Here is a 62,099-nt window from a genome sequence, read left to right on the forward strand (position 1 = left end):
TTGATTTCTGGTTGGAAGGAAACAAACCAGACAAGGGGTGTTCATTCGAGGAATCATGGCCTAGTGCTTCGGGGCACTAGCCGAGGCTGTGAAAGACCTGGGTCCAAGCCCCTGCCTTGCCACAGGTTCCCTGTGTGACCTGGGCCCAGATCCTCAGGTATTTGGGTGCCTAACTCCCACTGATTTCAAGAACCTCCAGAGAAGCTGGGCCTCGCCTCAGTTCTGCACCTGCCCTCAGTTCTGCACCAGCCTCACAAGTTGGCTGTGAGGGTGACTTCATTGAATATGAATGCTACAGGAGCGGGAGCCAGGTGGGTCCCTTAGATGTGCAGTTAACAAGGCCGGATCCTGATCACCCATGCGGCGTGAGCCCGCTTTCCATCCAAGCCTGCTGACAAAGGGCAGGTAACCGTCAGTGATTCTGCCCGGGGCCAGAGCTGTAGATTTGCATGAAGAGGATGGAGGGTTTTATTTTGTTGACAACTAAGCACAGTGCATGCAAAGAACGAGGCTTCATATTCCTGGCCCGCTCGGGCCATTCAAATCCTCATTGCGATCAGTATCTACACACACGCGCGCGCGCGCTTTCCTTGACCTGCTGATCTGGAGCGTAAGTGGTGGCTTTGCAAGAGGAGATTGATCTGGGAGGGTGTTGCTATCCATATATATTTGCTTGACAGGCAGTGTAGGCTAGTCCACTGAGCATAGTTCTGGGAACTTGGACTTCTAATCCTACTGTGATGTGACCTGAGACTAGCCGCACTGACTGGGTGTGCCTCAGTTTCCCCATGTGTCAAAGGAGGGTAAGAAGTAGTGACTCACCTCACAGCGGGGAAGCAGCATGTCTGGATGTTAGAGCAATGGCTTAGAAGCTCAGACTGCTCTAGTGGCTAGAGTGGGGGGTTGGGAGCCAGGACGTCTGGGTTCTATTGCCAGCTCTGGGAGGGGAGTGGGGTCTAGTGGTTACCGGGTGACTGGGAGCCTGGACTCTTGGGTCCTGTGAGCTCAACTGAGTCAGTTCCCCTCTCCGTGCCTCACTTTTTCTATCTGTAAAATGGAGACAGGCCCTCCTTGGGGGGAGCATGAAGCATCCGGGGTTGTTTGAAGATGCTTGGTGCTCTTTGGGATCGGCTGCTTCTTGATCACAAGACCCCGTGTTGCCGCCTGCCAGTACCAAAGGCATTCCCATTTCTACTTGCTCCCCGGTGTCCCTATTACTCCTGGCAACGGGGTGTCGAACAAGGAACGTTGAGGTGGGGAAGCACTGGAACGGTCCACCGGGACTTCTGAGACCTTTCCTGGCTGAGCCTGGAATTGCATCTGCCATGCCGAAGGCTTTCCTGGTGAAAAGGCACCGGGCAACCACGCTGGGGTCCCAGGACTGGGGAGAGCTCTCGGACCAGCTGCGGGGCGACGCCTACGTCCCAGGTAGGTGCCTAGTTCATTACCCTTGATGGGGGATTCCACTTACTTTAGGGCATAGGCCACTCTTAATGCTGGTGAAAGCGACCAGATTCACCGCCCTGATGTTCTCTGCTTACCCACTGAGTGCCCAGCCCAGGGAGCTGCACCCGCTCTGGGGCAGAAGGGCGCTCCGTCTCCATGGCCTGGTAGATCCGCAGCCTCTGTGATCAGGCTGTGAATGAGGCAGGGACAACGATGGTGGGTTTTGTGACCTGGCCATGCCTCCCATAAGGCCCCCCACCCAGCCCACACAGGGAATAGAGAGCCCTGAGTGGGACTGGAACCAGTGGCCAAGAGGGAAGATGCGTTCTAGCCTGGGCTGTTCAACTCCCTCCCACGTAATGGCCATGGTGTCCCGACTGTGGTACCGCGGTGGCCTGACTGGCTGGCTGGCTTGATGTATGGGCGCAGGGCAGTCTAACCTGCCCCTTTTGCCGGGTGCTTTTCATGGGGCTGCTGAGGGCTGTGAACCAAGGATGGTACCCAGCAGGAAGCGATTCCTGCTGGATGATTTCCCCACACGCACACTGCCTCCCTCTCTGTGAGGCTGTGCCTGATTTCCACTCGGCGCTCATGGCAGGAAGCAAGGGCAAGTCTAAGGTCATGTGTGTTTTGACCTTCCAGGGAGCAGCATGAGCATCTGCCCCGCAGCCTCAGGGGCGTTCCCAGAGGACAGGAAGAGCAGCGGGGACGGACCAAGTCAGAGAAGCTCCCCTAGGCCCCATCCAAACCTGCTGCCCCCTGATACTGCAGTGAAATACCCTAGAGCAAAGGTAAAGTGTGTGTCTATTTGATAAGAGCAGGGAGGGGGACTGGAAGCCAGGACTCCTGGGTTCAATTCCTGGCTGGGTGTGAAGTGTGCCATCCAGTGACTAGAGTGGGTGTGGGGGACAAAGAGTCTGGATTCCTGGGGCCCATGCTTAGTTCTGGGGAATGGGTTTAGCAGTTTGAGCAGATGAATAGCAATCTGGACTCCTGGACTCTATTCCTGGCTCTCGTGGGTGGGTGGGTCTAGTGGGTTAGAGTGGGGCGGGCTGGGAGTCAGGACTCCTGGGTTCTGTCTCCAGCTGTGGGGTGTAAGGGATTGGGGGAGGGCAGGGAGCGAGGATCCTGGGTTCTATTCCTAGCTCTGAGAGGGGAGGGGAGACTAGTGGTTAGGGTTGGGGCAGGGCTGGGAATCAGGATGCCTGGGTTCTGTTCTCAGCTCTGGGGAGTGGTTTAGCAGTTTGGGCAGGTGACTGAGAATCAGGCTCCTGGGCTGTATGGTCATGGCTGAGGACCAAGCTCCAGAGTGAGGCAGTGGAGGAGCCAGCAATAGATTCCCCCCACCCCCCAATTCCCTGTTGCTTGTTCTAACCGCAGCACCTTGCCCAGAGGGGAAACCTAGTGAGTACCCAGGACAGAAAATCTTTCTCCCGTGCCGGAGGGAGGAGGTTTTGCTCCAGCCCGTACAGCTCCTTTGGAGCCCCTGGGGCTGTCTGGGAGTAGAACAGGACCCAGCATGGCTATGTGCCTGCATAGGGTAGGTAACACCCCTCACCCCTTCCTGTAGGGTTGTGATCACACTCCCCCTTGGGAGTGACCAGGGCTAGATCGTGATCAGCCGTGAGGGGAAGATCCCAACGGCTGCCATGACCCTGGTTGTGGAAACATGGGGTATTTTCTTCCCCCTGAGACCAGGTGGAAAAAAGGGATTGGGCACACCGAGCCCCAGGCATGGGAGGAGGAATGTGGGGGCACCCGGAGCCCCTGCTTTCCCTTCCCCACCCTGCCGAGGGCTCTAAGATTTTTCAAGCCAGCAAGCGACACCGCTCAGCCCTGCTGTCAGGGGCAGTGCCCCCCACCTGCTCCATTTCCCACCTCCCTCCCGCACTCCCTTTTGCAGGGGAAAGGGCCCCAGGGGCCGGGCGACTTCCCCTGCCCTGGGTGCAGCAAGGCCTTCCCCCTGCAGCGCATGCTGACCCGCCACCTGAAGTGCCACAGCGCGGTCAAGAAGCACGTCTGCCGATACTGCGGCAAGGGCTTCAACGACATTTTCGATCTGAAGAGACACATGCGGACCCACACCGGTGAGGCTGGGGCTGCACGTGGGAAGCAGGTTGTTTAAGTGGGAGGCTCTTCTGCTCAGTCCCTCCCTTCTGCCCTGAGGCCTCCCCCCACAGGGGCCAGGTCCCTTATAATTAGGCTCCTTCTCCCTCTCCCTTGTGGACTCTCCGGGGCAGGAGAGGGGAGCTAGGTGGAATGGCAGGCAAAGGCAGCCCCAGGGCAATTGTGGGAAAGCATTGGAGGACCATCAGCACCCCAGGTAAGCAGCCTGCATCCACACTGCACAAAGTGGCCAGGTTCGAGCAGAGCCTGGGCCCCAATCCAACCCCCCAGCTAGCCTGGGTTTAAAGTACCGGCAAAGCCAGATCTGAGAGTTCTTTGTGTGTGGATGGGATTTGGCCACGGTCCCACAGGCAAATCAGAGACTCGAACCCAGGTCTCCCAAGTGCTCGGTTGGTGCCTTACCCCGGGTCATCCTGCCTCTCTGCCCGCTAACCTGCGTGGACTCCCCTCCCCCACGCGATTTGGGGGAGAAGAGGTTAGGTCTTGGGTTCTCTCTGTCCCCTAACCCTGCCCCCGCTCGCTGCAGGCATCCGCCCGTACCGCTGCCACGTCTGTGCCAAGGCCTTCACCCAGCGCTGCTCCCTGGAGTCCCACCTCTGCAAGATCCACGGGGTGCAGCAGAACTACGCCTACCGTGAGCGGCGTGCCAAGCTCTTCGTCTGCGAGGAGTGCGGCTTCACCTCCGCTGCGGGCGATGAGTACTGCGGCCACGTGCGGCGGCTCCACCCCGGCAACTCCCTGCTGCGCAAGCAGGCCGCCGCCTCCCTCCGCTTCCTCCTCTACCCCAGCGGCCATTACGCCTGAGGCTGGGCCCAGAGCCTCTCGTGCAGCGGGCCCTCCAGCCCCAGGGCACGCGGGGATCCCACAGCAATCCGGTCAAGGGGATAGCTAGCCACCCGACAGGGCTAGTAAGCGTTGTTCCCTGCCAGCCAAGCCCTTCCTCAGGGACAAGAGTCCACTGGGCTGACGGGATCCCTGTAATCATTGAGTCAGGCCTCTGTGTAACACAGGCACTAAGGCTGCCTGGAATTGGTTCCTGCTTGACGGAGAGCAGACCTCTTAGAAAAACAGCCCGTGGGGGGGGCTGTCACAGCCCTCCATCACATACAGTGGCTGATTCGCCTCCCTGTAGATAATACAGTAATGAAGAGACACTTCCCAGAGCACTTAAGTGCTACTGTTTTATACCATTTAATCAGCTGAGTCTTCAGCTTCTGTCCCTGGTTGTGCCCTTAGAGGGTCAGCCTCAAATTTAAGGTCAGAAGGGACTGCCCCGATCAGCTCAGCCGACCTCTGCATATCACAGCCCCCCCCCGGGACCCGGATGAGGCTAACAGGAGCCCGCCCTGTTGTGTGCCACAGGCAGAGTACAGGAGGGAGGGAGGTCTGTAGCTTTGCGATGCGGAGTGCCACTACCAAAATGCCAACCCAACTTGTCTTGTGCCCTGTATCTGCCTCCTCTGCCCAGCCTGAATTGCATCAGTGCCCATGGTTGGTATCAGTCACAGGTCCAAGTTGGAGCCAGGCCTTGCCCCAGCTTGGAATAAATGCCACAGGCACAAATCTGGAGCAGGCCACCCCCAGAACTGGTTTCCTTTAATTGCTGGATTCATCCCACTTCCAGCCTGGCTGCCCTTGAGCAGCTCCCTGCAGTTCTACCTACCCCAGGATGTGCTGGTAGGGGGCAGGACCTCTGGGTGGAGCTGGGCTTGGACATTCCCACATGCAACAGGAAATGCAGAGAATTCAGAGGTGGAATGTAATTATCCTGATTTGGATCAAGCCAGGACAAACTTACCACACTAATTCCATGGAAGCTCTAATGATAATGTAGAGCACGGTGACTGATCCTGCCCAAGGGGTTGTGCCCTCTCTCCTGAGAGGCAGGTCCCTCTAGATAATACAGTAGTGAAGACACCCTCTTAGGCTACAACAGACCCGATTTCACAGAAGTACGTGCTTGTGTGACTTGAAAAATAAAACCTTTTTATTAACAAAAATACAGCGGTTAGATGACCCCAGGGCAGAACCAGGAGCAGAGGCTATTCCAAGAAGGGAACTGAGCCCAAATGTTTCTGACAACCGGGGGCCCAAGGTGATGTCAGGTCTCAAACAGCTGCCCCTTTATTCAGTCCAGCGGTGGCCGCAGTGCGGAGCGGTGCACACGTAATACAGCCTCATGGCATCCTAGACAACAGGAGAATGCAACAACTGCGTGTGACCCAGGGACATCTTGATGCCAACTAGTGAAGGGTGCAGGGACTCAGATTCCAAGGCTAGGACAGCCAGTTGTGACCACCTAGTCTGACCTCTATCCTAGCCCGAGCAAGAGAACAGCCCCAGGTCTCTTAGAAACACATCCCCATCTTGATTTAAACATTGTCCGTGATGGAGAATCCACCAGGACCCGTGTTCCAACGATTAATTATTCGTGCTATTCAATGTACACCTTATTCCCGGTCTGAATTTCTCTAGCTTCAACCTCCAGCCCTCGGAGCATGTTAGCCCAGGGGTAGTCAGACCTCAGTGGCTCAGGAGCCAAATTATCAAGCAACATTACGCAAAAGAGCCACAGTCATGGGAATTCATTGTTTCATTTACTATAGTACTATAGATTCATATTGAAACAGGATGGGAAATATTTAGTTCTATATAATTCTCACAGCAAAATGACACCAAATATTATTATTTTATCAACTACAATTGACTAATAACATAGTAAAAGCATCCTGCTTGGTTGTTAATTAAATCAGTGTTTTAATATCACATGCTGCAAAGAGCCACATTAAAGAGCCACTTACGGCTCTCCAGCGTCTGTCTGAGTATGACTCTGTTAGACCTTTCTCTACTAGACTGAAGAGCCCGTTATTAAATATTTGTTCACCATGTCGGTACTGAGAGACCCCTCGAGTCACTTCTTCACCTTCTCTTTGTTATGCTAAATAGATTGAGCTCCTTCAGTCTATCACTATAAGCCAGGTTTTCTAAGCCTTTGATCATTCTTGTGGCTTTTCTCTCACCCCTCTCCAATTTATCATCAACATCCTTCTTGAATGGTGGATGCCAGAACTGGACCCAGGATCCCAGCAGCGGTCGCACCAGTGCCAAACACAGAGGGAAAATAACCTCAGCATCTACTTGAGATTCCTGTTTATGCATCCCAGGATCACATAGATCCCAACATCACTCTGGGAGTTAATGTTCAGCTGATTATCCACCCCCCACTCCCAAAATTTATTTCAGCATCACTGCTTCCCAGGCTAGAGTCCCCCATCCTCTAAGGATGACCTGCTTTCTTTGTTCCCAGATGGATACATTTAGTTGTATTAAAAGGCACGAGGTTTACAGGGATCCCCTGGGTTTGGTATCTTAGTAGTTCACCAAAGAGTGTCACGTGTCACAAAGTCTCTCCTAAAAGCCTGTGTCTCACTGGTGTCCATAATCATTGCAAAATGTTCATACCAACAACATGCAAGGAGCTGGGTATCTATACTGAACATTCTGTTCTTAGGGGCTGTGGCTTGTCACCAGCAAAGGTGAGAAATGGGTTTCTTTCAGGCAAGAGATGTTTATCTAGCTGTCTGTCTACATGTAAAGTGAGTACTGTATGGGTCACAACGGCATCCATTTACAGTCTGAGCAAAATGCTAATCAAGTGATCGCAGAGTCTCCAGGGGAGACCCTGGGCAGGAAAACCCATGCAACAGGGTTGTCCTGTTTGCAAGTGCGGACAATGGAGTTTTGGACTATAACTGTAAAGACAAACTCCACCGAGGAGGAAAGCGTGCTTGTTTCATGAACAGAAGATCCCAGCAAAGCCTGGCTGTAGTACGCTGGAAGGATTTTGAGGGAGCTTTTGCTTTCATGGCATGCCGTCGTTGTCTTAGTTAAGTTGAGGCTCTAGGATGCGTGTTATGGTTTTATTTTCTATGTAACCCCTTATTTCCAGTAATTCTGATTTCTATCCTTTGATGCTGTTCTTTGTTAAATAAACTTATTCTTGCTTTCTCTACAAACAAATTAAACGCTGTGGGTTGAACGAAGCTGTTTTCGGTGGTGTAACTGATATGCTGTGATATACTGGAAGGAGGAGCTGGGAGTTCTTTGAGTGTCCAGTGGATCAGGGATTGGACACCACAGCAGGATGCTTGAGGATTGCAGTGTCTGATTGTTAACCTGCAAAGAGACAGTGGGGCCTGCGTAGGCCTAGAGGGGAAGCCGGTATTGCCTGAGGCTGGTGGTGGTGGACAGATAAGCCCCGGCAGGCACAGACCTAGCTGCCTAATGTTAAGGGCAGCTTGTGGTGAGGTGCATCACACTGGGACTAATCCATTCCTTGAAGCTAGATGGACTAAGCTGCATCCCATCAACTTCCAGCCAGTGGATCCTGTTACAACACTGAAACCGCTCCACATGGGCCCAAGACAGGCAGGAACATGAAAATAAGACCCTAACTACTAACTCTACGTTATTCCAAACCTAGGAGCAGATCCCCTCACCTCAGCCCTTGCGCTGTGAGACTGGAAGAATACTGCTTCTTTGTGCCCGCACCTGGAATGAAGGGACAGGTCAGCATGGAATCAGAGTAGGGATGTAAGCTCAGAGAGAACGGATTTGGGTTGGCATGTGCTTTGCTGGGAAGGAACCAGCAGGATCACTGGGAGTCTTTTGGTTAAACACATGATGTTATTGTTAGCCACGTTTATTACAGTTGTGCTGAAAGCCCAGTCAAGATCAGGCCCCTTTGTGCTAGGTGCAATTCTTGTCCCAGGGTATGTCAACACTGCAGTAAAAGACCCAAGAGGGCTCAGGCTGCAGGGCAATGAATTGCAATGCAGAAGTGCAGGGGCGGGCAGGGGTTTTAGGGAAACTGGAGGGGGCAGGAGCCAGAGGAGAATGGGTGGAGGGGGAGTCCAGGAAATGGACACAATCCCCCTGCTATTAAAACGGTGCAGGGAATTTAAGCAGGCAGAATGCAAATACCCAAGCCTGGACACACACAACTGCCTAATTCCTTGGGATCTTTAATGATCACAGGTAGGGAGGCTCTCTGTTTAACATTTCATCTGAGAAACAGCACCTCTAGATATATGGAGCTGCCTTGGAAGGGCCAGCCCTCCATACTGAACACTAGAGCCTGCTGCCACCAGGGTTTTCCTTGAAGGTCTCCCCACCAGGAATTCCTGCTTAGCTTGTGAGAACCGGCAGGACCGTAGCTAGAGCTTTCCAGATAAGTGACTCTGTTGGTTTATCTTCCAACTCTTGGAAATCTTACATGTCAGAGCTAACCAGTTAACGTAACCCTCAAGCCACTGCAATTTCCAGACCTAAAAGAATGGCTGGCAGCAGGCTCGAAAGGGTTAACACTCACTTCTGACATGGGTGATCCTCTGTCCGGGGCAAAGTTGGGTCCTGGGAAACGTCCGCAATGATTTGTGTCAATTCACTGCAATGAAAACAGACCTGTGAGGAGCTAAGAATCTATAAGTAATGAGCTGCCTTCAGGGCAGACAGGGACCGTGATAATCATACGACTCCACCCAACAGTTCCTGTGTTAAGACTGACAGATGTGTGGGAAAGACATCCAGTCTTGACTTAAATATTTCAAGTGATGGAAAATCCACCCTGTCCTTAGGCCAGTTGTTCCAATGGTTAATTACCCTCCCTTAAAAATATGCATCTTATTTCTAGTCTGAATTTGTCTAGCTTAAGCTTCCAGACACTGGGTTCTAGTATGACTTTTTCTACTAGGTGAAAGAGCTGCCCGTTCCCTTCAAGGCAACTGGACCCGTATTCCCCCTCTACAGTCCAGCACCAGTTCCAAATGCTTCATGATGACCCCTCCGATCGATGGGGCTGCCCCATTCAACAGGGGGAGAAAACCAGGCATTAAGAGGTGAAGTGACTAGCCTAACATCACACAGCGTGGCAGAGCTAGAGACAGAATCCAGGAGTCTTGACGCACCTCCCCCTGCACTAACCACTAGAGCACACTCATACCCAGAGCCACAAAGAGAATCCAGGAGTCCCGGCTCCCAGTCCCCTGTTTCTGACAACTAGACCACGCTCTCTCCCAAAGCCAAGCCTAAAGCTGGGAATTCCTGACTCCCAACCCAACACCAATTTTAGTCCATTAATTTTCACTCCTATGCTTCTTTTCTTTACCAGGCATAACCATAACACAGTTCTTACACTGTATTAATAAGGTGTTTAAACCAATTCAGTCTGTCTTCCTTTTACATCTTTTCTCATTAACATTTGTTATAAACTATTATAACATTTGATAAACTTTTATTCATGGTGCCACAGTTACGCTTACAACTGGGATAGGCCTCCATGAGAGGTGTGTTTAATCAACAGCTCGGTAAATGGGGGGAGGGGATAATCAACAGCTCGGAATCGCCACAGACTTTGTTCAGCACCAGGTCTGAGCCCTCTCATACTCACTCCACTTCATGGGTGATCTTATTGACATAGATGCAGCTGTTGTCGGCTTCCTGTTGGTAATCGCAGTTTCGACACTTGGGAAGGAAACGGAGAGAGACATAAAATGTACCCTAGAATGGGGATATCCAATCAGAAGTTGCTAGCTTAGTAAGCTCTGTTCAGTCTTGTTAATATAACCAATCAGATGCATTTTGCATGACAAATCTAGGGGTAGGTCTTCACAGCACAGTTAGCCTAGGTGATTGGTTCCCAGATCTGAGCACCAAACTTGACCTAGACCAGGTGCAAGCAACCCTACGCCCTACCCACATTACTGTTTCCTTGCTGTTTCTGCACTCGCCTGTGTGTGTCTGGGGTAGGTCCCATGGGTCTTCATGCTGAGACGCTCTCTGATTCTTTCCCAGTCATTTATGTTAATTGCAGGAGAACCAGTCTGTCCTTCGCAGGTGAATTGTGGGAAGGGCATTGGAGGGCTATCAGCAGGACAGTAATTTTGCAAAGTAGACAGGTTCCAACCCAAGTGAAGAGCCCGGCTCTAACATCCCCTCTCCAGCCATTCCAGCTACCCCGGACTTAACGCATTTCCAGACCTGGGTCAGAGGTTTTTCTGTGTAGATGGTAAGGGCAGGTTGGGGCTAAAACCTGGGGAAGAGCCCAGGGTAACAGTAAAGATATATCCTTGGTGACTTTATTTCTCACTGCTTTTCCTGGCAGGAAATCTCTACTTAAACCGTTTTGAATATAACCCTGAAATTGTGGCAAAACAGGAAGCACAGAGGTATAGCACACGTGTGTGTGGAGAAGGGAATATTAGAGCTTGACTCTGTATTCCTGCACAGACAGAAACGGGGAGCGACAAAGAAAGAGTGCAACACCTCAACCTAGCGATTCATTGTTGACAGCATGAGGTTCACCACCTATCTAGCTATTCCTAACACATCCATTGCTATGGGATCTGAATACCCATATCAGAGGGGGAAGCGATCCTCAGTCCTCCATAGCCAGGAGGAAAAAGGTTGGAGGGAGGGATGTAAAATGAAGAGGAAAAGCCAGTAGGAATCAGAAAAAACATCTCCCCAAATACATACCATTTCCTAACACACAGCAGAGACTAGTCGTTTAATGAGCCCCAGTTAACCCTTATAAAAATCAATGCAACAGGCACGCCAAGTACAAGAATCACCTCTTCCCTCTGTTGGGGTTGGAGGGAGTGTCAAAAGAGCTTAAGTGATTTAGGAGCATACATCCTACTGAAATTCAATGGGATTTGCACTCCTAAATCACTTCAAGCTCAGACCTCAAAGGTACGTAAGCACTTAATCAATGGGAGTTACTGATGGGCTTTGGCCCATGAAAGTTTATGCCCAAATAAATTTGTTAGTCTCTAAGGTGCCACAAGGATGCCTCATTGTTTTTGCTGATACAGACTAACACGGCTACCGCTCTGAAATACCTTGGAGGATCATTGCTTTAGGCACGTTAGGAAATCCCACCCTGTTTTCTCAGAAGGAAAGGACTGGGACGGTGATCTCAGTCCTGGAAGGGGCGGGGGCAGGATAAGGACAAGCATACCCATAGCAAGCTCCAGCTGACAACAAAATCCTCAACAGGCTATTGCAGAAAGCAGCCCAAGTGCATATGAGGTTAAACACTAGAATCTTTTAAAGCGGTTTCTTCCCCTCGGGAAGCCAAGATCAGCCCTCGCCTCAGTTTACTGTGAGGGAGAGGTAGCTAAAAGCTGAGTCAGTATGAAATTGGACCAACTCTGCTACAGTCACTGGGCTCAGAGCAGGGCTGAATTTGGCCTTGGCCGTTTGAAACTCACCGCATAGAGCAGGATTCTGTTTTCCTTGTCTTCCTTGGGGTACAGCATGTTGTTGCTATCACAGACACAAAGGACAACAATGAGGAGCAAGGTCCCTGGCACGTGTCAGCGGGGGGCAGGGGACACCCTTCCCTAGCTTTTTAATATGAGATTCCGGGGGTGGGGGGGGGCAAAACTTCCCTCCCCCTCTTCGCGGCGGCTACAGGGCGGGTTTGTTACTGTCGGGTCCGCGGGCAGCAAAGCCTGGCTTGTTGCGGCTGGAGTCTCTCCTCGGGCGGCGGACACACCGGATCCGCACTGTCGGGGCCCGTGGTGCCATGCCAGGGGCTCCCGTTCCAAGCCACGCGCCTGGCCGGATCGCAAGGCAAAGAGCCCCCTGCAGCTCCCCAGCCTCCGGGGAGAGGGGTGGGGCGAGATCAGGAGAAGGGGGGGGGCAGGAGCCTGCAGGGGGGCTGGGGCCTGAGGGAGGGGCTCATGCGGTGGGGTGTCCCGGGGAGGGGACCCACAGGGCAAAGGGGGACCCGAGCAGCGGAGGGGGGGGGCTGGGGGACGCAGGGGTTCAAAGGAGACCGGAGGGAGCAAGACCCAGGGGAAGGTTGGGGGAGGGGGGCTGGGCCCCAGAGGAGCCCGAAGGGGGGGGCCCGCTGGGGGAGGGGGGCGGTGGGAGGAATCGGGGGACGGGACCGGAGGGGGGGGGGAGAGGTGCAGACCCCCCCCCGCCGCCGCCGCCGCCAGCGCTCACCACTCCTGGCAGAAGCGGATCCCCACGAAGCCCGGCTCGTACGTCCCGTCCGCCTCCATAGCAACCGCGCCACCTGCGCAGGCCCAGAATCCTTTTCCGCCGCGGCCGGGCCGCCTTTGCGCGCGCGCGCGCTACGGGCCGCCAGCGGGGGCAAAAGAGGCTCGAAGGCGGCGGCGCGCGCCCAGGGCTTCTCCCTCCACGTGCCCCGCGCGGGAGCGGAAGCGGGACGTGTGACTTTCCTCCGGCCACCTTGGCGTCACGCCGTGCGCGTGCCGGGCCGTGACGTCACAGCAGGCCGGGCCGGGGCCCTGCAGGAAGGGGGCGCGCGCGCGCGCGCGCTGCCGGGGGAGTCGGGGGTGCACGACTGGTGCCAAGCGAGGGGGCCGCCATTTTGGGCCGTAGCCGCAGGAAAGCCACCGCGACGCGAGGCCTTCCCCTCCGCTCCCCGCGGACGGGGCCTCGGCCCGGTCTGGGCGCCGGGGCTCGGGAAGGATGGGGGCCCACCGGCGAAAGTCCAGAGAAGAGCACGGAGAACGGTCTGGGCGGCCATGAGCTGGGAGGGACGAGCGAAACCACCGGGTTCGTGTAGGCTGGGGAGGAGAGGCCTGAGCGGGGACACGATCGCGGAAGGCCGGTCTCGGTCGGGCGGCTCCCGTCTCTTCACGTGCGGTGTGCTTATACCCCCCGACTCCATTTTCCGCGCCATGCATCTGATGAAGTGGGTTTTAGCCCACGACGGCTTATGCCCAGATAAATTTGTTCGTCTCCAAGGGCATGTCTGCGCTTACCTCCGGCGCGATCGATCCAGCTGACAACTCGACCGCCAAGCGCTCTTCCCATCAAGCGAGAAGCGCAGGCAGAGGCGAAAGGGGAGCGTCAGCAGTTGACCTACTGCAGTGAAGACGCCGCGGTAAGTAGATCTAAGTACATCCACTTCGTAGCTGAAGTTGCGTAACTTGGATCGATCCCTCCCCCCCCCGCAGCGTAGACCAGGCCTCGCGTGCCACAAGGAGTCCTCGTTGTTTTTGCAAGTACATAAAAGGTTGTTACAAGGAGGAGGGAGAAAAATTGTTCTTCTTAACCTCTGAGGATCGGACAAGAAGCAGTGGGCTTAAATTGCAGCCAGGGAGGTTTAGGTTGGACATTAGGAAAAACTTACGAACTATCAGGGTGGTTAAGCTCTGGAATAAATTGCCTAGGGAGGTTGTGGAATCTCTGTCATTGGGGATTTTTAAGAGCAGGTTGGACAAACACCTGACAGGGATGGTCTAGATCAGTGGTTCTCAAACTTTTTTGTTTGCGGACCACTTGAAAAGTGCTGAGGGACTCGGCGGACCACTTAATGATCTTTCCCAATGTTGTTTGTACCATTAGCTAACTATTGTAAAGCGCTTTGGATAAAAGTGCTGTATAAAAATTCTCTTCATTCTCTTGTGTGTGGCCACCCAGGTGCACACCTTAGAGCAGAGGTGGGCAAACTACGGCCCGCAGGCCACATCCGGCCCGCTGGACCGTCCTCCCAGCCCTGGAGCTCCTGGCCAGAGAGGCTTGCCCCTGGCCCCTTCCCTGCTGTCCCCACTTCCCTGCAGCCATGCTGCCGCGTGAGGAGCGCGGCTGGCTCTGTCTGGGCGGCAGGGCTGCAAGCTCCTGCTGCTCTGAGCAGTATGGGTGTGGATAGGGGGTGGGGAGGCAGTCAGGGGATAGGGAGCAAGGGGGGTTGGATAGGGGCTGGGGTCCCGGGTGGAGGGTCCTGGGCGGGGGCGGTCAGGGGACAAGGAGCAGGGGGGGTTGGATAGGTTGGAAGTTCTGAGGGGGGCAGTCAGGGGGCAGGAAGTGGGAGAGGGCGGATAGGGGACAGGGGACAGGCTGTTTGGGGAGGCACAACCTTCTCTACCCGGCTCCATACAGTTTTGCACCCCAATGTGGCCCTGGGGCCAAAAAGTTGGCCCACCCCTGCCTTAGAGGGAACTATCCACGGACCACCTGAATAGGGTTCGTGGACTGCAGGTGGTCCACGGATCACAGTTTGAGAACCTCTGGTCTAGATAATACTTAGTCCTGCCTTGAGTGAAGGGGACTGGACTAGATGACCTCTCGAGGTCCCTTCCAGTTCTATGATTGATTCTATGATCATCCCCTGGTCAGGCTGCCTTGTGATGTCATCGCCTGGGCAATGATGCAACGATGTCTGTGTTGCCATGATGTCTCCTTGTGGAGGCGGGATGAGACACCACTATGATGTCATCGCCCAGTGACACAACACCGCCACATTGCGATGTCATCACTTGGTGATGCGATACCAAACTACATTGTGACATCAGCGGTGCCACGTTTTCCTCCGCAGTGGTGGGATTTGGGGCTGGGGCTGGAGCCACCAGCCTCTAGCACATCTGAGCCCTCTGATTGGCTACCCACCGCCCTGGCCCGTTTCCTGGCGCAGGAGAACCCATAGCGCTGTGCCTGGCTGAGCTCTCTCCCCTTCCCTTCAGCCACCTACCCAAACCCATTCTCACCAGGATGGAGGAGGGAGCTAAAGAACCTAGCAGCTCAGGGTGGCTCTGCCCCCTTCTCCTCCCTTCTGTCCTGTGAGCAATAGGGATAACATGGTGATTCTGCCCTTATCACCCGCCTCCATGGAGCACCTGCCTGGGAAGAGGCATATAGAGGTGAGAAGCTGGGCATTTTTATTGCTATTCGGTGCATTACAGTAGTAGCTAGCATCGAGGACTCGAACCCCAGATGGCGCGGTTTGTTGTCTGACTGGAGAGAGACAGGCAACACCAGCAAGGTCCGAACACAAAGCTCTTTATTGAAGAGTGCACACAACAATAAAGAGCAACCCGTCTCCAAAGAGAACCAGCAGCCTCTAAGTAAAACTAATAGGTTTTTATAGACAGTCCCGTCGTGTCACAGATTTATTAATAAAGCAGCCCACCCACCCCCCATGTTACTTTAAATCCTCTTTCTCTATTATGCATGCACTCTACCCCCTTATTGTAGCTAACTTTTAGCAAATCATAATGCTTCACTAACTTTCTTATCGGTATGGGTGTCAACCAGGAGACAAGGAGTTAAAAACAGACATAACACAAGAGCAGGGGGTGGAAAACAGTGCCTCCATAGCTCAACAAACTGTTCCCAGAACATTTGGTACAAAAAATGCAGGAATGCAGGCCTCCCCTTTTTTCTTACTCCCTGCAACTTAAACAAGTATTCTTTCATTCTACTTATCTCGTTCAGGGACTTTCCCAGCAACCTTTATTGGCCTGACTTTGGTTTGGTTGGCATAACTGCTTCATATTTAATTTTTCTCACCTAACAGTAGACACCCCAGTCATGGATTAGGCCCTCCTTGTTGGAATTCCCTCCGAGACCCCTTTCCATTTGGCTCCCCAAGAACTCAGTTCGATTCCAGCCTCCGTCCCTCTGGTGTCTTTGTTTGGCATACCCCAGCGCTACGCTGAGTTGATCAGATTCAAACGCAGTGGGGGGATGGCCGCAGAAACCTTCTCGCTTTGTATACATCACACATCTCATTGTATTTACTGTACGTTGCATAACACATTTTTGGACAGGCTGAGTTACTTTGCAGGAACAAATCCCTGTGCAGCATGTGCTAACTGCGCACTGACCAGGCTTTGACTTCCTCTTTACCTCATCTCTACATTCCTAACGTCCCTGGCTATCTAGTTTATCGGAAATAGTTCCCTGCGTGTTCTCTTTTCTTAGTTGGCTCAGTTATTCTGTCTTAGCTTACTGATCTAGTTACTTACCTTATTTAGCACAGATAGTCTGTTTTCAACTGGATGATTCATTTATATCCCTAATTCTATCTTCCAAAAACTGAAGCCTCCCGCCATGTGTTAATTACTCACCTCAGGCCAGGCCTCAGCTGCAATTGTTCCCAGTGTGATGTTGCACTCCGTATGTTTTATGGAAATATGCTTATGAGTGTGAATATGATGTAACTGGAATATGCTTTATGCAAAGGTCTCTTGTAAGGTATCATAACAAAGGTTATAACCTATTGAATATATTCCTCCTATTTGTATGCATGTATCATTCTTGTTATCTGAAGCTAGAAATACGAAGTATAACTCTGAGGTCCTATTGTTATTATGCAAAGTATGGGCCATTAATGGTGGTTTAGAATCTTGATGGCTCCCATTGACTAGGACAATTGGTTGTAAATGATTTATTTACCTGCACGCCTTCCTGTGTAGGTGGGGGCCAACCCAGGAAGAAGGGAGACTAGGGGGTCTTACAGTAGTGACATGTGACCATGTCACATGATAGTGGAATCCATCTTAATTCTTGTACTTTTCCATTGATGAGGTGGGGGGTGGGGACCGGGACAAGCACAGGCAAAAGAGTCCCGCCTTGTGCCAAAGCTATAAAAGCAGGTGGAGTAGGACAAAGGGGTGGCCAGTCATGAGAAAAGAACAGGAGGACTTGTGGCACCTTAGAGACTAACCAATTTATTTGAGCATGAGCTTTCGTGAGCTACAGCTCACTTCATCGGATGCATATTGTGGAAAGTGTAGAAGATCTTTTATACACACCTGGATTTACACACCTGGATTATATAAACCTGGATTTGTGCTGGAAATGGCCCACCTGATGATCACTTTAGATAAGCTATTACCAGCAGGACAGTGGGGTGGGAGGAGGTATTTTTTCATATTCTCTGTGTATAAATAAAGTCTGCTGCAGTTTCCACGGTATGCATCCGATGAAGTGAGCTGTAGCTCACGAAAGCTCATGCTCAAATAAATTGGTTAGTCTCTAAGGTGCCACAAGTACTCCTTTTCTTTTATGCACACAAAGCATGAAAAAATACCTCCTCCCACCCCACTCTCCTGCTGGTAATAGCTTATCTAAAGTGACCACTCTCCTTACAATGTGTATGATAATCAAGGTGGGCCATTTCCAGCACAAATCCAGGGTTTAACAAGAACGTCTGGGGTGGGGGGAGTAGGAAAAAACAAGGGGAAATAGGTTACCTTGCATAATGACTTAGCCACTCCCAGTCTCTATTCAAGCCTAAGATAATTGTATCCAATTTGCAAATGAATTCCAATTCAACAGTCTCTCCCTGGAGTCTGGTTTTGAAGTTTTTTTGTTGTAATATCGCAACTTTCATGTCTGTAATTGTGTGACCAGAGAGATTGAAGTGTTCTCCGACTGGTTTATGAATGTTATCATTCTTGACATCTGATTTGTGTCCATTTATTCTTTTACGTAGAGACTGTCCAGTTTGACCAATGTACATGGCAGAGGGGCATTGCTGGCACATGATGGCATATATCACATTGGTGGATGTGCAGGTGAACGAGCCTCTGATAGTGTGGCTGATGTTATTAGGCCCTGTGATGGTGTCCCCTGAATAGATATGTGGGCACAGTTGGCAACGGGCTTTGTTGCAAGGATAGGTTCCTGGATTAGTGGTTCTGTTGTGTGGTATGTGGTTGTTGGTGAGTATTTGCTTCAGGCTGGGGGGCTGTCTGAAGGCAAAGACTGGCCTGTCTCCCAAGATTTGTGAGAGTGTTGGGTCATCCTTCAGGATAGGTTGTAGATCCTTAATAATGCGTTGGAGGGGTTTTAGTTGGGGGCTGAAGGTGACGGCTAGTGGCGTTCTGTTATTTTCTTTGTTAGGCCTGTCCTGTAGTAGGAGACTTCTGGGAACTCTTCTGGCTCTATCAATCTGTTTCTTCACTTCCGCAGGTGGGTATTGTAGTTGTAAGAATGCTTGATAGAGCTCTTGTAGGTGTTTGTCTCTGTCTGAGGGGTTGGAGCAAATGCGGTTGTATCGCAGAGCTTGGCTGTAGACGATGGATCGTGTGGTGTGGTCAGGGTGAAAGCTAGAGGCATGTAGGTAGGAATAGCGGTCAGTAGGTTTCTGGTATAGGGTGGTGTTTATGTGACCATTGTTTATTAGCACTGTAGTGTCCAGGAAGTGGATGTCTTGTGTGGACTGGACCAGGCTGAGGTTGATGGTGGGATGGAAATTGTTGAAATCATGGTGGAATTCCTCAAGGGCTTCTTTTCCATGGGTCCAGATGATGAAGATGTCATCAATATAGCGCAAGTAGAGTAGGGGCGTTAGGGGACGAGAGCTGAGGAAGTGTTGTTCTAAATCAACTGTAAAAATGTTGGCATACTGTGGGGCCATGCAGGTACCCGTAGCAGTGCCGCTGATCTGTAGGTATACATTGTCCCCAAATGTAAAATAGTTATGGGTAAGGACAAAATCACAAAGTTCAGCCACCAGGTTAGCTGTGACATTATCGGGGATACTGTTCTTGACGGCTTATAGTCCATCTTTGTGTGCAATGTTGATGTAGAGGGCTTCTACATCCATAGTGGCCAGGATGGTGTTATCAGGAAGATCACCGATGGATTGTAGTTTCCTCAGGAAGTCAGTGGTGTCTCGAAGGTAGCTGGGAGTGCTGGTAGCGTAGGGCCTGAGGAGGGAGTCCACATAGCCAGACAATCCTGCTGTCAGGGTGCCAATGCCTGAGATGATGGGGCGCCCAGGATTTCCAGGTTTATGGATCTTGGGTAGTAGATAGAATATCCCAGGTCGGGGTTCCAGGGCTGTGTCTGTGCGGATTTGATCTTGTGCTTTTTCAGGGAGTTTCTTGAGCAATTCCACCATGAGTGATCACTTTAGATAAGCTATTACCAGCAGGAGAGTGGGGTGGGGGGAGAGAAAACCTTTTGTAGTGGTAAACACCCATTTTTTCATGCTTTGTGTGTATAAAAAGATCTTCTATACTTTCCACAGTATGCATCCGATGAAGTGAGCTCTAGCTCACGAAAGCTTATGCTCAAATAAATTGGTTGGTCTCTAAGGTGCCACAAGTACTCCTTTTCTTTTTGCGAATACAGACTAACACGGCTGTTACTCTGAAACCAGTCATGAGAAGACCCTGGCTTACCACCTGAGATGTCTGCTGGATCCAACAAAGACTGTACCAGGGGAGAAGATTGGGCCCAGACTAGGAAGGAATCTAGTCTGTGAAAGAAGCTTATTGGAAGATCTTTGAGGGTCAGATATTACCTGTAATCAGTTTCTTAATGTATGAGGCTTAGACTTATGTGTTTTTTGCTTGGTGACTTACTTTGTTCGGTCTGTTATTATTTGAAACCACTTAAATCCTACTTTTTATACTTAATAAAATCACTTTAGTTTATTAATAAATCCAGAGTAAGTGATTAATATTTGGGGGAGCAAACAGTCATGCATCTTTCTCTATCAGTGATATAGAGGGCGAACAATTTACGAATTTACTCTGTATAAGCTTTATGTAGAGTAAAAGGGATTTATTTAGAGTTTGGATCTTATTGGGAGCTGGGTCCTGGAGATAAGTAACTTGCTGAGCTGTTTTCAGTTAAATCTGCAGCTTTGGGGGCGTGGACCAGACCCTGGGTCTGTGTTGCAGCAGGCTAGCGTGTCTGGCTCAACAAGGCAGGGTTCTGGAGTCCCAAGCTGGCAGGAATAACGAGCTCAGAGGTAATTTCAGCACATCAGGTGACAGTCCCAAGGGGATCTCTGTCATCAGTTCTGTTCGGCCTTCCTCCAGTAGCTTAAAGAGCCTTTAGTACAGGGGTGGCCAACCTGAGAGTGAGAAGGAGCCAGAATTTACCAGTGTATGTTGCCAAAGAGCCACAGTAATACGTCAGCAGCTCCCCCGCCCCGACTCCCAGCGCCTCCCGCCCACCGGCAGCTCCGTCAATCAGCGCCTCCCTGCATCTCCCGATCAGCTGTTTTGTGGTGGGCAGGAGGCTTGGAGGGGCGGGGGGGAGCGAGGGCATAACAGGAAGGGGTGGAGTGGGGGCAGAGCCAGGGGTGGAGCAGTGAGCACCCCCTGGCACCTTGGAAAGTCGGTGCCGGTAGCTCCAGCCCCCAGAGTCGGTGTCTGTACAAGGAGCCACATACTAACTTACGAAGAGCTGCATGTGACTTCGGAGCCACAGGTTGGCCACACCTGGGTTAGTACCTGGTATTTTCTCCCGTGAAGGTACTGATACATTGTAATCAACTCTCTGTATCCTTTTAGATATGTGAACCAGATGGAGTGCTGGGTGTAAGAGATGAGAGGTAATTGTCCTGCTCCAGTCAGCATTGGTGAGGCTTCGGGTGGAGTGCTGTGTCTGCCTGCGGGGGGTGGGGGGGGGCGCAGTCTAGGAAGGATGTGGACAAACTGGAGAGAGTCTGGAGCAGAGCAAAAAAATGACAAAAGGTTTAGCAAACCTGACCTGTGAGGAGGAAAGGATAAAAAATATAGGCCTGTTCACTCTTGTGAGAAGGAGACTGCCGGGGGGGGCAGACCTGAGAGCAGTCGTCATAGATGTTAAGGACTGTTACAAAGAGGATGGTGATCAATTGTTCTCCATGCCCTCTGTAGGTAGGATAAGAAGCAATGGGTTAATCTGCAGCAAGGGAGATTTCGGTGAGATATCAGGACAAACTTTCTAACTCTCAGGGGAGTGAAGCTCTGGAACAGGCGTCCAAGGGAGGTCGTGGGATCCCCATCACTGGAGATTTTAAAGAACAAGTTGGACAAATGCCTGTCAGGGCTGGGCTGGTTTATTTCGTCCTATCTCAGTGCAGGAGGCTTGACTGGATGACCTCTTGTGGTCCCTTCCAACCTGACATTTCTGTGATGGTGCTCATTAAGTCTCTCTCTGTAAGGCACTTTCAAATCTTTTTGGTGCCTCTTTCCTGTCTCCTGACTGATCACTTGTTATGACTGTTGTATCACCCGTCGGTCAGCGGCAGGGACTGAGCCTGTCATCTTTAGCTCCAGAGCCCAGATCTCAACTGTGTGAGCTAATGGACTCATTCCAGCAGCTGGAAGCAATAGAAGGCAGTTATCCCTTTCAGATCAGCCGTAGCAGGCGTGCTTGGTCAGTGTATTCCATTACTGCTATTTATGATTTTTATTACAGTAGAAGCTAGAACCCCCAGTAAGTTCTGATGCCCTATTGTGTTAGGGGCTGGGCCTTTGGATTCCCCCTGAGAGCAGTGTAAAGCGGAGGAGTATGGTCCAGCGGGGAGACATGCATGATATTCCAGCCATTAACCTGCTGTCTGGCCTTAAGCAAATCTCTTTGCTTTTGTTTCCTACCCTCTTTTATAGGGTAGGAGTAACCGTCCTTAGCCCTGGTCTACACTAGGACTTTAGGTCAAATTTAGCAGCGTTAAATCGATGTAAACCTGCACCCGTCCACACAATGAAGCCCTTTATTTCGACTTAAAGGGCTCTTAAAATCGATATCCTTACTCCACCCCTGACAAGTGGATTAGCGCTTAAATCGACCTTGCCGGCTCGAATTTGGGGTACTGTGGACACAATTCGATGGTATTGGCCTCCGGGAGTTATCCCAGAGTGCTCCATTGTGACCGCTCTGGACAGCACTCTCAACTCAGATGCACTGGCCAGGTAGACAGGAAAAGAACCGCGAACTTTTAAATCTCATTTCCTGTTTGGCCAGCGTGGCAAGCTGCAGGTGACCATGCAGAGCTCATCAGCACAGGTGACCATGATGGAGTCCCAGAATCGCAAAAGAGCTCCAGCATGGACCGAACGGGAGGTACGGGATCTGATCGCTGTTTGGGGAGAGGAATCCGTGCTATCAGAACTCCGTTCCAGTTTTCAAAATGCCAAAACCGTTGTCAAAATCTCCCAGGGCATGAAGGACAGAGGCCATAACAGGGACCCGAAGCAGTGCCACGTGAAACTGAAGGAGCTGAGGCAAGCCTACCAGAAAACCAGAGAGGCGAATGGCCGCTCCGGGTCAGAGCCCCAAACATGCCGCTTCTATGATGAGCTGCATGCCATTTTAGGGGGTTCAGCCACCACTACCCCAGCTGTGTTGTTTGACTCCTTCAATGGAGATGGAGGCAATACGGAAGCAGGTTTTGGGGATGAAGAAGATGATGATGAGGTTGTAGATAGCTCACAGCAAGCAAGCGGAGAAACCGGTTTTCCCGACAGCCAGGAACTGTTTCTCACCCTGGACCTGGAGCCAGTACCCCCCGAACCCACCCAAGGCTGCCTCCTGGACCCAGCAGGCAGAGAAGGGACCTCTGGTGAGTGTACCTTTTAAAATACTATACATGGTTTAAAAGCAAGCATGTGAAAGGATTACTTTGCCCTGGCATTCACGGTTCTCCTAGATGTACTCCTAAAGCCTTTGCAAAAGGTTTCTGGGGAGGGCAGCCTTACTGTGTCCTTCATGGTAGGACACTTTACCACTCCAGGCCAGTAACACATACTCGGGAATCATTGTAGAACAAAGCATTGCAGTGTATGTTTGCTGGCATTCAAACAACATCCGTTCTTTATCTCTCTGTGTTATCCTCAGGAGAGTGAGATATAATTCATGGTCACCTGGTTGAAATAGAGTGCTTTTCTTCAGGGGACACTCAGAGGAGCCCATTCCTGCTGGGCTGTTTGCCTGTGGCTAAACAGAAATGTTCCCCGCTGTAAGCCACAGGGAGTGGGGAAGGTTGAGGGGGTAGCCACGCGGTGGGGGGAGGCAAAATGCGACCTTGTAACGAAAGCACATGTGCTATGTATGTAATGTTAACAGCAAGGTTTACCCTGGAAGAGTGTAGCCACTGTTTTATAAAATGTGTCTTTTTAAATACCGCTGTCCCTTTTTTTTTCTCCACCAGCTGCATGTGTTTCAATGATCACAGGATCTTCTCCTTCTCAGAGGCTAGTGAAGCTTAGAAAGAAAAAAAAACGCACTCGCGATGAAATGTTCTCCGAGCTCATGCTGTCCTCCCACACTAACAGAGCTCTGACGCAGGGAGGGGCGACTGAGGACACGGCTTACAGGGTTGGCTTCAGGGAGCTAAAATCAACAAAGGGGGTGTCTTTACATCAAGGAGTATTTCAGGCAGGACTTCACGGAGGGTTCCAATAAGAAATGGTGCACCTAAGTTATCGTTCTTATTGGAACGAGGAGGTTAGCCTGCCCTCTGATTGATACATGGCTAGATTTACCTCGCTGCACCTTCTCTGTGAGTGACTGCAGTGTGATCTAGAAGAATGAGTCCCCTAGACGGGGGAGGGGAGGAAGCAAATGAATACAGAACAAATCTGGTCTATTTCTTGTTTTGATCCACTACATCTATCTTTTACATCTTTGGCTGGCAGCAGACGGTGCAGAAGGACTGCATGCCATCCACATCTCATGGCTGCTCGGCAGAAGATGGTACAGTACAACTGCTAGCCATCCTCATCTCTTGCCTGCCCGGCAGAAGATGGTACAGTACGACTGCTAGCAATCCGTATCGCCTGCCTGCTCACCATAAGATGGTTCAATAGGACTGACTGCAGGACTAAAGAGAATGACCTGGTCAAGTCACTCTAAATTAAGTCAGTCCCTGCACCCATGTCTGTCCAGGCGCTCCCAGCCGACGTGGCCAGGAGCACCTCGGACATGACGATGACGGCTACCAGTCGTACTGTACCATCTGCTGCCACAAGGCAAGGGGTTGCTGCTACTGTGTAGCAAAGCCGTACCGCGTCTGCCAGCACCCAGGAGACATACGGTGACGGTTACCTGAGCGGGCTCCATGCTTGCCGTGGTATGGCGTCTGCACAGGTAACTCAGGAAAAAAAGGCGCGAAACGATTGTCTGCCCTTGCTTTCACGGAGGGAGGGAGGGAACGGGGGCCTGGCGATATGTACCCAAAACCACCCGCAACAATGTTTTAGTCCCATCAGGCATTGGGATCTCAACCCAGAATTCCAATGGGCAGCGGAGACTGCGGGAACTGTGGGATAGCTACCCACAGTGCAACGCTCCGGAAGTCGACTCTAGCCTCGGTACTGTGGAAGCGCTCCGCCGAGTTAATGCACTTAATGCACTTAGAGCATTTTCTGTGGGGACACACACACTCGAATATATAAAACTGATTTCTAAAAAACCGACTTCTATAAATTCGACCTTATTCCGTAGTGTAGACATACCCTTAGATAAGCACCTTGAGAAGGGTAAGAACCAGCTTGTTTGGCTAGAGGCAAGAGACCATGATGATTAGGAGTTTACTAAACAGTGCTTTCAGGTAACACCAGAGAGGAAGGATGGCTCAGTGCTTAGAGCGCTAACCTGTCCTCTGGGAGACCAGGATTCGATTCCTTGCTCCGTCATTGTCTTCTGGTGTGACACTGGGCAAGTCACTTAGTCTCTCTGTGCCTCGGTTTCCCCATCTGTGAAATGGAGATAACAGTAGTGCCTTACCTCAGGGACATTGTGACAATAAATACATTAAAGATTACGAGGGGCTCAGATGCTGTAGAGAGGGGAGCCAGCCAAGTCCTTTGGACAGATAGCTTTCCGTTCCATCAGAGATGGATTTTCTCATGAGTCTAACAAAACAGATATCAGATCTTCAGCAAGGAGATGCAAAAGCCATAACGAAAAGACGCTGGCCCTCGCTGCCATAGTCCGGAGGCTAGAATGTGTGAATCTGAGCTGCAAGCTCACCTGTGATGCTGAGACATCACCTTGTCCCGACAGTGTCCCTCAAGGAGCCCTCAGCTAAAGACACAAAACCGCCCAGAGAGGTGACCCATCTGAGGTTCTAAATCAGCACAGAGCTGGCAATATGGCTTCAGTCCTCACTCCAGGGCCCTACACACTGGCACCTTGCTCTGTGCTCTGCTCAGTGACACTTTCTCCACTCGTGATTCCCTTTCTTTCCCAAGCCGTGTCTTCGCTTGCTCGTCCCACTTCCTCGCCGGGGTTGGAGCCAATCCGTATAAATCACAGATTCTTGTCAAGGCTTTTAAATAGGCCAAGCAAGGCTTACAGGTGTAACCAGGCAGGCCAACGCCCACAGCAATGCAGGACACTTCCCTGTTTGGAAAGATGTAGTCTTTCTCCTGGCTCTGGGCCAGATGCTCAGACACAAGGGCTTGCCGTTAGGTTCTGACATCTATATTTAGGCACCTAAAGAAATGGCCCAGGTGTGGGATGGGAGAGTTTTTTCCAAATGGAAGCATTGCTTCCTGGTTAGCCAAACCTCTTCAGGGTGGCTTCCTGCTCAGAATAGGGTCAGCAGCAGTGCAAGCTTCCCATCATGCCCCCCCCCCCCGGGAGACTGCCCCTGTCCTGCGGGGGAGTGGCTCTCGAGGGTACGTTTATTCACCATGCAGTGCAATGCTAGGGGGCGCTGTGTTGCAGGGATGGAGGTGCTCTCCCCTTGCAGTACGTGCTGACCCCAGTACCCCAGTGCAGTACTAGGGGGCACTGCACTGCAGGGAGCGCGGGTGGGGACGCTCTCGCCTTGGTGTCACTGCTGACCCCAGTGCTTCAAGGTGGTAATCCTTTCCCTCTCGCCCCATAACACCCCCCCACACACACACACATTTTGCCCCTTGGCAGCTGCGGGCAGGAGCACTTGCACAGGGGGCCCCTAGGAACTAGGGGAAGAAGCAGAGGGGCTGGTTAGAGGAAGCAGAGCCCAAAACAAGAGGGTTGGCACTGGGGAGGGGAGTCCCAGAAGCAGGAGTCCTGGCTCGGCACAGTGGCACAGGAGAGAAGATAAGCTGGGAGCGCTCAGGGCGGATGGCCCGGGACCGTCCTGTTTTCTAGCAGGCACAAGCAGCCGAGGGCGTTTTCCTCATGAATGTACGGCAGCCTCTGCCCTTCAGGAACCGGAGTGAGACCAGGGATGTACACTGTAAAGCAGAACTCTCTTTATTCGTTACATTACAGGATGGCTCCAAAGATGCAGACTGGGGTGTGCACCCTCTATCTGCATCTGGTGATTACACACGATTAAACGCTGCCCTACACGGGGACATGCAGGGAAATAAATCTGAATGAACCAGAGGTGTGAATAGAAGTGGATTTGTTCAACCACTTCAGTCCCTGTGTGGATGCTGTTATTCATTGTTCAAATGGCCTGAATTTGCTTTAGTTTAATTCACCATTCAGCTAAACGGAATTAAGGCCACTTTAATTCTGCACAACAATCTCCACACTGGGATTGAACGGGGTTTAAGTAATCCACTTCTAGTTCACCCCTTTCGTTGATCTGGATTAGCTTTCCTAGGTGTCCCAGTTGTAGACCAACCTAATTTCAAAGACACAGTGGCACCATGGGCGACACCTCCCTTTCTTCTTTCTCAAAATCACGCCCAGTAAATCCCATGTCAAACAAACAAGGTCCCCCACCCAGGGCTGACTAGTGTATCAGAGCATTGCTGATGGCTCAGTGTTAAATCTTCCCGTGGGTGAGTCAGAGGTTGTTAATGCTTACCAGTTAGAGCTCATTCCTTATCATTGGCTCAGTCTGTTTCGCTTGTCATCTGTCGCACAAAATTGCCCTCCAAGTCTCGGTATCATTCTGGCACGTGCCCCTGACTTCCATTATCAGTTTACTTTCTGTGACACAACCCAGCACCTGAGAAGAAGCTGGTGTTGATTCCGCTTGGCTGCCAAGTTTGGATGGCTGGGCCCAGGCCCACGCTGTCCTGAGTCCTCTTTTGGGCAAGAGCCCCTTCGCGCTGGGCAGTAGCTGGCCGAGAGATGATTTGTGGCTTTATGGTTTGTGAGGTTCAGCAAACAGGGCTCCCTCGCCAACCTTTCCGACTGTCCTTTATCGAGGACACTGACCACAGTTTTGTCTCCGAGCGTGCCTGGGATGGGCCGTGTTCCCCACGCTCGCACTGAAGGGGTTCACGTAGTTTACACTGAGAGGAGAACCTTAATGGGGGAAGCTCACCTGTGTAGGGACAGGAGGGGTTTCTGTGAAACCAGGGAGCTCGTAGCAGGAAAAGAGCTACTGCTGCTCCCCTGGCAAAAGGGGTTTTGGACTGAAGAGGAAGGATGGAAAAGGCAAGCCTGGGAAGTTGTCCTGGGGAGAGACAGGAAGGTTTAGGGTAGCACAGACCTTGGTGCAGGAGCTTGGGGCCCTGGCCTGGAACCCAGAGTAGAGGGTGGGCCTGGATTCCCCTATTCCTGAATGAGTGGCACAGATGGGCAGTGATCTCGAAGACTGGCGAGGACCATTGGTCTCAAGTTACTGAGGGGGAGACTCAACCAGGAAAGTGGACGTAAGGATGGCCGGGGACACTGTGGAGGACTTTGATGGCACCCCGGATGGGGAGGACTCTTGTGACTTAGTCGGCGAGCTAAGCCACCAAGACGGGGTGCGGCAGGAGCAAGAGAGGGGGCCACAGAGCGAGACGACGAGCCAAGAAACGGCAAGAAGAGGGCGTGGGGCTGAAAGAGCTAATCCCCAGAGCGGCCAGCAGGAGGCGCCCCTAGCTGTGAGTAGCAAAACCTGTGATGATGCCATTTCTCATTATTTCCAGACTCTCCATTTCTTGCTCTTTGCCTCAGCTTGGGGACGCTTCTCTGTGTGAGATCAGAACGGGTATCGTTCAAACACAGCGGTTTTCTTGGGGTTACATTCCTCCCTAAGCAGTAACACCGCAGCCAAAGTGGGAGCATTTTCAGATGGTACCTGTCAGACCATGTTACATACACCTCCAGAACCGCCTCCTCCCCCTATGAGCACTAAAATGGCTACTTTTATGTCCTCTTCTCTTTTTTTTTTAATCTGCTCCTATATAGACTTGGAAACCTTGTCCTCATCTTCTCCGATCCTCAGCAAGATTATCTGGGAAGGCTAAAGGCGGGGGTGGCTTGCAACCCTCCATGTCCTAGTTTTTTAATGCTTTTAACTCGTTTACACTCGCTGAGGTTCAGTACTCAGGTTCCAGTTGACCGGTGGATTACAGTTTCTTGTCTGGGTTTAGCAGTTTGCACCGTTTACTAATCTGCTGGGCCCCTGACAAAAACAGCCACTCCTTGGTTCATGCAGAGCGTGCTTTCCACCATGAGGTTAGGTAGATGGATGATGGGTGAGTGGCTATGGGGATAGATAGATAGATAGATAGATAGATAGATAGATAGATGGCCGGATGGCTAGAAAGCCGAGAGTGTCTTCCTTGTGAGTATGCTGCAATCTCTTCGCTTCAAGAACCAGAGCGAGACTAGTTTAAACCAGGACTCTCTTTTAGGGCCATGATGGCTCCTACAGACTGGGAACAATGAGCAGGCAGGCTTGGAGTGGTGTCTGCATCATGGGATGTCCTCTGGTAATTATGCATGATTAATTTTAAAGAGGCAGGACCACAATATACGACAGAAATGGACTCTCAGGAAGGTGAGCTGGAATGGATTTCCTGAGTGGAAAATTGCTGTGAGCCCCTTGTACTTCGGGATTTTGGGGAGAATGGTTTTACCATAAGGTTTCTGTGGACTATTGTACATGTCCAGGAATAAATTCTGCTCCAAGTGTGGCTGCCTTCTCACATGCTTATAATACCAGAACCTGGAGACTCTCAGTGAGAGTGAAAGCAATGCTCCCTTTCCCCCATTAACACACTGTTCGCCTGTGGAACTCAATGCCATATGATGTTCTTGAGGCAAAAAGTTTTGGAATATGTGGCTAATAAAACACAGAATGCATCCGATGAAGTGAGCTGTAGCTCACGAAAGCTCATGCTCAAATAAATTGGTTAGTCTCTAAGGTGCCACAAGTCCTCCTTTTCTTTTTGAAAACACAGAGAGGAGACCTGTTTGCCTCCAACCTCAGCCCTCTTGCATCAGAGTGGAAACCAACCTCTTTCCCCTGCTGAAACAAGGTGGGAGAAGTCATAGCTTTTATTGGACCAACTTCTGTTGGTGAGAGAGGACCAGCTTTTGAGTTTACACAGAGCTCTTCTTCTTTCCCCGTCAAACAGATTATTACACCATTGCCCACGCTGTGTATGTGGGTGGGTGGGTGGAGAGGGCAGGGGAGGAGGTTGTTCCTGGAATTTTGCTCTCCAGCAAGTGAGACTAGCAGCTGTCAGAGACAGGATACAGGTATTGCTGGCCTGTGATCTCATCTAGCAGAGCACTTTTTAAAATAAGTGCCACAGAGCCAAAGATACAGGAAAGTTGCGTCACTTCTCCTGGGCTTGTCTACAGAGGGAAGTTATTCTGGCTTGGGGTAGGGTGTGAATTCAATGAAATACACATTGGGCCAGAAGGAGATACCCACTGTATAGCCCAATGGTTAGGGCACCTACTTGGGAAGGGGGCGATCTAGGTACAAGCCGCTGCTCTGAATCAAGCCAAGCGGGGATTTGAACCCCGCAGGCCCCCTCCCCCGCCCCCATCTCCAGCGGGCGAGGTGAGCGCTGTAAGCATCAGGCGATGGCGGCTGGCTGGTTTGGAGAAGGAATTCCATGGTGGAGCTGAGAAAGTTCAGCCCAAGCTGCCCCTCTTGTGGGAAAAGCTTCGGGTTTGACAGCTTGGTGTTTTCTGCAGGAAACCCTGTTCCGTCCAATACCTCCCGACCGGCTGTCCTTGCCCCAGCAAAAGCCTGTTTCCCAGGAGCTGTTCCAGTCAAGTTTCCTGTGTGGCCGAGCCGCGGTGGTCTGTGTCCTTGTCCTCCAGGGCATCGGTGCGGCACCTGGAGGTACTTCAGTGCAGGGTCACTGGAAGCTGCACCTTAGTGAGGGCTCCACCAGCCTGTTTCCCAAGATGAAACCACCAAGAGCCTGACTTTGATGGGCCCAAAGGCTCTAGAAAGGACGTCCAGGCCGGTCGCATCAGGCTGTCGGTGACCACGCAAGGGAACATCTGCACAGCCCGCCGCAGCGCGTCTCGGGGCCTAGGTTTGCAGACTTGGGCTCCCGCTCAAAAGAGCTGTGCGTACGTGCCCCCTTTGCGGCCAGAGCCATTAATCTGGCCCCGGGCCCAATACCAGGAACTTACAGACCAACTCCACCCCAGGGAGTTCTGATGCCCAGCCAAACAGGTCTGGCAGGTGCTTTGGGGAAGGGCAGGCAGGAAGACATTTCAGCTGAGCCAGGTGTCTGCGTTGCAGTGCTTCTGGGAAAGTCAGTGAGAGGATACAGCACACCTGTGCAGGTGACGCTGCCCCGGCCGGGAGTTCTGGTTCTTTCGGCACAGTGGGAACTGGGCCGGCTCCGGTGGAGAGGACGCAGCATGGGGAACCGGGTCACCAGGGATGACTTTGAGTGGGTCTATACAGATCAGCCTCATACAGAGAGAAGGAAGGAGATCTTGGGTGAGTCTGGGTTGGGTTGGTACCACCATGGCTCCTGTCTGGAAGGGGGATGGCACTGTGGGAGGCGGATCAGAATCAGAGGCGAGCAGGAAGGGGAAGAGGGTCAGAACCAGAACTAGGGTCAGGGAGGAGGTGGGAGCCAGAACCAGAGGCAGGGAGGTCAGGACCAGAGGTGACAGGGACAAGAGGAGAGATGGGTCAGAACCTGGTGGGAACAGGGAGAACCAGAGAGAGGTGAGTCAGAACCTGCAGGGATAAGGGGATACCAGGGAGGGAAAAGGTAGGTCAGAACCAGGGTCGGGGGAAGATGGGTCAGAACTGAGTGGGAACCGGAGCCACCAGAGAGAGAGGAGGTGAGTCAGAACCAGCTGGTGTTGAATGTAGAGAGTTGTAAGCAGCTCTCTCGATATTAGGCCAGGTCCACACTAAAAAATTGTCGACCCAGCTACATCGTCCGGAGTTGTGAAAAATCCATACCCCTCAGTGGCATAGTGAAGCCAGCGTTTGCTTGATGGAAGACTTCTTCCATCTAGCTACCGTGTCTCGGGGAGGTGGATTAACTACAGCGATGGGAGAACCCCTTCTGTCAGTGTAGCTAGTGTCTGCATTGAAGCTCTTCCACGGTAACCTTTCCAGTGTAGTCAAGCCCTTCTACTGGGGTTAGTAGATATTTGTAGATTGGTAATTGTTATGTAATTAACTCATCACTGTTTCTTTATCTGTGGGGCAAATCGATTATGCATAGGGTGACCATGTTTCCCAAAGGGAAAAGGGGACACCGTGTAAGGCTAGCCCGTGGTCCTCCCCACGGCACATGGGTCTGACCCAAGGTGCTCAGCTCACCTGAGCCCTGCTCCCTCCCGTTCCCACAGGTCTGGGCTGAGCCGGTTGCCTGAGACCTGCCTGCCCCCCTGTGACTGGCGTCGCTGCTCGGCCGAGCCCTGCCCGCCCCCCTGCCCGAGCCCTCTCTTCCCCCCTGGTGTGATGCTGGCATCACCGCTCGCCCCCACCATGTTTCTCTGCACCTTGCTTTTTTGACAAAAGTGGACATTTGTCCCATCCCAAGCTTCATCAGTTGGCAAGAGCAAATGGGACAAATGCCCACTTTTGTCAAAAAAGTCGGGATGGCCGGGACAGGGCTTAAAAAAGGGACTGTCCCAGCCAAAATGGGATGTGTGGACACCCTAATTATAGAGGGATTAGTTTTTGCTGCAGCATGCTTTTGGGCAGAGAAGGGGGGTGTTCAGAGACTCTAAGAAGCATGGAGGTTGCTAAAGGAAGTGTTTCTCTGCTCCCCTCTCCTGGCTGTTCTCACAACACGCGGCTGCCTAAATCCACTGGGACTGTTGTGGAACTTCTCCTGCTCCAAACCCCAGATCCCCACTAATTGAGCTTCTGGAGAATCCCCACCAGCACTTAGCAGTATAGGCCCTATGACACACAGTAGCAGTTCTCATCCCATCCAGCAGAGGGCAACAGCCACATACACTAGCCTGAGCCTCATTCTCAGTCAACTCCGCTCCTGCCCCTGGGGCAACAATGGAGAGGAATGGAAAAGATTCAGGTGACTTTAAACCCTTTTTGTGCTCCCCATATTCTGGGCCTTGCCTGTCCCCGGTGTCATTTAGTGCAACCACATATAACTAATCCATGCTGCTGCTGGAATCCAAGCTCCACACCCTGTGGTCCCGGTGTGGGCACATAGTATACTCTGGCCTCACCCTGGATCCACCCCCTATGGATCCTGTGGGGCAGAGAATAGCTACAGCACAATGCATGCCAGCCACACCACACACCCTCAATCCACACCAATGCAATGAGCCGTGTCCTTAGGCCAGCTCCATACTGCCTGGGGCGGCCCCCTGCATGGAGGGGATGCTTAAGGGGTCGCGAAGCCGGCTCAACCCCCACGCCTCTACCCCAGCACAAAACGCAGCTCCACGGTGACAGTCAGCGCCTTAGAGACCACAGTGATACAAAGCCCTGCGCCGAGGAGACAGAGCTCCGCCCCAAATATACCTGTTTGCAAATCCAGGGGCAATATCCCACACGAGGTCAGGGTAGAACAGCACCAATGTTCAGGGGCTAGGTGGATGTAGGAGACAAGATCAAAAGACCTGATGGGGAGGGCCCTGGCCACATTCGTGGCCGTGAAAAACGCGTCACGGACCGTGAAAACTGGAGTCCCCCATGAAATCTGGCTTTGGTAGGAGGGAGGGGGGGTGTCACGATATTGCCACCCTCACTTCTGCACTGCTGCTGGTGATTGCACTGCCTTCTGAGCTGGGCAGCCGGAGAGTGGCTGCTGCTGGCCTTGAAACCCCCTGCTTCCCCCCCCCAACTTCCTTTTGCGTCAGGATCCCCACGTTTACAACCCCCTGACATTTCAGATTTTTTAAAACCCTATGACTGTGAAATTTACCAAAATGGACCTTGAATTCGGTACGGCCCTACTGATGGGGCTTGATTGTTCTTGGGGGGGCTTCGCAAGTTGACATGCTCAGTCATCAGTCACATCGGTTGGGTCAACCTTACCAAATGGCTCAGGGCCAGATCATAGAATCACAGAATATCAGGGTTGAAAGGGACGTCAGGAAGTCATCTAGTCCAACCCCCTGCTCAAAGCAGGACCTAATCCCCAGCTAAATCAAAGATGTTCCCAAAGGCGAATTGTGGGGCGACAATTCATAGCCTGTTTTCCTATAAAGTGTTAGGGACGTCTTACGGGGGTCGAGGGCAGCAAAAGCAGCTGGCAGATTTAAAGGGATTGCGTGTCTGTTGCTAGAAAACCATCAGCTGTAGAGTCGATCCTGGGCCCAGCTGATCAAGGAAATCTGAGCACTCGAGAAACAACCGCAAGTTTCTCCCTCTTGATGTTCGTCCCCCCAGGACCGAAGATTTGACACTGAGGCTTACAAACGGCACAGCCGCGTTTGCTGAGGCCAGTCAGACGGAAGGAATTTGAAACGTAAATTCCTTCCCTTTTTACCGTGGGAGGGTTGTTGGTTTGTGCCGTGGCCTTTGGCTCCATTTGGAGTCGTGTGGAAGGGACCATTAGATGACGCACAGAGAGGTCAGGTTGAGTTCTGCAGCTCTGCAGACGTCAGGTGTGAAACTTTGCAGAGTCATCGTGCCCTAGCTTGTGTCACCATTTCACTCCAGCGCAAAGTGCGGGGGTACAAAGCTTCACGCCGGGGGGGAGGGGGAATTCTGGCATTTTCCACGGACATGGCCAGCCTTTACTCCAGTGCAGAGAGGGGGCAAAATACTCTGGTGCTGTCTTACAACTCACTTTGCAGTGTGACCTCACGCGGCGAAGGGGGATCGGGGCCCTGGTCTGAGAATCAGACATGGCGTTAAACAACCGACTGCTGTCAGCTGTAAAAGACACTTAGCACAGTGCTGCTGGCAGCTGCCACTTTGAGGCGTGCCCGGGTGATGCACTGAGAAAAGCCCTCTCCTGGCTCATCTGGGCGGGGAGTGTTCTTTTTGTGTGTGTGTGTGTGTACGCACAATCGGTGGGGAAACTGAAACAGGAGGCCCTCAATCTTCTTTTTAATAACAAGATCCAGGGATTAATTATTATTATTATTATCATCAGTCAATCTCAGATTGCTTTAGAAGGGGAGGCCAGTATCATAAGCCTTATTTCAGAGATGGGGAAACTGAGGCACGGGGACCAAGTGACTTGACCAAGCTCACCCAGCAGCAGAGGCCGAAGCAGACCCCAGCTTCCTTGAATCCCACTTCTGTGCACTATCCACTAGGCCACAGTGCCTCCCTGAGATGCTACCCTCCTTGAACTCGCTCGCTGCCAGGCATTTTGTCCAGCCCTCAGATCGCTTTTGCGGCTTGGTTTCAACAGGGTGAGGGATGAGGATTTCAATCCAGCCCAGCCCAGCCTCCTGCCTGAGCCCCCATCACCAGCTGGACTGAGGGCCTGAGGCAAAGCTCAGTGGAGTCAGGGCAAGGTTGTCTACTGATGGCACTGGGTGTTGAAGCAGGACCCATTGTGGCTTTTCTGGCTCTCTGCACAGGGCATGATGTTTGCATTCACCAGGTGCCTTTGTGCCTTATGTAACATGCAGGTGGGGTGGGTGCTCCTGGCACAAAGGCGGCTGCCTCTTGGCGCTTTGTCTCCCCAGGGCTAGGCGGCGGCTGCCTCCTGGCAACGGGGCTCTGCACATGCACGGACAGGCTCTGCTGGTTGCCCTGGAGGCTCTGGACGTGATGCACTACAGACACCAGGCAGGCCTGGGCCAGATCCCTCCGGGGAGCAGTCCCATTGGGTTGGTGGCACTTTTCCAAAGAGTTCAGCATGGAGAGCAAGGGAGAATTCCCTGCCCTCCAACCCCGTGCAAACCAGTGGAGACTTTCCCCTCCCTACCCCACTGATATGGATGGAAACTTCCCCCTCCGCCCACATTGAGAAAAATGGAAAATTCCCCCCTTCCTTCCACGGAGAACAACAGGGAAGCTCCTCCATTGAAATCCCCATCCCTCACCCTGTTGAGTGCAATAGAGGCTGTTGGGGGTCTGAGGTAGGGTGACCACACGTCCCGTTTTGGCCTGCACAGCCCCCCTTTTTAAGCCCTGTCCCGGACGTCCTTTTTTGGCCAAACTGGGCATTTGTCCCATTTGCTCTTGCCAGTTGCAAGTTGCTCTGATCTGTTGGCAAGAGCAAATAGAATAAATGCCCAGGCTTGCCAAACAAAAGTGGTTTGCACCCCGATAGGGGGGCGCGGAGGAACATTTGGGGAGGCCAGTGGCAACATGAGGCGCTGGGCGGGGTAGGGCTCGGGCAGTCAGCCCCAGTCCCGAGTGGCATGGGGCGTGGGTGAGCAGCAGGCAGCTTGGCTCAGCCTCATGTGTATCCTGATTGTACTTTGGTAAATATGGGCACCCTAGTGTGAGGCCTTTTAAAATAGGGGGGGGTGTGGTGTGTGTGTGTGTGTGTGTAACAATGGGTTCCAGGTGTATTTGTGCCACGCCGAGTCTCCGTCAAACGCCACCTTGTAGATCTAGCAGCTGTCCCGAGCAATACCACCGAAATGCACCTGGTCCTGGGGTGGAACACGGCACTTCCTGCCCAGCAGGTTAGGACTGGAAAGGAAGAAGACGACGAATTATGTTGACGCCCCAGGGGATTTTTAATGGAGGATGCCGACAGTTAGCCCCGAGATCTGGGTTGGAACTCCTCCGCTTTCTGGCAGTGTCAGAGCAATTCTGCGACTAGTAAGTGGGGCTTGTGCAGGGAAAGAGCACCCCCTACTAGTTGGCAGGCAGTAGTGGGGCTCCCCAGCCTGGAGACGCGGTCACCGCTCCAACACGCACCCAGCTCAGCGCATTCCACCGAGGTTGGGCCACGTTCACCTGCCCCCAGGGCAGCAGCGGGCCCACATTCTGCAAATTCCCCTGTTTCTTCCTTTGGCTTTGGTTTCGCTACGTCAGGCCCGACTTGCTAATCCCCTTGCCCAGTGCGGCAGCTGCATTCCTGCCCCAGATCATGCCTGATCAGGCTCGCGTTCCCGCCACTGATCGGCTCGACAAGGAACACTGATGGGTCTGGAACCAGAAAAACAGGGTGGAGGCCACGCTGACCGTTGGCTCTAACTTGGTATCACCCCTCAGCTGGGCCGAGGCTGCTGCTGGTTGCACTGTGTCACAGGGTGGCTGGCCCTTTACGGGGAGATGTCCCTGAGCCCCACCTGTGACACCTTCCCAGCTGGGGGAAATGAGTGTAGTCATGTGACGGAGAGGTCATGTGACAAACTTGGGCCAGATAGAGGGGTCTAAGGGAGAGCACCGTAGGAGCTGCAAATATTTTAGCGAGGTAGGGCCAGGAGCACCAGGCGGGACAGCGACTGGCCTGAGAGGTGCAGAGAGCAAAGGGATTGTCCGGGAAGGAGGGCCGAGGACTCCTGGCTCAAGGAGAATGAGCTATTTGGGCGATTGAAAGGCCCAGCTGGGTGAAGGCAGCATGGCCAGCATGTTTAAGGATGAAGGCCCCGATCCTCAGAAGGGAGGTAGGCCCCCAAATTGGATTCCCTCCCCACCTCCAGCAGGGACATGTTTTAAAATGCTAGGGACTGGACGGAGTTTTTGAGGAGCCCTTTAAGAGAGGGAAACTGAGGCAGGGCGCTGCAGAGGCACCGCAGGCCATGAAGAGGCGCTCTGGAGGAAAACCTGTTTACGTTCCCCCCCCCCCACACTTTTTGAGGTGATCAAAGGTTGGGGCCCTGAGGGTTGCTCCAGGTGAGAGGGAAATTGACAAGGGAGTCTGGTACCCGGCAAGGAACATTTAAAATCCCTGTTTCCCTGAACACAGGAGGAACAAAAACAAAAAAACCCCAAACAGGAGGCAACTTCCTTATAGCACCAAGCTCAGGTCGCTGGTTCAGGCTGCAGATGTCTGGCTTTCCTCGTCTCTCTCTGGTCCTCCAGCTTGGGCTGCAGCTCCCCCATATGAGCTCTCTACCCCGGCTTTGCCTTCGGTGCAGCTGCTTAGCTGTCTCTCACAGCTAATGTAAATAAGGCGTGGGGTGACCACAGTTTAGATGAGGTCTAACCCAACCCAACGGATAATATTTGTAGCCTGCTGTCTCCTCCTCCACCCCTTCTCTGCTGTGTAGCACTGGGGATTGGCGGTCTAGTCCCAGAGGGTGGGTTCTAGTCTGTGGCAGTGATTTAAAAACACCTGTTTCTGGTATTTTGATGCCTTATTCATGCAAATGGATGGAGCTGGTTCAAAACCAGGCTGGCGTCACTCCCCAGCTGGTGTCAGTCAGGTGTTGTTCCATTGGAATCAGCAGGCTAGATCCCCAGACAGGTCTAAACCATCCCCTCCCTTGGGATTCAAATCCCTTTCAAAGTTCTGATCCAAACCCAAACTTCCCAACCCTATAACGGGCTGACTCCAAACTTGCATCCTCTGTCGCCCCCTTGTGGTAGAGGAGAGCCAAGATTGGGCTGGGGTGCGAATAAAGGGGATTTTCTGGGGGTGTTGGTGGGGTTGCGTAAAGCAGCCAGGGGAAGGGATCTGCCAAGAACACAATTACAGCCAAATCCCGTCTCTTCTGTCCGGTGCGGGACCACACAGCACAGAGCAGCCCTGAGTTCAGCTCAGGTCCATCTTCGGCATATTTCCTGCTGCACTTCTTGGAGATCAGCTAGCATGGGGGAGGAGTATTGGTTAGAGCTGGTTGGGGAATTTTTTGCTGGAACTTTTTGCTGATTCATCAAAACCAAAAGTCTCTGGGGCAACGTCGGTTCTGGTAAAACTTGAGTCAGGAATTCCCTAGGTGAGACAACTCCACTGTAGAGTTGTCACCATCTTGATTGTTAGGCCGCTTATTTGGGGATCTAGGTGGTGCAGGGTCAAGTCCCTTGTTCCAGTGGCCAAGCTCAAGAGAGACTTTGGATTCTGTAAAAGAGGGAAGATTCATAGACTTTTTTATTTTTATTTTTTTACGGCCAGCAAAAACTGTTAGAGGAGGACCTTGAACCTGGGTTTCTCCACATACCAAGTGAATATTCGAACCACGGGGCTAGCCCAGTGGCTCTGTGGGGTGTCTCCCTTGTGTAGTTTCATAACAAATTTTGAAAGGTCTTGGTTTGGTTTGGTTTTCCGATGTGGAATCCAAACAAATTTCCAAGCCTCTCAATGTTTTGTGAAAAGGGGCTTGTGTTTTCCAGCCGGCCTGGAATAACAATACCAGTTCACAAACTCAAACCACAGACTCCCAACCCACAAGTTTATACGGGTACAGAACGTGCTTATAGACAGATGGCCTGGAAAACGGGACGTGAGCGTAACCTGCTGCAGGAACAGCTGCTTGAGTTTGCAGAGAGCCTGGGACAATTGCTCTGCAGGGTGGGATCTGCCCCGGCTCCACAGGAGCTCACTCAGAGGCCCAGCAATGGCAGTGGGGATGAACAAGCTCATTTGCCCATTAAAGCAGGTGAGAGAGGATCAGGTTAGAAGCTGGGAGCAACAGCTCATTCTGGCACCACCAGAGGGTGGGTTTATCACCACATCCCCACCCCGGGGGTATTCCATGAGGACCCAGGGTTTTAGGTGCTTTGACTAAAGCACTTGTCTGCTTCCGACTGGCTGTGCATAACCAGAGCCTCACGGTGTCCTCTGTGTCTGGGGAGCTCAGCGCTCAAGGGCGCGGCCTCTAAAGCCATAACCCATGAAGGAGCCAGGCCCAAGATAAATCTTAGATGCTGGAAACCAGAAAAGATTCATAGATTTTTAGGGCCACCTGGCCACCTAAATTAGGTCATCAAGTTTGACCTCCTGTATAACACACCTCTGTCTCAGTAAGGTACCATGGTATCAGAGCGCCTTACAGCCCCGCCATGATACAAAGGGGGAAACTGAGGCATGGATCCACAAAGGAATTAAGACTCCCCATGCCCATTGATTTCAGTGCCTAAAAATTCTTGAGGATCTGGGCCTAGGGAGTCTGTAGCAGAGGAGGGACTTGAACCTTCGTCTTGCAGATTCTTGCCCAGCTTCTCTCCCAAGATTGCCCACCAGCTACGAATGCATTGAACGCAATGGTTTGTGTAAGGCGGTACTGACGTGCCATACCGCCACCGGCAGGCTGGATCCCAGCCCTGCCCTTCCTGAGCTAACGTTTCTGCATCCCCTCCACAGCCAAGTACCCTGAGATCAAGAAGCTGATGGGTCCAGATCCCCAGCTGAAGTGGGTAGTGACCCTGATGGTGCTGACCCAGCTGGTGGCCTGCTACCTGGTGAAGGACCTGCCTTGGAAGTGGGTCTTCTTCTGGGCTTACGCCTTCGGGGGCTGCCTCAACCACTCCATGACACTGGCCATCCATGACATCTCCCACAACGTGGCCTTCGGCAACAAGGAGGCCAAGTGGAACCGCCTCTTCGGCATGTTCGCCAACCTGCCCATCGGGGTCCCCTACGCCACCTCCTTCAAGAAGTACCATGTCGACCACCACCGCTACCTGGCCGGGGACGGGCTCGACGTGGACATCCCCACGGCCTTCGAGGGACGCTTCTTCCACTCGCCACCCCGCAAGATCCTCTGGCTCTTTCTGCAGCCCGTCTTCTACATCCTGCGGCCCCTCTACGTCAACCCCAAGCCCGTCACTGGCCTGGAGGTGATCAATGTCGCCGTGCAGCTGGCTTATGACCTCTTGATCTACTCCTTGTGGGGACCCAAGCCCATCTTCTACATGATCGCCGGCTCCACACTGGCCATGGGGATCCATCCCATCTCCGGACATTTCATCGCTGAGCACTACATGTATCTCAAGGGCTACGACACCTTCTCCTACTACGGCCCCTTGAACTGGCTGACCTTCAACGTGGGTTATCACATGGAGCATCATGATTTCCCCAGCATCCCGGGCAGCAAGCTGCCACTGGTAAGAACTTCTCTGCTTGCAATCGTCTGGCTGGAAGGGGTAGAATCCCTGGGAAAGTGGGTGGAGCCCAGCGGGGAACCAAAAGACCTTAAAATAGGCAGGGAACCTGTAGCAGAGCGGTCACCCCGCTCCGGGTTGAAAGGGGTTAAAAACAGCCCTAGTATACCATGAACGTGACACCACAGAACGCTGGGCAGTTGTGCATCTCCATCGAAACATCCCAGGGCAGAGATTTGTGTTCACGGTCAGACCCCAGTGTGTCTCTGCTTCCAGGTGAAGAAGATCGCTGCTGAGTACTACGACCATCTGCCCTACCACACCTCCTGGGTCTGCGTCCTCTGGGACTTTGTCTTCTGCGAGTCGCTGGGGCCCTTCGCCCGCGTGAAGAGGAAGTACAAAGTGGCCAAGGCGGAGTGAAACAAGAGGGTTACCCAACAGAGCTCCCCGCTCTCCAGCCTCTCAGGGGACGGGGGGAGGTTTGACATCAGGGGAGTTATTTATACCTGTTGCCTAATACCAGACGTGTACACGCTTCATTTAAGGGTCAAATATTGTCAGAGACTCCACTGACCGAGACATGAGTCATTAGGCAGCCTGATCGGGCCATGGGAGCACTCCTCCTGGCCGCTCGGCTGGTGTACAACTACCCCAGACCACCCACGCCCCTCCCAGCAACCAACACAGGGGGTGCGGCCAGTGGTACTGGGACATGGCTGAGAAGGGGGTGTAGCTAGGGCATCTCCTGGGATCACCAGCTGCTGCTAACAGACAGTGTAGATTAGAGCAGCCTTCAGGCTATTCTGTGCCAGGGACTAGCTTGGCATCCCGATGGCTTTCCTGCCACCTTCATTCCCCCCACACCCCAGACTTCTTATCAAATGGTCCCCAGCCAATTTGGAGCATTGGCTGGTATTTGTACATAGGTATTACTAAGGGCCACCAAAGATACCTCGAATCTAGGCTGCAGCATTACAGGCCTGATTCCCCGCTCCCTCAAAGTGGTGTGAATCTGGAGTGACCCCATTGAAATCAGTGGCATTGAACAAGCATAAATCCATGGGAGTCAGTGGGGCTGATTCATGCCTCCCTCACCCTGCTCTAGACCAGGAGCAACTGCCCTAGTACGGATGTAAAGGAAACAAGAATCGGGCCCCTTATAAAATTTGAACTGTAATAAGTGAATACCCAGATCTGCAAGAAAGGACCAGGCATACATAATGCAAAGAGACAGCCCTACTTAATTAGTCATGTTCCTTATATTAAAAGTAACACGAGGAGAAGCTTCGGTTGGATCAGTGCCTTTTTTAGCTCCTTTGATGGAAAAAAGAGACTGAAAATATACATATATTTTTTTAAACCATCAGAATGTCAACTCTGGCTTGGTTTCTGCTGGAGAGCTGCTTGGAGGTCTCCAAGGTGTCGCTTGAAACCACTCCTGGAAAGGAAAGGGAGAGGCTGGCAGTTTAACAAAGAGAGCTCACCTCCCACCTGTTTGTGGGGTGCTTGAGTTTGTTGGTGTCACTGGGGATCTGGCCCTGGATATCTGCAAACCTTTGGTCCATACCTGTCTTGCATTATCTCTGCGTGTTTGCGGTGGTGGGATCATTTGCTTACAAGTGACAGGTGGGGTTTTGAAAGTGTAAATTAAAGTTGGAGTTGTCAGATCTTACTGTGAAAGGGCGGGGGTAAAGATTTGATGTGGGAGCTGGGTTTTGTTAAAAATAATAATGTCTTATTTTATAGGGTCTTTCATTCTTAAGGATCCCAAGGACTTTACGTAATCTGGAGAAATCGTGTCTTTTGGTGCTGAGGCGTAGTGGCTGTTTCGTAGCGCAAAGCTCCAGACTTCAGAGCGGGTCGTAAAGAAGTCCCATCTCTGATTGAGATTGCTGGGCAAGTTTAGAGAGCTGAACAGAATTACAGGAGTGGGAATTTTGCCAGAAGCCTGAGCCTCTTGGGGGAGGGGAAGCACCCTGGCATTTTTAATGATCACAAATTAGTCAAGACACTGGGTTGACGTGGCAACACAGCGCCCCCTAGTGCCATGCTGGAGCATTGAGGTCAGCACTGGTGCGGGGAGCGCCACCCTGTGAGTCACCCACCCTGCTCCCCGCAGCACAGCGCCCCCTAGTGCCACACTGCTGTCCCTCTCCCTGCAGCACCGTCCCTGGTTGTGTATTTATTTTCCACACAAACCCCTCCAAGTCCTGACCCATCAGCCGCCCTGCCGAGCTTGTGAGATCTCAACGCAGCCATAGCAGCCCGAGTGGGTAGGTCCAGCAGGCCCCCTTCTACCATCTGTCACTCCCCCGGCCCATTTCAGTTCTGGAACGCCCAGCGCTGGTCCTCCCCTCAGTGGCACGGGAGGAGTTCTGCAGATACATCCACGGTTGTCAGCACGCGACAGCAGACGCCCCCTCCAGACCGATCCACGAGCCCCGTCTCTGTCCCCCAACTATCTGCCTTTCCTCCCCCAGTTTGTGTTGGTCTCTCATATTATTTCTCCCTCGGAACAAGAGGGCCATTGACCGGTGTGTTGAACGCTATTCACTGCACTGGAATCACAGCAGGGGCAGGCTGAGTGGTGTTTTAGGCGGTCTGACTATGTGTGTGTGTGTGGTGCCAATCATGGGGCATCGGACAAGGTCTTTAGGTGCTACCTGAATGCATGTAACAATACAACCCGGATTTAAAAGGCTGGCTTTGGGATACTGGTTCGTTTGACTTTACAGAGCCGTGGAATGAACTGGTTGGTGTGTGTCTGTGTGCACGGCCTCTGCTGAACTGAACATAAGACTGGCCAGCCTGGGTCAGAGCAAAGACCCATCTATCCTCCTATTGTCTTCCAACAGCTGGTGCCAGATGCTTTAGAGGGAATGACCAGAACAAGGCAATTATCGAGTGATCCATCCCCTATTGTCCAGTCCCAGCTTCTGGCAGTCAGAGGCTTAGGGACACCCAGAGCATGGGGTTGCGTCCCTGACCATCTAGGCTAATAGCCATTGATGGACCTATGCTCCAGGAACTTCTCTCATTCTTTTTTGGACCCAGTTATATTACTGGCCTTCACAGCATCCCTTGGCAATGAGTCCCCCGGGTTGACTGTGTGTTGGGTGAAGAAATACTTCCTTATGTTTGTGGCACCTTAGAGACTAACCAATTTATTTGAGCATATGCTTTCGTGAGCTACAGCTCACTTCATCTTGCATCCGATGAAGTGAGCTGTAGCTCACGAAAGCTTATGCTCAAATAAATAGGTTAGTCTCTAAGGTGCCACAAGTCCTCCTTTTCTTTTTGCGAATACAGACTAACACGGCTGTTACTCTGAAACCTTTCCTTATGTTTGTTTTCATCCCGCTGCCTGTTAATTTCATGGGGTGACGCCTGGTTCTTGTCACAGGCGCCGACCTTTCAAACTGCCGGGGGGTGCTCAACCCCAGGTCCTGCCCCCACTCCATCCCTTAATCCAAGGTCCCACCCTCCCTCTTCCCGCCCACTTCCACCCCCTCCCCAGAGCACCGGGTCTCCGCTCCTCCCCCTCTCTGCCAGCCTCCCTGTACGCTGCGAAACAGCTGTTTGTGGAGGGTGGGAGGCGGAAGGCGCTGATCTGCGGGGCCGCCAGTGGGCAGGAGGCACCGGGGGGGAGAACTGGTGGGGGGCTGCTGGTGGGTGTTCCACCCCTACCATTTTCCCCCCATGGGTGCTCCAGCCCCAAAGCACTCACAAAGTCGGCACCTATGTTTCTTGTGTTATGAGAAGGGGTAAATGACACGTCCCTAGTCACTTTCTCCGCACCAGCCCCAATTTTATAGACCTCGCTCCGATCCCGCTTCGGGCATCTCTTTTCCAAGTTGGAAAGTCCCAGGCTTTATAATGTCTCCTCACCTGGAAGCTGTTTCGTGCCCCTCCTCACTTTTGTTGACCTTCTCTGCACTTTTCCCACTTCTAATATATCTTTTGTGAAACGGGGCGACCCAAACAGCATGCTGTAGTCAAGCTGGGGGCGTACCATGGATTGATACCGTGGCGTTACGATATTTACTGCCTTACGATCTTCCCCTTTCCTAAGGGTTCCTAACCTTCTTGTTGCTTTTTTCTGATGGCTGCTGCCCAGCGAGCAGAGGGTTTTTGGAGCACTCGAGCCGCTCAGCCGCATTGTTGGTGCTAGCAGCAGTCCCACGCCGTTCAGTGGAGTCCTGGAAGAGGTTGTGGTCAGGCCAGGGGGGACGCTGAAGGATCAGTGCTGCACCCCGAGGGGTTGGGCAACTGGACAGCAGGTTCCAGCTCTCAAGAAGGGGGTGCTAGCCAGAGGGTTTGTGCCCTGAGAATGTGCCTGGGGACCCCAAGACTGGGGCAGTGGCTGGTTCCAGAGACTTAAAAGACGGTCACGGCCATCTAGTGAGTGGCCGAGAGGGGGCGCTCAGTTGGGAGCTGACTCACCTGCTGTATTGCTAATCACAAGGGAGGTTCCCCATCATCATCTCATGTGGCAGGGGACTAGGGTTCTGCCACAGGGAGATGTTAAGTTCTGTCCTTGCTGCTCCTGTGAAGGTCTGAGCCACTCTGTACGTGCAGCACAGAGCCAACTGTGACGTTCCATGGGTTCTTCTCCAGCTCCGAATCAGAAGCCCGGGGGCTATAGTGGGGGACAGAACCACTGCCTCTGAACCTTTCTGTTGGACCAAACCCACCAGCCACCGATTTCACCATCTGGTTTGGACAGAGCTGAAAACTCATGCCCTGAAGCCAGCTGCAGAACCTAATTTGGATGTCGGCAGAGCTTCCTCATTCCCTTGTTACTGATCAGTTCAAATCTCCATCCCCTGCCCCTGCTACCCTCTTCCTCCAAAATGCTGCTGCAAAGAATCAGGGGAAGGGATAACTTTTATGAGTGAATTTCAGTGCCCAGTCAGGAGTGGCAGCCCCTGGGGCCTAGCTCCTGTGCCTATGGAGAAGGTGACTCACTAAGGTAGGCCAAGGAGAAGCAGGACAAACCACATAGAATCATAGGACTGGAAGGGACCTCAAGAGGTTATCTAGACCAGTCCCCTACACTTATGGCTGGACTAAGCATTATCTTCTAGACCATCCCTGACAGGTGTTTGTCCAACCTGCTCTTAAAAATCCCCAATAATGGAGATTCCACAACCTCCCTGGGCAATTTATTCCAGTGCTTAACCACCCTGACAGTTAGGAATTTTCTCCTAATGTCCAACCTAAATCTCCCTTGCTGCAATTTAAGCCCATTGCTTCTTGTCCTAGCCTCAGAGATTAAGAAAAACAAATTTTCCCTCCTCCTTTCAACAACCTTTCATTGAAAACTGTTGTCATGTCCCCTCTCAGTCTTCTCTTCTCCAGCCTAATCGAATCCATTTTTTTCAGTCTTCCCTCATAGCTCATGTTTTCTAGATGTTTAATCATTTTTGTTGCTCTCCTCTGGACTTTCTCCAATTTGTCCACATCCTTCCTGAAATGTGGTGCCCAGAACTGGACACAATCCTGGGCACAATCAGTGCAAAGTAGGGTGGAAGAATTACAACACTCCTGCTAATACATCCCAGAATGATGTTCCCTTTTTGTGCAACAGCGTTACACTGTTGACTCATATTTAGTTTGTGGTCCACTATGACCCCCAGATCCCTTTCTGCAGTGCTCCTTCCGAGGCAGTCATGTCCCATTTCCCACCTACACACCTATGTGTGTGCTATTTAGGGGAGTTGTCTGGGGAGTTGTCCCCATTCAGGCCTGAAAGTGGAGGCACTGCTGGGGCTGGATCCACAGCCATTGGGCAGATCTGCCAGTTGCATGTAGAAGGGCCCCCGGGAGGCGATTGGTGTGGGCTCCTAGACACATCAGATGAAGTCCTAACAGAGGCGAACCATGTGCCCGGCTCTTCACTCGTTAGAATTCAGCGCACAGGGCGGCTGGCTAGGAAGACAATGTTGTTCTCCCGTGACCCTGCTGTCGGGTGACCATTAGCAGAGCCTTTGATTAAGGGGAAGCATCGATGGAAAATAACTCACGCTGGGCACCTGCCAGCTCCCCTCCCTAGCCACTGTCCCTCCTGTGAGTGCTGTCTGAACTCAGCGCCTGATTCTGAGCCCCACAGGGCCCAGCCTGATTCCCCCTCTCCTCCCCCACCCCGTGCCACTCCCCAGGGGTCCATAGCCACTAGCGTGAAGCAGTCTTATCTGTGCTGTGGCTCAGCTCTCTAAAACCACCAGCCTCTGGCAGCAAGAGCCCTGCCCTGCAGGCCTCCACAGGCCCCGCTCAGGCTACGCAGGTAAGCGATAAGCTCATGCCAAAGTCCTCGACCCAGGCCCTGTTCCGCTGAACACGCTCAGAATTCCCAGGAACTGTACAGCACAGTTCTGCTCAACACACAGCCCTGAGCTATAGTGATCAGGAAACTGAGAATAAGTTGATTATCAAAGAATAGACATTCCAGTGCTGGGGGCGGGCGTAAGAATATTGGGACCAAACGGTTACATATCAGAACACGCTTCCTGGAGACAAAGCACCAGACAAGTTCTCTTCCCAGCTAAAGACGCTTGTCTCGCCCAAAGTCGTGTTCAGCCAAGCCTGGTTGAGGTCCCTTTTTCATGAAGCAAACTCGCTGGCCGTTCGCTGCCAAGGGCAAGGATGCCAGGGCGTCCCCTTTGCCCCCCCCCCAAACGTAGCAGAACAAACCTTTGATGTTCACCCCAACATAATGTCGTCGTCCCCCCACGCCGCTATACCTCTTCCTGTTAGCTTCCTTCTGAAGTCCCCGCCAGGTTTCATTAGCATTTCTAATGGGTGCCCAGTGTGAACCAGACAGTGCTCAATTTACACGTAAAGAGATAGATGGATACATGGATCTTGCCTGGAGGACAATCTTCTTTTCCCCTTTCCTGGTGACCCACTCCCAAGCTGTACCTTCAGAACATAGGTTTCAGAGTAACAGCCGTGCTAGTCTGTATTCGCAAAAAGAAAAGGACGACTTGTGGCACCTTAGAGACTAACCAATTTATTTGAGCATAAGCTTTCCGATGAAGTGAGCTGTAGCTCATGAACGCTTATGCTCAAATAAATTGGTTAGTCTCTAAGGTGCCACAAGTACTCCTATTCTCCTGTTGGTAATAGCTTATCTAAAGTGACCACTCTCCTTACAATGTGTATGATAATCAAGGTGGGCCATTTCCAGCACAAATCCAGGGTTTAACAAGAACGTCTGAGGAGGGGGGTGGGGAACACTTCAATCTCTCTAGTCACGCGATTACAGACATGAAAGTTGTGATATTACAACAAAAAAACTTCAAATCCAGACTCCAGTGAGAGACTGCTGAATTGGAATTCATTTGCAAATTGGATACAATTAACTTAGGCTTGAATGGAGACTGGGAGTGGCTAGGTCATTATGCAAGGTAACCTATTTCCCCTTGTTTTTTACTACCCCCCCCCCCCCAGATGTTCTTGTTAAACCCTGGATTTGTGCTGGAAATGGCCCACCTTGATTATCATACACATTGTAAGGAGAGTGGTCACTTTAGATAAGCTATTAACAGCAGGAGAGTGGGGTGGGGGGAGGTATTTTTTCATGCTTTGTGTGTATAAAAAGATCTTCTACACTTTCCACAGTATGCATCCGATGAAGTGAGCTGTAGCTCACGAAAGCTCATGCTCAAATAAATTGGTTAGTCTCTAAGGTGCCACAAGTCCTCCTTTTCTTTCTTCAGAACATAATTTTCAGTACAGATCCATAACTCCCGTACATACGTTTCACAATGGTAATGACTTTCATTAGAGATCTTAACCTGTCACCCTTTGGGGAAACTAGGATGTAAATACCAGAACCAGGGGATTCCAGTAACCTTTATGCCCTCTGCCAGCCCAGCTGGCATCAAAAGATCCCTGGGTTACACCTCCCCCCACTCCCCTGACATCCCTGCTGCACCAGATCAGTCCAAGGGATAGCTCTATCTCTCCCTGCTACAGTGGATGAGATTAGTGGGCCTTTCTGGCCCCTTACCCCCCTTCTCTGCTGGACCAGAGCACTGGTCTGCCTAGTTTACAGTTAGGGCTCTCTTGGTTCTTGTCATGCAGACAGAAAGCAGAAGGTCAGAGTCCAAAGTGCAGGCAATGCGATGTGTATTGGGGTTAACAAGCATAACCACAGCTCTTTACACCAGCAGAGCTTCCTTTCCCCCCTCGCTCCTGGTACCGCCCCTTACCATGTATGGTCCTACTCCATTTTGGAGGTTCTTGAGTCCGGGGAGTTCAGTATCACCTCTTTTGTACCCCACGGGAAGGGGAAGGAGTGAGGTTGTGTTCCAGCCAGGGTCAACGTTTCTTTGGCTTTTAGTATTTCTTATACCTTCCCCCCTACCCCGATCCCCTTTGGCCCTCTCAGCTGGTTGCTTGACTTTGTCTTGGGAGAGGGGTCGGGGCAGAACTGTCCTTCAATTGTACATTTGTATATTAAACTCCCATCATATCCAGCAACACTTTCACTGTATTTCTTATCTTTTCTCATGGCACTAAACCCCCGATCTGGCTGTGGCAGAAGCAACACTCAGTGTCTTTGTTCCTTGTTCACATATGTCAATAAGACACAAACAATTATATTTTAAAACCCCCAAACTTCACCTGGCAAACAAAACCCAAAATTCTATCTCAGGCAAATAAATAGGCCTAAATACTATATTACCATCACTAGCACTCACTACCCTGCCATAACAGATCACACAGAGAGTTGTGTAGTCTTCTGTTTGCATCCCCTGTCCTGCTGGGTAAACACTATCTCTTGTGCCCTGCATCAGACTAATGGCCCATATGTTATAGCACGCGTTAGCTGACGGGGAGCTCAGAGCCCCAGAGGTATTTAGGCACCTAACTCCCACTGGTTTCACCCCAACACAGACAGCCACCCATTCACCCAGCTCTACACCCTCCCATCCATTGGGCGCCTAAATACCTTTGAGGCTCTGGACCTAAATAACTCACCCAAGAGGTCTGTGGAAGAGCTGGGAACAAAACCCAGAGTCTTAGGCCAGCTGTCTAACCACGGGGCCTTCAGGATGAGCGGATGCCCGAAGGGAGGCCCTACAGAAATATAAAATTGTCACTAGTGTAGGATACTTCAAAAGGTGCTGGAAGTAATGTGCAGCTATAACACAGATGCTGTGCATCTGCCCATATCCATGCACTCTGCCTCACAGCCACCCTCCCCAATGCAAAAAGAAAAGGAGTCCTTGTGGCACCTTAGAGACTAACCCATTTATTTGAGCATAAGCTTTTGTGAACTACAGCTCACTTCATCGGATGCATACTGTGGAAAATACAGTGGGGAGATTTGAATTGGAATTAATTTGCAAACTGGATACAATTAACTTAGGCTTGAATAAAGGCTGGGAGTGGATGGGTCATTACACAAAGTAAAACTATTTCCCCATGTTTATTTCCCCCACCCCTGCTGTTCCTCACACGTTCTTGTCAACTGCTGGAAATGGCCCACCTTGATTATCACTACAAAAGGTCTCCCCCCCCGCCCCCCTCCGCTGCTGGTAATAGCTCACCTTAGCTGGTTTCAGAGTAACAGCCGTGTTAGTCTGTATTCGCAAAAAGAAAAGGAGCCCTTGTGGCACCTTAGAGACTAACCCATTTATTTGAGCATAAGCTTTCGTGAGCTACAGCTCACTTCACAGTATGCATCCGATGAAGTGAGCTGTAGCTCACGGAAAGCTCATGCTCAAATAAATGGGTTAGTCTCTAAGGTGCCACAAGTCCTCCTTTTCTTTTTGCGAATGCAGACTAACACGGCTGCTCCTCTGAAACCTCCCTGATGCATATACCCGCACACCCACCCAGGCACCAGGGTGACCAGACAGCATCTGTGAAAAATCGGGACAGGGGGTGGAGGGTAATAGGCTTCTATATAAGAAAAAGCCTCATATATCGGGACTGTCCTTATAAAATCGGGACATCTGGTCGCCCTGCCAGGCACTGATGCCTGCAGCCGTGACTGGGTGCACAAGTCGATGCATGCAAGAACGGGTGGGTGCATGGCTGGGACGGGTGCATGGTAGGGAAGCACCTACTTCCACATGGATGCAGGCACCCGCACATGGAGCCATGCATCCATGCACCTGTCTGCACATGCATCCACACGCACCCTCCCGTCCTCGCTTGCAGCTACCTGGGCATGGACCGACATAACAGAACCCGCCCTGCCCTGCCCTCTCCGCCCAGCTGCCCTCACCGTTCTGCGGCCTCAGCCTTCAACCTGCCTCTACATTCCGCACTGCCATTGGCTGAATGGGCCTCCGCCGCACGTAACGCCGCCTTCTATTGGCTGAGGTCAAAGGCGGGCCGCTTGTGAGTTCCATCTGGAGGCGGGGAGAAGGCGGCTCACAACGCGCTTGGATTGGTTGGTCCGGGCGGCGGGGGCGGGCCGCGCCCGGGGCCGACCGCGGTGCGATTGGCCGGCCTGGGCGGGGCGGGCGGCGATTGGCCGGGCGCGCCCGGGGGGCGGGCCGAATCTTCCAGAAGCGAGCGGGCTCCCGACGGCGGGCGGTCGCTCGGCGGGTGCGGCGGCGGCACCATGATCCTGTCGGGGGCGCTGGGCGCGGCCTCCCCGGCCACCGTGTCCGTCTCCATCAGCAGCAGCCTCAACTCCTTCCGCGCGCAGAAGCGCTACGGGCGGGGCCTCACCATCGCCGAGTTCAAGGTACCCGGGACCGGCCCCTCCCCCGGGAACCGGGCACCGGACCGGACACCGGACCGGGACCGGCCCCTCCCCCGGCCTGACCCACACCCACCGGACCGGCCCCGGCCCCTCCCCTGGGCACCGAACCGGACACAGGACCGGCCCCTCCCCCGACCGGACACCGGACCGGACTCTGGACCGAACCGGCCCCGGCCCCTACCACGGCCTGACCCACACCCACCGGACCGGCACCGGCCCCTCCCCTGGGCACCGAACCGGACACAGGACCGGCCCCTCCCCCGACCGGACACCGGACCGGACACTGGACCGAACCGGCCCCGGCCCCTACCACGGCTTGACCCACACCCACCGGACCGGGACCGGCCCCTCCCCTGGGCACCGGACCGGCCACCGGAGTGGGACCGGCCCCTGCCCTGGCCTGACCCACATCCTCCGGGCACCGGACCGGCCCCTCCCCCGGACACCGAACCGGGGCTGACTGACACCGCCCCCAGGACCAGCCCACGGGGACTTTCGCTCCCCCACACCCCTGTCCAAACTGGGACCTCCTGACCCACACCCTCCCCGCAGTGCAGTCGCCCCTGACAGCAAATCAGGACACGCCGGACCCGATGCTGAACCCTCCGGCGCTGGGGTGGGATTGAGATGTCCCTAGGGCTGACTGACCAGGACCAAGCCCTGTGGGTCCCCTGACTCCTTCCCAACCAGGGACTGACCGAACCCGTCACTGGACCAGAACCAACACGAACCGTTATTACTCTGGCCCGGGCCAAGCCCTATGGGACCCCCCCATGCCCTCAACACTGGCCTGATCCCCACACTCCTGACGCTGGACCAGATGGATCAACGCTGACCCCACTAACATCTGCCAGGGCCTTCACGGCCTGATCTCCTTGGGACTAACCCCACTCCTGGGAGCCCACTGACACCTGCTAGGGCTTGACCCGCCCTTGGACCCTGGACTGGGATCCCCCACCCTCCCCTCCAAGAACCTACCAGGGCCTGACCCATTCCCAGACCAACACCCCACCCCACCCTACTGCTTGGGATGGATGCTGACACCACCGACACCTGACCCCCATGGCTCCTGCAAGGACCACACTGACTCCTTTTTAGGACCTGATCCTCCCTGGCTCTTCCTGAGCTGGGGATTTCTCTCTGGGACTAATCTACCTAGTACTAGACCTTCCCCAAATCTCTATGGGATCTTCCCACGTGTTGCCGTTGGTGAGGGCAAGGCACTGGGGCTGAGCTCCCATCTGCTGCCCTCCCCAGGGGCCCAGGCGAGGTGGCAGGAGGAGCTAGCCTCTCTCTTCCTCTCCCTGCTAGGCCCTCCCCGACTCCTGTTGCTACTTACTTGATCCCTCACCCTAATCCAGAGCCGGCCTCTGCTCTGCTGATTCTGAAATTGTCCAGCTGATGGGGCCTCTATTGTTCCCCTTCTTCCAGGACCCTTCAGTGACCCCTTCTTGCTCCCCCAACATATGCCGATGAACAGCATCCTCCTTCCATGCTTCCTTTGTTGCCTTTTCCTCGGGTCTTTGCACTGAGCTCTTTGCTTGGATCCCTCAGACGCCACCCCCATTTTCTCCTTAAAACACGCTTGATCCATGTGGCCCTGTTCTTTATATGACCTACCCCAGCTTGGAGTGCTCCTTTCTTTTGTGTTTTGATTGGTTTTAAGGAACCTGGGGTGAGATTTTAATACAAACTCAGGGAAGCTTAATAGATTTAGTAGATCCCGTCAAGCCCAGGTCCTTGAGGCAACACGGGTTATTCCCTACAGCTAGACTGGGAAGGATTAGACGTTTATCAGTAAAAGTCAGTAATCATCAATTTCACCAGATAGCCCCCCTCCAAAAAGACCTCCCTCAATAATAATTGAAATTTACAGAGAAGCAAAGTACATTTCTCAAGCGGCGTTTTTCTTACTTTGATTTAGGGCTGTTTTGACAGGTGGTGGTGGCCAGTTGTGTTCTAATGGTTATCGAGCTCTAACTTTTTGAACTTCAGGGTCTGCTGTCATTAAACAATTAGTCTGTTCTCTCCATGAGTTCCTGCAATTGTGAACATTTAAATAGATAAACGTTAAGAAGAAGAAGCAGCTTAAAACAGTGCAGTTGAGCCAGAACTCAGTTCAGGTGCTCGTAAGCAACAGTAATGAGTCCCTGCCTGACTGAATTTCCTGCCTCTGCTCAGCCGAGAGTCCTGGCTGGGGTCTGTGCTCTGCCCGTTCAGGACCACAGGCTCCTTGCATCTGCAGGAATCGGTAGCTCTGCTGCCATGCCCCACTCACTCTGTGACAGCAGGAGCTGTTCAGCGGTGGGATGAGTGAGTGTGGGGAGAGCAGAGACCCCAACCAGGACTCTGTGGGAGAGGCCACCCTGCTGCTGAGTGGCTCCTGCCCCCTCGATTATCTGAACAAAATGCCGGCGTGTCCCCCCGTGCTATTCGGAGAGCTGGGAGTACGCTGTACCTTACCTCTCCTATTCAAGGAACGAGGGATTCCTGTCAGCCTGGAGCAGCGTCCTGTCTCCGGCAGTTGCCAGTGTTCCAGAAAAAGATGGGAGAACCCTGCAGTAGGCAGACCCCATCCTAAATGGCTCCTTGTCCTGGCCTAAGGAGTCTCTGTTCCTGGTGCTTGCATCCTTATTTGTCAGCTTTTGCCAGTGACCAATGAGACCCTATAGTAACGGGGGAAATATACTCCCCCAAAATCACCCCTCAGATAACCCCCTCTCTTCCCCCTAAGCTCCCATAGAGAGACCCATCCGTGCAGTTTACTCTGAAGGCAAGCAAATCCGGAGATCTCCTGATCTCAGCGGAGATCTCCTGATCTCAGCGGAGATCTCCTGATCTCAGCGGAGATCTCCTGATCTCAGCGGAGATCTCCTGATCTCAGCGGAGATCTCCTGATCTCAGCGGAGATCTCCTGATCTCAGCGGAGATCTCCTGATCTCAGCGGAGATCTCCTGATCTCAGCGGAGATCTCCTGATCTCAGCGGAGATCTCCTGATCTCAGCGGAGATCTCCTGATCTCAGCGGAGATCTCCTGATCTCAGCGGAGATCTCCTGATCTCAGCGGAGATCTCCTGATCTCAGCGGAGATCTCCTGATCTCAGCGGAGATCTCCTGATCTCAGCGGAGATCTCCTGATCTCAGCGGAGATCTCCTGATCTCAGCGGAGATCTCCTGATCTCAGCGGAGATCTCCTGATCTCAGCGGAGATCTCCTGATCTCAGCGGAGATCTCCTGATCTCAGCGGAGATCTCCTGATCTCAGCGGAGATCTCCTGATCTCCGCGGAGATCTCCTGATCTCCGCGGAGATCTCCTGATCTCCGCGGAGATCAGGATGGCAGGGATGGGAGGGTGGACCTACTGGGAAGTGTGTAATGGGATCAAAACCAGCATCTTCAACTCCCCCTTGGGGCCCACTGGCAGGCACTGAGATTCCAGAGCGCAGGTGTAATATACCTGTGGCAAGATGGCAGCTTCTTAGTAATAATACCTTGCCTGTGTGGAGGGCTTTTGATCAGTCATGCTCAAAGTGCTTCACAAAGGAGGGCAATATCGTTACCCCATTTGACAGATGGGGAAACTGAGGCACGGGGAATATTTGGACCAGGGTTGCCCAGCGGGCTAATGGCCAAGCCAGGAACAGAACCTCTGAATCCTAGTCTAGTGCTCTGTCCACTAGGTAACACTGCCTCCCTGTGGAGCGCATGGTAGTTACCTGGCACTGAGGTGCCCAATACTGATTGTATTGTTTTGGGTTTGATTGCTTTCTAGCTGTATCCCAGAGCAGGGAGACAAAAATACATCTGCAGCCTACAGCCTATTGGCCTGTCTTCCTGTCTGTTCCCCCACCGTTTCCCATGCTTCTTTCTCTCACTAAACTTGACTGCTTTTTTCCCCCTCACCCCCTCTTCTCCCCTACCAGACAGGCGAGCTGCAATTCTCCATCCTGAAGCACCTGCCCCTCCAGCCGCTTTTGCTTATTTCTCTGGCCTCTCTGGTATTTGCAGTGACCCAGATCCTGTCTGAATAACTCTCCCCACAGCAGCTCTGGGGTGCATTGTGGGTCCCTGAGAAGGGCTCCATCAGCAGAAAATCCAGCCATGCCAGGCAGCCAAAAAGTGGATTAACTGCAGCTCAGCAGCTGGGGGCTTGTGCCCAGCTGTCTAACTGATGAGCCACCACTTCCTCCCCTGCAGCAGTTGGCTCTTTGCCAGCTGCTGGCTGCTGTTTGTTGCTTTCCATCAACATGTATTTATTCTCTCGGAAGGGAAAACTGATCTATAAAGCAAAATCTGACCCTGCAGGAGCTGTGTCCAGCTCCCCATGCTGCTAGGGTTGTGCTGAGCACTGATTGGTTTGCTACCTTCTGCGCTCTGTAGGACCATGTCTCTTATCAATCCCCTGTGCTCTGATCTCTCCACGTCTGAATCTGCCTTCCTGGGTGGGTTGCTGCTTCCCCTCTGTTCTCTTCTGCAATTGCGATCACTGCTGAATTAATGCCAGAGCAGCTCCTGGCAAAGCACTGGACCGGGAGCTACCTAGCCTCGGGCATCGCTGCTGAATGCGTCACCATTGCAACCAAAGCTCCATCTGAGAATCTACGAGACTGTCTAGCCCAGATCGCTTCTATCTCTTGCATTTTGTAATGTTCCTGGGTCTTATTTTCTTCTGTAAGCTCCATGATGCCTGCTTGGTCCAGTTGTCCTCTGTGGGTGGCTTTGCGGACTCTGGCTTGTATGTGGCAATGGAGTTGAGGATGTGGAAGTGCTGATCTCTGTTGTGTCTCTCCTTTCCCAGTGCAAACTAGAGCTGGTGGTGGGAAGCCCAGCGTCATGTATGGACTTGGAGCTCTACACGTCCGATGACAAATTTGTAATGAAACTGGACAGCGATGAGGCCTTACTGGGATCCTACCCCATCGATGACGGCTGTAGGATACACGTAGGTATCGGGGTTGCAGATCCCCAGCGTAGACAGTGATGTGAACTGCAGTGTATTCTATCCCTGTAGCACTAAAGAGCCCGCAGGACTCGACTTTTCCTCAAGTCAAGAAATGACGTTCGTTTCCTCATAAAAGAGCAGAGATTTTAGGTCTGTGAAGGGGTTTTCAGTCACCAAATGACTTAGCAACTCGAGTCTCGCTGAAAGGCAGCGGGCTGTGGGTTACTGAATCATGCGGGTGCTTTGAAAAACCCACACCCATGATCTAAACCCCCCACCCCCACCCTGCAAAACTTGAAGTTTGTGTGTAAAGTTCTGCTTTGGCTTGTTTCTTTGGAGACTTTTTTTCTGTCAGAACTGACAAAATTAGCAGCACTTGGGTTCATAAATTATAACGCCAGACAGAACCATTAGATCATCTAGTCAGACCTCTGGTGTGACACAGGCCGTCAGGCGTCATCCAAATGACCCCTCTATTGAGCAGCCTTGTCTTCGGTACCGCCTGAGGGTGTGTACACCCAGCAGTCCTTCCCCCCCACTTGGCAGCGAGTCTCAGAGCCTGGGTCTACAGACACGGGCTCGTGCTATGGTGCTAAAACTAACCATGGTGACGTTCCCACTTGGGGTTTGAAGCTGGGGTGGGGGGTTTCAGAGTCCCAGCGTGAATGTTTTAGCACCATAGCATGAGTCTGTAGACCCAGGCTCTGAGACTCACTGCTGTGGGTTTCTGTGCTGCATAGATGTAACGTATGGCACGCATTCCAGGGACCCCTTGGGATGCCACTACCCTGAATTACGCAGCTTTAAACATCAGGTACCGGGGCTCAGTTAACCAAGACTAGGGCTAAAGAAACTGGTGTGAACAAGAGCGGACTCTGGTAATTTCCATTCTGTTCTCTAGGTTATTGACAGGAGCGGAGCCAGGGTCGGCGAGTACGAGGATGTGTCGCGGGTAGAGAAATACGAAATGTCTGCCACTGATTACGAGAAGAGGCCAGGTAAGGGTGACAGCGTTGCCAAAAGACCCATTTTTGCAGGGTTAAAACTTCCATTCCAGGATTGACATTCAAAGCCTGGTGGGTTTGATATCAAATGGAGCTCACTCGTTTGTCTTGGTCACATACGTGTTCCAGAGTGGCGCACATGTAAACAGCAAAGCACCTGAAAATACCCCCTCGGCTGGCTTTGGCTGGGGGGCAGGAGGGTGGTGGGGTGTTCTGGTGTTGCTGTCCCCAAATGGCTGAACTCACATCCCTCCCCATGAGAGAAGAGGGCCGTGAGGATAACGCCCCATACACCAGTGCCAGGTGGGTGCATAGTGAGAACCGCAGCATGTGTCCTGGGTGCGGTGGCTCAGCTTCTCAGGGTGCCTGGCTTATCTGTACTAGAAATGCACCATGCGGGCAGCGACCCACCGGCATCCTCCACCATGAGATGAGGGTTTGTGCATTGTTGCTTTCTGTTTCCCTCAGTGCTGTCCAGTTTAACTCAAACTGTGGAATCAATGGAAGGTTAAACAGATCTCACTGGCAGCAACCTTGCCTTGCATAATTTCCACCCACTCCTTGTTCCCCTCACTGCTCTCCTCCCCTGTGTCGCCCTGAAGGACACTTCACCCTCCTTGGCATTGGTACCTTCCCTCTTACGCGTGCTTGGGCAAGGAGTTCCTCCGAGGCGAGAGATGGGGAAAAATGAGATTGTTACAATCCGACTTACTGTAAATCTCCGATAATAAAAGGGAAATCTTCTACTCCCTTTTGCAGGAAGAAATGCTTTCCTTCCTCTAGGGCCAAAATACCGACTGGGATTATTTCACAATCAGTTTACTCTTACACAGGTGAAGACAACCATGAACGCCCCAGTGATCTTATTTTAGGTTTGGGAGGCTTGTATGATTACAGATGTAGTATGATGAGTGGGAACTGAAAAAAGAGGGTCTGGTTTCAAGAGGGACCTGATTGCGTGTGACACCGAGGGGGTTCATTGTATAATGGGCCATGCTACTACCAGATACAGGCCTCTCAGCATGTAACCTTGGCCTCCCTCTCTGCATGCCCGGTAAAGATCTTTCCAGCACAGCCTCTGCCTCCTGCGTTGCGTATCGCTAACGAAAGATGGATGGCGGCAGTGAGATGTTTTACTGCTGCTAGGTTGATCTGGGCCCCAAAGGTAGGTGTTTGAAGTGGAGAAAATTGACGAAGGAAACATGAAACCGACCAGGGCTGTTGATTTTGTCTGGGTTGAGTGAAAAAAAAACAAAACAATGGAAAACAAAAAAAAAGGGAAAAATAGATTTAAAAAAAAAACCTCAGTTCTAATCTTGTGTCCCATGATAGGTGGGAGTAGATGTTAAAATGTTCAAACCTGACTGTGTCCTTTTAAGACCAACCCTTTTCCCTCTCTGGCTTCCAGACTCTGTGCGCTCCTTCCTGAAGCGCAGTAAGGTGGGGAAGTTTAACGAGGAGGAGATGTTGAAGAAAGAGGCTGAGCAGGAGCAGAAACTAGCAGAAGAGAAGGCTCTGGCGGAGACCATTTCAGTGGGTGCTCGGTGTGAGGTACGGGTCTCAGGCCAGCCCAACAAACGGGGGACAGTCATGTTCGTGGGTAAGTGCCGCTGGCCCCCGGCTCTCAGTTCCTTTCCACCCTGTCTGTCTGAAAGGACAATTCTCTTAGTGAAGATCAAGCATACAAAGAGTGTCTGTGACTCGGTTTTGATTCTCCTTCTCTCCGTAGGGCTAGCAGAGTTCAAACCAGGCTACTGGATTGGCATCAAATATGACGAACCCTTAGGGAAAAACGATGGCAGGTAAAAACCCTTCCTCTGTCCAAGTTCTGTCTTGGTGCAAACGAGTAGCCCTGCTCTGTTCCCAATAGGGGCCCATGCCAAGCCAGGTTCTCTCAAAGGAAGCGAGGGGTGTGGTTTGAGCACCCAACGCCTCATCCCTGGACTTGCCCTGGGACCTCGCTCCATGTCTGTGACTGCAGATTGTATTGAATGTCACCCTAACAGTGCTGAGCAATAATCTGGTTTATTGTGGGCCAAACGCACGCCGAGGTGTTAACTGCTCTGGCCTGTATGGAGTGACACAGGGATGGCTCTACCCTTCCGTTAGGCCGGGGGAAGGGACCTATGAGGAAGGCGGCAGTCACGGCTCAGCGTCTGGTGGTGCGTTGCCGAGACAGCTGTGCAGGGGAAGGGAGGGCTGTGTCAAGCCGCTGCCGAGCTCATCCCCGACTCTTCCTCTTCCCAGCGTCAATGGAAAGCAGTACTTTGAATGCCAGCCCAAGTACGGCGCGTTCGTGAAGCCTCAGTACGTCACCGTGGGGGACTTCCCAGAAGAGGATTACGGACTGGATGATGAAATGTGACCGGGAGACAGGAGAAAGGAGTCCACGTGGACCCGCCGCCCTCTTCACATGGCTGTCGACACGCTGCGGCGTCTCAGTGGGCTGCTGCATTTGGATCCTGCTAGAAGGCACCTAGGTGAGGGAGAAGATGTGACAAGCAGCTGTTTTGGTTTTTTTATTTCTTCTGATTGTATCTGTTTGTTCAGTGAAAGATGCCATATCCCTTTGTTTTTTCTCCCTCCCCTCCATACGCACCAGCTTAATGCAGTGACACTAATAAAGCTGCCTGGGAGGAACTGGCTGTGCAGCTTAGCAGTGATCCTTGTATCTGGAGTGTGTCTCATGTGCCGAGATCCGGCCCGGTGGCTCCAGAAGCCATTGATCAGTGGTTGGATTGAGGGCACAAGGAACCCACAAAGCTCAGATTTAAACCCCTGGGAAGATTTGGGTTGGGCAAAGGGTTTAAAAACGCAACGCATTGAGAAATAGAGCATTGTCCGTGTGACTATCGTGATCGACTGCACATGGATTCGAACGTCCTCACGCTCAAACCAAGGATTAGGATCCTAAACCACAAAATCGGTATCAAGGTTGCAAACCCCTCCAGCATCCTGAGATGTTTGGAGCCAAGGTTTGGCTTAGTTCACATCCCTTTGTCCTTAAACTTTGCTTAATTGAAGGAGGTTACCCCACTAACATGTCCGCTGTGAGACACTCAATTTGAACTCCCCTTTATTCTCAAATCCCCCCCTCCCCCTCAAAAACCCCTACCCCAAGCAGAATTCTGGCCCTGTAAAGGGAGACGTGCCAGAGACCCCCCTGAAGTCCTTTGCTGTTGATTTTACGTGGAAGGTGCCCAGATGCTAAGGTGATGGGCAGTAGAATAAACATGCATAGGTCTTAATTCTTAGAATGACAAAAATATAAATACCTGCTGCAGTGCAGTTTACAGTTAGCTACTGATTGACTCAGTTGAAAGCTGCAGTATTCCCCTTCAAGGGTGTGTCTTGGACAGATGAGACAACCCTGAATTCTTGTCTATTACCTTTCCCCTGTGCTGCCTAGCTGCTGCAGTGACTAGAGAAGGCATAAGGTGCATTATTAAATCTTTAGCACCTCCTCGCTTGTGCCCCTGAATTGTTAAGTGTTCGTCTGTGCGTAGCTCTCAATTTCCTGGTGCCTTGAGTTTAATTTTAGACAGCGGTAGTTAAGGAAACAGATGTGTTCCCCAAAATATTAGTCCAGTGGCAGGTGACGGTGCAGCCCCCTCTCTCTAACTGTTGTGGTTGATAGCGTGGAGATCCTTTGCAGCTGGCCGTCTGTGTGTGGATGTGCAGCTTAACCCTTCCCTGCCTCTTGTGTGGGTGACTATAACGTCCAGCAGGGAACATTCTCTAACCCCCTCTCTGCAGAGCTCTCACAGCACCATGAGGGAATCCTCCCTTTTCTGACCGCCTACAGCTTGTATTTCTCTTCCCACAATGAGGCTGTTTCAAGACTCTCCTGTAGCTTAGCCTCCAGTCGCTGCCGTTGGGCCGTCCAATGCCCATTGTGCCGGGTCTGTTCTGGCAGAGGCACTGTGTCCCGAGGAAGAGAAGATCCTGAGCGCTCAGCTGGCAGGCTGCTTTCAGAAACGCACCAGTCGCGCTGTGAGGGGCGTAAGCGCGAATAGCATCAAGACTTCCCAAGTAACACGCTGTGACGTGCTGGTTGATCTTGTGACAATTTACGGTGCAAGCTTGATGGGTTTGGGTTCCACTGAGCGCTCTCCTCTCTAGCAGATTTGAAAGGCAAGTCCCCAGATAACCATATTAGAGTTTCCCACAATGCTTTTCACTAATGGAGAACCCCACTGTGGTGTTAGAAATGGTTGTAGGTCACTTCCTATGCAAGCTCCTCGAACACCTGAAGAGATCTTCCCCCGGTCTCAGTTACTGCACTCAGCTTGGGGCAGGGGGGCTCGAACCTAGGATGGTGGTTTCTAAATCCAGGAGCCTCCACTGCATCAACTGCTGCAGGCTCATCGACTGCTATATTGCCCAGGCACCACTAGAGGGGGACATATGAACAGCCATATCGGGTCAGGCCAGTGGTCCTAGTTCAGTATCCTATCTTCTGACAGTGGCCAGTGCCAGATATTGCAAAGTGAACTGAACAGGGCAGTTATCAAGTGATCCATCCCCTGTCATCCACTCCCAGCTTCTGGCAGTCAGAGGCTTGGGACACCCAGAGCAAGGGGTTGCATCCCTAACTATCTTGGCTAATAGCCATCGATGGACCTATCCTCTATGAACTTGGCTAATTTGTTTTTGAACCCAGTTATAGTGTTGTCCTTCACTTGTGGAACTCCTTTCCAGGGGATGTTGTGGAGATGTACTTCCTTTTGTTTGTTTTAAACAGAGCTCCACACTGAGTTGGTATGGGCTACGTGAATGCTTCTAGCGAGCCAAGCCCAAGAATCTTGCACCTTCCATTGTTTTAACAGTGGCTCTGACGCTGACTTGTGGTGTGATCCGTGGGCGAGTCACTTGGCCTCACTGCCTCTGGCTTGTGCGACATGATAACAAGCAAACATTCACTCTGCGTATGGTGTGATCACTAGATCTTGTTTGTTTGTTCTCTTTTGAGGAGGTGATTGTGCCATCCTGGGGCTCTAAGGTCTTGTGTGAAGTCCCTTGGGATGTGTAGTTCTGAGGCTACTTTACAAAAAGCTTCTACTCCACCACATCTACCTTTAGGGTACGAAGGGAACAGGACTTCCTGGGCTGTAGTACGGTGGTCTCAGGATGCCCTACAAATGTTGCTTGCAGCAATGCAGCCTTTGGTCAGTTTCACAGTCGGGCAGCATGGGGGTGTGTGTGGAAAGTTAGTGGTGGTGAGAACTTTGATTTGATGGCAGGTCGCCTGGTCAGAATCGGAGTCTTCAAACGTGTGTGTTTCACAGGATTAGGATCATTCTGTCTTGA

The 62,099-nt window shown here is 52.3% G+C and overlaps 4 protein-coding genes across 8 annotated transcripts; 3 read left to right on the forward strand and 1 right to left on the reverse strand.

The window, feature by feature from the left end:
• Window positions 1–3,388: 3,388 nt before the first annotated feature.
• On the forward strand, window positions 3,389–5,435 carry OVOL3 (ovo like zinc finger 3). Its single transcript, XM_084612112.1, has 2 exons — window positions 3,389–3,533; window positions 4,100–5,435. The coding sequence occupies exons 1-2, from the start codon at window positions 3,419–3,421 to the stop codon at window positions 4,375–4,377; spliced, it is 393 nt and encodes a 130-aa protein (XP_084468238.1). The 5' UTR covers window positions 3,389–3,418; the 3' UTR covers window positions 4,378–5,435.
• A 98-nt stretch (window positions 5,436–5,533) lies between these two features.
• Window positions 5,534–12,728, reverse strand: POLR2I (RNA polymerase II subunit I). The gene is made up of 6 exons (XM_084612111.1): window positions 12,589–12,728; window positions 11,847–11,901; window positions 10,022–10,095; window positions 8,945–9,019; window positions 8,073–8,124; window positions 5,534–5,760 (listed from the first exon to the last, which is right to left on the reverse strand). The coding sequence occupies exons 1-6, from the start codon at window positions 12,645–12,647 to the stop codon at window positions 5,698–5,700; spliced, it is 378 nt and encodes a 125-aa protein (XP_084468237.1). The 5' UTR covers window positions 12,648–12,728; the 3' UTR covers window positions 5,534–5,697.
• A 629-nt stretch (window positions 12,729–13,357) lies between these two features.
• Window positions 13,358–41,397, forward strand: LOC311511471 (sphingolipid delta(4)-desaturase/C4-monooxygenase DES2-like). 4 transcript variants are annotated; one of them, XM_084612109.1, is made up of 3 exons: window positions 13,358–13,498; window positions 39,375–40,117; window positions 40,391–41,397. In XM_084612109.1, the coding sequence occupies exons 2-3, from the start codon at window positions 39,401–39,403 to the stop codon at window positions 40,532–40,534; spliced, it is 861 nt and encodes a 286-aa protein (XP_084468235.1). In that variant the 5' UTR covers window positions 13,358–13,498; window positions 39,375–39,400; the 3' UTR covers window positions 40,535–41,397. The 4 variants fall into 4 exon arrangements, 3 of the variants coding, with proteins under 3 accessions (XP_084468235.1, XP_084468236.1, XP_084468234.1); XM_084612110.1 differs by lacking the exon at window positions 13,358–13,498 and adding an exon at window positions 22,454–22,687; XM_084612108.1 differs by lacking the exon at window positions 13,358–13,498 and adding an exon at window positions 30,529–30,709.
• Window positions 41,398–50,628: 9,231 nt separating this feature from the next.
• On the forward strand, window positions 50,629–59,434 carry TBCB (tubulin folding cofactor B). Of its 2 annotated transcripts, XM_084612694.1 has the most exons (6): window positions 50,633–50,825; window positions 55,642–55,785; window positions 56,687–56,783; window positions 58,198–58,389; window positions 58,519–58,591; window positions 59,037–59,434. In XM_084612694.1, exons 1-6 carry the CDS (start codon window positions 50,700–50,702, stop codon window positions 59,152–59,154), a joined length of 750 nt encoding a protein of 249 aa, XP_084468820.1. In that variant the 5' UTR covers window positions 50,633–50,699; the 3' UTR covers window positions 59,155–59,434. The 2 variants fall into 2 exon arrangements, with proteins under 2 accessions (XP_084468819.1, XP_084468820.1); XM_084612693.1 differs by having other exon boundaries at window positions 50,629–50,825; window positions 58,198–58,591.
• The last annotated feature ends 2,665 nt before the right edge of the window (window positions 59,435–62,099 follow it).

This window comes from Lepidochelys olivacea (genome assembly GCF_965140295.1).
Source record: "Lepidochelys olivacea isolate rLepOli2 genome assembly, chromosome: 23".
NCBI lineage: Eukaryota > Metazoa > Chordata > Testudines > Cheloniidae > Lepidochelys > Lepidochelys olivacea.

What these genes read in the sequence shown, in the direction of transcription:
- OVOL3 (XM_084612112.1), top strand. Translation starts at nt 3,419, where the DNA reads ATGCTGACCCGCCACCTGAAGTGCCACAGCGCGGTCAAGAAGCACGTC. An exon ending in ACACATGCGGACCCACACCG is followed by an intron (nt 3,534 to 4,099) that starts GTGAGGCTGGGG and finishes CGCTCGCTGCAG; the next exon opens with GCATCCGCCCGTACCGCTGC.
- POLR2I (XM_084612111.1), bottom strand. Translation starts at nt 12,647, where the DNA reads ATGGAGGCGGACGGGACGTACGAGCCGGGCTTCGTGGGGATCCGCTTC. An exon ending in AAGATCACCCATGAAGTGGA is followed by an intron (nt 9,020 to 10,021) that starts GTGAGTATGAGA and finishes TTTTCATTGCAG; the next exon opens with TGAATTGACACAAATCATTG. An exon ending in CTCACAGCGCAAGGGCTGAG is followed by an intron (nt 5,761 to 8,072) that starts GTGAGGGGATCT and finishes CCTGTTGTCTAG; the next exon opens with GATGCCATGAGGCTGTATTA.
- LOC311511471 (XM_084612108.1), top strand. Translation starts at nt 30,628, where the DNA reads ATGGGGAACCGGGTCACCAGGGATGACTTTGAGTGGGTCTATACAGAT. An exon ending in GAGAAGGAAGGAGATCTTGG is followed by an intron (nt 30,710 to 39,374) that starts GTGAGTCTGGGT and finishes TCCCCTCCACAG; the next exon opens with CCAAGTACCCTGAGATCAAG. An exon ending in CGGGCAGCAAGCTGCCACTG is followed by an intron (nt 40,118 to 40,390) that starts GTAAGAACTTCT and finishes CTCTGCTTCCAG; the next exon opens with GTGAAGAAGATCGCTGCTGA.
- TBCB (XM_084612693.1), top strand. Translation starts at nt 50,700, where the DNA reads ATGATCCTGTCGGGGGCGCTGGGCGCGGCCTCCCCGGCCACCGTGTCC. An exon ending in TCACCATCGCCGAGTTCAAG is followed by an intron (nt 50,826 to 55,641) that starts GTACCCGGGACC and finishes CTCCTTTCCCAG; the next exon opens with TGCAAACTAGAGCTGGTGGT. An exon ending in TTAGGGAAAAACGATGGCAG is followed by an intron (nt 58,592 to 59,036) that starts GTAAAAACCCTT and finishes TCCTCTTCCCAG; the next exon opens with CGTCAATGGAAAGCAGTACT.